We start from the raw sequence: 60,948 nt of genomic DNA, 5'->3' as shown, positions 1-60,948 counted from the left end.
TAATTAATATAATTATATCATATTTATTTTTTCAATCTGCAGCTTAGCCGGCCTTTTCGATTTTCACTGCACTTTCATACTAACCCCTTCAGAATTATTAAAGTTGAGAGACTTTTTTAACTTACTAAAACACAAAACGTTAATACCGTCTCTACTGAAACTCAAACTCAATGTCATTGGCAATAGATCGGATGTTAATTAATAACACAATATTTTAATTATTTTGATCAATATAGTAGTATAGTACAGTATTAGTGGCTTGTAGAAAACCATCTAGTAAATTAATTATTTTCTATTAGCAAATAATATGTAAAATGACATATAAAACTATGAATTTATTGTTTTATTTTTTTTTTTTTACTTTTTAAAAAAATAAGTATTGTGTGAGACCTAATTCTAAGATCACATAAGACATGTAAAACTTTTTAAGTAAAGTATAAAATTTTTAATGGGTTCATATGGAAGTATTACTCCATACATTTTAGCAAAAATATTAAACGTCTCACATATATAATACCTACTCATTTTAAAATTATTTTGCCTTTAATTAGATATAAATTTTGAAATAATTTAATTTTAAAAATATTATTATTTATTGTTTTAACCATTTATTGTTTTTTTATATAATTAATAATGTTGTATTTATAAAGAAGACATCATGAATTTTCCATTGTAGAATACTTTTTGAGAAAAAAAAAGTACGTATAGTTGATATCAAAATGCTACTCCAAATAACATTTTCAATTTTAACTTATTTACACCAATCAATTAAGCCAAACACTCATCTTATCAAATAAATAAATATTACAAACTTAAAAGTTTGAATAATTATAAAATTGACTATAAACAACATTTTGTACGGGTGATGCGAGAAAATTTATGTCCAATATTAAAATATTGATAAATACAAATAATTAAAAATTATAGTTCAAATAATATATACACAAATAATATGTCTTTTAATTTATACACACACATGTATGATTTACCATTCATAGAAATTTAATTAAAATATAATCAACCATTAAATTATAAATAATGATTTTAATAAAATGATAATTAAAGAATAAGAAAAAGATATGATAGATATAGGTGTATTGTAATAATGATGGAGTTATCAATGTTATAATTGAAAAGTAACAGTGTAAGGGTAGTTTTGTATAACAATAATTTAGTAGTGACAATTTTGTTCAATAACATTGAAGTAAACAACATTTAAAGTAAAATGTATATATTTATTAGCATACAAAATGAGGAACATAAATTAAGGATATAAGTATATAACATTGATTGAGACCTATTATGTTTATTATTATTATATTTATATATATATATATATATATATATATATATATATATATATAGTTATATTCCAATAAGAACTTCTCTTTATGTGAGGACATGTGAACTTATACATAAAAGATGTAAGTGTTTACATAAATACACACAATCTCATATTCTAATGCATAATATACACAATCTTCCCTAGAATAATTTTTGTGCATTTATGTAGATTCACAGGTTCTCACGTGATAAGGGGTTCTCATTTGATTATATATATATATATATATATATATATATATATATATATATATATATATATATATATATATATATATATAGGGATGCACTCAGGTGCGAATAAGTTTCCAGGAAGGAATATGCGAACGAATCAGCGCGCGACACATGTCAAGATCTAATAACTTAAAAAAAACGCGGTGGTATTTTCGTAAATAATTGAACATCGAAGTGCAAGTAAAATCACTTACAAGTGCACCTACTTTCACCTATAAGTGCATGTAATTTTACCTTGTTAGCATTCACTTTCCGCAAACATTCATGCACCCAGGTGTGCTTATAACTATAGGTGCAACTACTTATAACTATAGGTGCACCTACTTTCACCTATAAGTGCATGTAATTTTGCCTTGTTAACATTCATTGATCTGAGTTCAGCGGGTAGTAATACCCCTGAAAACCACTCGCAAACATTCATACACCTAGGTGCAACTACTTATAACTATGTGTGCAACTACTTAGAACTATAGGCGCAACTACTTAGAACAATAGGTGCAACTAAGTATTGATGCTCAGTGTAAATTTTTACTTGCACCTATAATACATTTTACATGCACTTGTAATACATTACTTGCACTTCGATGTTCAATTATTTACAAAAATGCCACCTCATTTTTTTTAAAAATCAGTGTTTTTCATCCATTAGATCTAGACACGTGGACGGACAGAATCCATTCCTATTTCTCTCCTGGGCGAAGCATTCGCACCTGAGTGCGATTATATATATATATATATATATATATATATATATATATATATATATATATATATATATATATATATATATATATATATATATAGACTTGCACTCGGGTGCGAACGACTCGCCCAGGCGCGAAATAGGAATGGATTCTGTTCGTCCACGTGTCCAGATCTAAGGAATGAGAAACACTGATTTTTAAAAAAAACGCGGTGGCATTTTCGTAAATAATTGAACATCGAGGTGCAAGTAAAATGTATTACAAGTGCATGTAAAATGTATTATAGGTGCAAGTAAAAATTTACACTGAGCATCAATACTTAGTTGCACTTATAGTTCTAAGTAGTTGCACCAATAGTTCTAAGTAGTTGCACACATAGGTATAAGTAGTTGCACACATAGGTATAAGTAGTTGCATCTAGGTGTATGAATGTTTGCGAGTGGTTTTCAGGAGTATTACTACTCGCGAACTCAGATCAATGAATGTTAACAAGGCAAAATTACATGCACTTATAGGTGAAAGTAGGTGCACATATAGTTATAAGTAGTTGCACCTATAGTTATAAATAGTTGCACATATAGTTATAAGCACACCCAGGTGCATGAATGGTTGCGGAAAGTGAATGCTAACAAGGCAAAATTACATGCACTAATAGGTGAAAATAGGTGCACTTATAAGAGATTTTACTTGCACTTCGATGTTCAATTATTTACGAAAATGCCACTGCGTTTTTTTTAAGTTATTAGATCTGGACACGTGTCGCGCGCTGATTCGTTCGCATTTCCTTCCTGGGCACTTATTCGCACCTGAGTGCGTCCCTATATATATATATATATATATATATATATATATATATATATATATATATATATATATATATATATATATATATATATATATATATAACGTTCACCGACGAGGTTGTCCTCGCCGATAGCTTCTTCTTCTTCGCTCTTCTTCGATCTTCTTCTTCTTCTTCTTCTATTTATTTTATTCTTCTCCTCTTGTCATATTATTATAACTAGTATTTTCACTCGTGCGATGCACGGAATGAAATTGTTGTAATATATTAAGAATATTTAAATCGATAAAGAGTTAATTTCAACAGAGGTCGCTTATCTTTCCTGACAATTCCAAATTTAATCCTAGACTATAGTTATTAATTATTACAATTTGTTCTATGTTATAATTCTTACGTTAATATTCTTATATTATTATTAGCACTTAATTACTTTTAGATATTTTTTTTTACCACTTATATTATTATTATTATTATTAGTTTTTTTTTCCAAGTTTTGTTAGTATATAATGACCGTGAGGCACACAATAATAATATAACCATAATTAAATATTCTTCAATTCTAATATTCTTGTATTGTCATATTATTATAGATTACATGTTACACATGCATCTTATTTTAACTCCCCTTGTCATATTATTACAATTACAAGTTACAAATATTATTTCGACTACTCTGGTCATATTATTACAATTACGGAGTATAAGTTACTAATAAAATATAATTAGTGATATAAATAATAATATTTTGGTACAACTTAATTTTGTTGAAATTATGGTTTAGGTAATTTAATTTTTAATTAGTATATATTCAATATTATATTAGTCTTGTTATATTCTTAATAAAATATTTCAAATGATATAATTTATGCTAATAATATAAAACTTATGTAAATGTATTTAATAAAATATATAAATACATAAAAATAAAATAAAGGATATTAAAGGAATTAAAAAATATAATATTTTAGTACAATAAACAACATCCTGTGAGAGTCCCTACAATAAACAATATAATGAACACTTTAAAGTTTAAATGCATATGAAATGTACACTTAACCATATATAGTGTTAAAAGGACTTGTCTTAGAATTAAACAACACACCCCTTTAATTTTGAAATTAGAGTTTTAAAACAAATCTCCGAAATAAGTTTTCTCGTCGCGGAGGACTTTAGTTTGCAATGAAAGTAAGTAGCTAAGTTTTAACAAATAACGTTATTGAGGGTGTGTCAAGTATGAGGTTAATTCACAAGATAGTAAGTCATGCGTAAAGTAAATGACACAAATAATTTGTATAGTAGTTCGAAAACTTCCCTACTCCACTAATATTCTCCTTAAGGTTCCATTAGATATTGTTTCGAATACAATGTGATAAGAAGCCTAAGCTTCTACCAGTGATATATAGTCCTTCAAATAGGTGTCAGCCACAAAGTCTCCCTACTCTTTACTTTCCAAAATCTAGCCAAGGGTCGTCCACTAAGTCGCCTTGCTAGTTGATTCCACAACTTCAATTCTTCTGGTGGAAAGATGGTCGTTGTTGGTTTGTTGATTTATGGACTTTGAAATCCCTCATATTTCACTTCAACTAGAGAGAGTTTGATTCAGCTTGATCGTTTTGAACACTTGCATGTTGAGTTTTTATCGCACCAACATCTTCTCTCTTAGCTTGGGGTTCTCCTTTTATAGAAAAGGAGGCCAGACATGAGCACCAAGTTTTTATTTTGAATCTTCCCTTTGTCACTCAGCAAGTCGTAGCTGTCCAAAAGCTGTCACAATCCATTAAAATCCATTGCCATATGATAACTTAGCTTCTACAACTTATCCATAGCTCAATGACAACTTATAAGCACTTCTAAAGTCAAAAAGAGTTGATCCACCTTCTTTTTAGCTTATAACTTTATAAGCACTGTCATGACTGCTTCCACCTTCTTTTGAAATTTAAAAAAAAATTATTTTTTCTTTTAATTTTTAAAAATAATAATTAAAATAATTATATATATATAATTTGACATTATGATATCATATTTAAGGAAAACTTTTGGAAGTAATCTAAAAAAATGCAATTTACACACTTTTTGAGTTTTTAATAGTATAATTGCACATTTTTTTGTTCAATGGTTGCACAATATGTAAAAGTTTAGTAGCTTATTTTACATTTTTTTCTTAAGTCTAATACTTCTTAATTGGTTGTCCGTGAAGTACGTATTTTCTAAACTGGAAATATAAATAGTAAAATTAAATAAAATTATACAAAAATTTCAAATTTATGATAAACTTAAAGACTTTAAATATAATTGTTAAGTTTTTTTCTCTCTCTCGACAATAAGTCGTAACATATTATAAACATTGCTAAGCTATTCAATACATTCTATTTTTTTTGTTGGATAATGAATTTGTTAACTGTAACTTTGGTGCTACTTTATTTTCTGAATAGAGCAAAGCTAGCTACAACTTGGTTATCATGAATGATCAAGGGGACTACGTGAAAACCAAAAATGGGTTTGTTTAAATTGTTAGTTGGATCCAAAATTTGCAGAAACTTTGGATGGTAAAGAGGCATTATCATGACTCAAATATCTTAGTTAATTTTCTCGTGTTTTTCTTGAGATAGATTGCTTTGAATGTACCATGTGGCGTCATTGAAGACTTCAACTCCACGGAAAATTTAATTTCCTTGATTTTCAATTCTTGGAGTTTGAATATTTGGGAGTAACGTGGAGGGAAAATTCTATTCAAAGTAGGGATAAGCCTAAAACTTGAAGTGCCTAAGCTGTTTGTTTCTCAAAGCAAATGGATCTGAGCATTTCAACACCCACATTCTTTTACTCGGTCTATAGTCCATAGTCTATACTTTTGTGCCATTGCTACGTTGAAAATAGCTTACAAAAACTTTGATAATTCATTATTCCATAGCTAACAAAATTTGAATAATTCTTGTTCATAGTTTTAATAATAATTTGAACAATAATTTACGTGTATCCTCATCAGCCTATTTTTTCCTTGTACCTTCCTGATAAAAAGATAACTAAAGATACCACTCCGTAATTGAAGCCAAACGCAGCTGTCACCTGTCATATGGTTGGTTTCAATATTTGATTCAACAAACATCCCTGACCGGAGTTTGACTTTCTATGAAGCTCCAACTAAGCTGCACAGGGTGTAGGGAAATCAAGGCGTGATAGAACATAATAACCCACAAACAATGGCATTTTTCATGCTGCTGGGGCACAGCAAAGACTGCCAAAACGCTATATGTAGAGTAGAAGCGGGCGGCCTTGAGCTGTCGGTGGCCAGAGTGGCAGAGTCCTTCCTAGAGGAGATAAAACATCATATAGAAAGACAATGAGTTGATGGCCATACAATGGCATTCATTGTGACTTGTGAGGCCATGTTTATCGTTCGTTGCCCCTAAAGCAATGAAATCAGCCAATAGGTAAAAAGAAATTTACCCAGATTCAACAGCAGAGTTGGAATTCTGGAGGTGGTTTTCTGATTATCAGGTCTTGCCACATCTTTGACAAAAGAAGAGGTCACTTGTAATAAATTAGTCCTTCACGGGAGAGAGCTGTAGACTTCCCCCATACTTCTCGCTAACAGATGCCTAACAAAGGGTTCAAAAAACACTCGAGTGTCAGAGAGATAAGAACAATGTAACCAATTTAAATAATGCATGCCTTCAGAAGGCAAAATAGAGTAATGGTCTAATACTCCTCAAGTCTACAGAAAATAGTGGAAATAAGTCAATGGCATGATGAAAGACAGTTGCAAGCCCCAATCTTTTGCAAACTCTGTTTCCAGGCACTTCAACCTTACATTCAAAACCTCACTTGGACACATGTGCACGTGTAAAGAAGCTACCTCATTCAAGTATAACATAAAGAAAATAAGTATTTTGATTTCCCTTATGAAAGATCAAATGCAGGCTTATTTGAAATCTCAGTTTAATTTAAACCTTCTCATTCTCCTGTACAAGGAACAGATCTGCAACTACAAAGACTGTAGAGTGTATACATTTCAATAGTTGGGTAAAGATGAAAGCAAAACAGTATAGCATGTGTCTGGACAAACAGAAATAGAATATAAAAGAAATGGTAATAACCTGAAGGTAAGGAAGCAGGCTGTTGTAAACTTCATGGAAAACTTTTGACCTTGCAGTTAATCTGTATCACAATCAATACTTTGTAATCTAGAGATTAAGACAACGAGACAAAAGCTGAACAAATAATTATTAATTCAATGTGCACCCAATATAGGTCATGTTAGAGAAAACACCAAAACAATGAAATGGAATGATTCTAACAAACTAATACATACCTTCTTAAAAGGCAGGAACAAACATAAACCTCTTCAATGTCTGTTTCAATTTTTAGTTCAACATATTGCTTGACAAGTTCACACATGCAACTAACAGCATCACACAATCCATCAGTACCCACTTCTTCAGGTACACATATTCCAGATATAAACTTCTGCAGTATTGAGGATAACAGGTTCTTTGGTCCTGCTTTACAATAAGCCTCAGCAAAAATCTTCAAGATCCAGCAATTACTAACTATGAATTTGTCAACCCATTTAGGTGGATGTCCAACCCAGAGTTCATTGCTTAGAATAGAATCCCTTGAACTGTCCGGATTATCAACATACTTTAGAGAAGCATCTGACAGTGGCACGCCTGTCCTATGTGGGGGAAGGAGCTCAAGTATGTCTGTCTTCAACTCCTCAGGCAGCTGCTGCAACACTGAGGTATCTACTTGACTTAGAGATGAGGGCATTATACATGTGTCCGCAGCAGCAGAAGCATTAATAATCATATTTGATTTCTCTACACCAGATACAGTGACTGGCCCAGTTTTCTCATCAACAGTCAATTTATTAGAGAAAGAGACTGGTTGAACTTCCTCCTTGTTATATGGATGTACCTAATAAAAATATCAGAAGACAAATACTAAAGATGTTATCTCACTACCAGATGAAATTGAGAAAGTGAGAAACTATAAACAAAAACAATCAATGGATAGAGAACTACAGATTATACCTCATAACTGGCCAAAACTTTCTCTGATGGACCTAAGCAAGTAGAAGACCCATTAGGAAAAATGCAATCGTGTAAGAGTGTAATCTGTTATTAAACCAAACAGGCTTAACAAGATACCTTCAAAATTATTGGGGCATATACCAGCACTATTGTTTTTCTTCTCTGAAATAAATCTCAATAATTTCCCATTGTACATGTTGTTTATTTCTGAAAGGAGCTCAGGAGGAAGAGACTCTATAACACTCACATCCAGATCATGCATAGGAGGGAGAGCTGCATCTTGTCTATTACCAACATTACCAGTGGACAACCTAGCATTCCTTTGAACCAAAGGTCCAATTGAGTCACTGCACAAAGGGGCAGAGTCTTCATCAACGCTTTGAATATCATCATCTGCAGAACAAGAAAAGTGTTGCAGTTCGTGTGTAAATCTAGTTCAATATACTTCAATTTGGTAGAAAAGAAAGAATTGATGAATGTGAGATATGTATAGCAGCCTGAAAGGGGGATAATAAGAAGAAGAAGAAGAAGAAGCAGGGCTCAGATGATTAGTGCAACTTATCATCAGTTTCAAACTATTAAGACTATATAAGATGAATTAGTTAATGCACTATGAACAAAAAAAATTTGTTAAGGGGGGTTAGAGTAAATTATGGGGACTAGAACCTGTGTCAGCACCCTTTGCCGGACTACTTTTTAAATGGTTACTGCCCTTTGTCGTGGTAGAAGAAAGCCAAGCACGAATGGTGTTCTTCTCATTACCTTAATAAGCATGTTAAGGAATTCAGTAGATGAAAACATTCCAAATAAAATATAGAACTGCAAGTTGCAAAAACAGAAACCTAACTAAATGATGTAGATAGCAGTAGTCAAATTCAACAACCTTTCAGAGTATAAAATAGCGACAAAATCAAGAACCAAATAGATAGTGAAAAATCATTTAAAAAAAAAAAAACCTTGTTTTGCATTTTCTGTCATTTCAAGTTTTGTAACTTGCAAGCCCATTCCTCTTATATCCTCTACATCTGGCATAGGAACAGTCAAAATAATTCAATTAGTAAAGAATAAAGATATGAGGAATCAGATACATATATGCAATTAGAAAGTTTACATATACTTCATAACAAGTAATGTAGAGAAAATCAACTAAATCATTTCAAACAGGAAGAAACATAAAGTAACAATCTGACAGAATTGCTTGAGATAGACCACAAATACTAGCACTACATTGACCAGAGTAGCTACATTCCCCATGCATCTTTTGAGAAATAGTAAATAACCAAATCTGGCTACCTATTTGGAAATGCCCAAAGAGCTGAGAAGCTATCCTACGAAGCACATCAGCCTCATCTGTAGCCATTGGCACCTATGTTCCAGAAATAAATTTGAATCATTGAAAATTGTAGTAAGAAGATGGATATAAAGACCATCAGACATCATCATGGTAGCCATGAAATATGTTTCAAACCGTTGTAGAGTGGCTCAGGTTGTCACAGATTCCATGGCCCAAATATTTTGCTGGCTCCCCAGCATCAACCTTCCTCTTCTTTATCTGAACCAACAAATTATACCAGTGAAATATGAAACCCCTCGAGTTATTTATCCAACATGTGGTGTAACACATGAAATTTTAAGCATCAAGACACTACTCACACCAAACGGAAAGAAGGTATAAAAGAAGACAACAGATGAACCTTGAGGGTAAAAGTGCGGCCTTTAACTCCACATCCCTGCAGACGCAATGAAACCTCTTCAGAGAGCTTCTCTAAGAAATGCTGAGCCTGAAATATAAAGCATTGAATATTTTGAGAATTCAGATGGAGAACAGGACATGATTTTCAGTATGGATTAATAAGTACTAACATCTTTTAAATCTTTGAACCTCACACCCCAGTTTACATCAGCACCTATTGACTTGTTTTCCTGTAGATAAGAGTTAGAATAAATAAGGCATAGATGCTCATAGAAGGTGAAAAATTATAAGAATTTGGAAATGTAGACACAACAAGATCATGTAATAAATATATGCCTTGCTTAGAACATGAAACTATGACATTTTTGCATAGTCAAAGTTCTTTAATTACTTAAATACATTAATAAAGTAACACCCCCTAACATTATAACTTGTCCTACTCATGGGGATATGTGGTACAAGAAAAAGGCAAGCAAATACCAAAAAGTATATGCACCTCTTATTCTTGACATGAGACACTTCATCTCTCTCCTGCCATGGTTGCAAAACTCGGCCACCTAGGCGCTAGGCGGCACCGAGCCTTGCCGTTTTGGCCTAAAGGCGGCCAAAACTCGGCCGGCCGCCTAGGTGGCCTGGGTGGCCAAACTCGGCCTGGGCAGTCAAACTCGGCCGAGTCGACCGATTTTAACCGATTTTGTTCGATTTTGACCGATGTCGTCTTTCATTAATTATTGATTTTAATATTATTATTATGACGTTATGACTTATAAATTATCATTATTTCATTTATTTAGATGTGTTATTTGATTGAATGTTGAAAACAACCTCATTAAAATTGTCAAACTACAAATCTGTCACTATTTTTTTAAATTTTTTTGGTGCCCGCCTAGCGCCGCCTAGGCGTTGCCCGGCCGCCCGACTAGCGCCTAGCGCTTACTGCAACCTTGCTCCTGCCTCATTAAAATTGGCAAAGAGAAGGAAATGAAGAGAACACAAAAGCTAGGTATAGTGACAATGCTTTCACAAGGCAATAAACAGCTAACTAAAATGTTCATTGTCAATAACCTGAGCCATTCCAACCAACCGGTTGTCAATCCCTCTACTATAGTTCCACAACATATTACCAGTTTTGATACCGAAGTCCTTCTGAAGTGATTCCTGGAAAAATAAAGAATAATGTGTAAAAATAAAATGCAATAATAAATATTGAAGAGTTGAATGAGAGAAGCATTTATCATCAGAAGTTCAGAACATTAGACCTTAGATATAATCTGCAGCTGCCCACAAGTGGTAATTTCTCGCTTTCTCAGCTTCTCTTCCAAGACATAACCGATTCCAGGGAGGGCTTTTACTGGAAGTTCATGTAGATACTCCTCAACCTGAAAAAAACTAGCTATGTATATCAGCAAACCAATATTCATTCGAGTTTTCACTTTCCTTTATCTCTCCAATTCTCATAGGAGACAGATATATAAGATTTAAACATTTTACCTTCTCAGGAGGGATACAACATTGTCCATCAGGTTTTGCAGTTCGGGTAGCAAGACGGGCCATAAGCATATTTCCAGCAATACCGGCACTTGCAGTGCATCCTGTTATCTCAACAATTTCCTTCCTGATCAGTCTGACAAATGCTTGAATGTCCTCCACCCCTGAGTCAGTGGCGTCTAAAAACGCTTCATCACAACTGACGGCCTGCTTTCAGTAACAAGCCAATTGAAGAGTTATATAAGTATAATATAATGTGTGCTCTGAAAAGAACAATATACATGGACAGACCTGCACATTCTTGCAGTGCTTATGCAAAATGTCATAAAACTTGTCCGCCACCTGTAAATCAAAAATTGTGTCAGACTATCCACGTGGCTGAAAGTTGTAAAGGCACAGGAGAAAGCATGACTGAAGAATTTCCACTTTTACTCAACCAATCTCACAATACCTCCTCATAAGCTTCAAAGTCATAAGAAAGAATGACAAGTTGAGGGCAAAGAGCCTTAGCATCTCTTACAAACATTCCAGCCTTAACTCCTGTGAAGAAGAATTCCATGTCAAACTGAAACTTTTAACAAAAATAGAAATGTTAGCATATTCGCAGCAAAGTAATTGCTGGATTCAAAACCAACCATAATTCCTAGCAGGATAATTTGCAGATGAAATTTCTGCTGTTCCACGTGGATTATCTGAATGGCAAATGGCAACAGGTTTTCCCTGCAACTCAGGGTGGTTCCTGACAACCACTGACACAAAAAAGCAATCCTGAAACAAAAATTGTCACACCAAAGCTATATATATAGTATATAAGCAAAATTTCAATTAAAAAAAAAAAAAAAAAAAAAAAAAAAAAAAAAAAAAAAAACTATTTCATGGTAACTATCCAGATAACATATAAAAAAAAAAAAAATTATGAATTTAATCCAACCTTCCATACTTAAGGGAAACTGTAAAGGAAGGAAAAACTAAAACTGTTATTGTATAAATTACCATGTCCACATGAATTATGGAAGTAGCCTGAGGTTTGGCTGCAGAATTAACAGTAATGCATCTAAATCCACCAGAAGAGCTTGGAAAACGCTTACGATACCGGTTTCTCCAGGTACCAATAAAATGCAACCTTGAGTTCTGAGAATTAAAGAATAATCAATTGAAAAACTCATAAAGGCATATTGAAGTTAGTAAGTTACTTAATTTGGTTCATATTATTTATTTAATATTTCTGTAGGCATTGAAACAATTACCAGACAAATAACAGCAAACAGATAAAATTATGTGAAAAAGAAGTGGTAGAAGGCAGTAATAGTTGGCCAATGGAGAATAAGCAAACCACTACTACTACTGATAAAGTCAAGTACTCAAGGTTAGAACTAATTAATTATTAACTACGGAGTATTACTTCTGGTAGTACCAAATATATATTGAGAACAATATGCATTACAGAGAAAGAAATGGGGTGGGGTTGAAAATGTGAAATCACTTAGGAAAATTTGAGCCTACTCATAAAAAATGTGTACAAAGTGTTTCCCTTTTCTGAACCATAATGCCTTAGTAGGTTTTGAGTGAATATCTCTTTGTAAATACTATAAGACCTGATTCTTACCTTGAAATAATTCTCCACGAAATTAGAATCCACTAGAGTTGAATGCTGCTTATTAGAAGGCCTAGAAGTTTTTAAAATTGATTCCCCCTTATCAATCTCATCTTGGCAGTTATCAGAAGCATTAAGAGTACTAGGGTGGGATGCGTTGTAGCTTCCATTGCCACTGCAAGATGACTCTTCAGCTTCAGCTCCAATAACGTTCACATGACTGGGGTCACTAGATTCTGGATTGCATGCATTTGCATCTTCTACAGAACCCCTTACTCTAGAAGAATTACCACTCTCACTGATGCTTCCTTCCATCAATGGTGTCTCACCTTTAGATATTACCTGGTCAGTTGAGCACTTTTCTAGAATAGCAGGTGTGGAGTTTTTTGAAGTAAAGAAGGCAGACATCTTTGGTTGGTTACTAGCTTCGCTTGCAACCTGTTCCAGCTGATAAGGAACCCCTGTAAATGACCAATTAAGGAATTAGTTATCAAAGGAGTAAAAGTTCCCTCTTTGTCTTCTATAAATTCAATTTCACCATAAATGTCAAAAACACATGCATTATTAAGTGTTTGATCATTATAGCATTTCAGAGTAACAGGGTTAATAATGAAGAATTCAAAAGTGAGAGCATAATTTCTAGTATCTAACCATGCATTCAATGATTCAATTATATTTCTGGAAAATAGGTAAGGGCATCCATTCTGATAACCCAAAAAAAAAAAAAAAAAAAAAAAAAAAAAAAAAAAAAACCGTTTCCTTCAACTTCCCTCTCCCTTGCCAAAAAAAAAAAAGTGTGCTAGGAAAGAGAAATAGTAATTCTTTTTTATTTATGTATTTCTTTTTTTTTTTCAAGTATTATACTTTTCCTCATATAAGGTGCATCACTTATGCTACAACATGTTTAAATCCAAAACTCGATAGGAACTAGGTATACCTGAAAAAAGGAGGAAATTAAAAGAACTTACAGCTCAAAAGTCTATTAGCAGCAATGGAATCCAGCACCCAAGCAGGTTTAACTACTGGAAGTCCCCGACTAAAGGACCTGTTCCATTACAGGAACAGAAACTCTTTAGATTTTTCAAGAATAAAAGAAAATACTTTTCATTTGAGATGCAAAACATCAATGGACCACAAACCTCACATTCTTGATTTTGCTCTCAGGAAGATTACTGCATATTATATGAGTAACACGACGCCTTGAAAAATAATTTTCAAAGTTCCCTCCATACCTCAACATATAACCTCGAAGTTCCTGAAAATTTTTTTTATACCAGCATTAATAAACTATTACGAAGCAATCAGAGTTTCTGGCCCCAGAGTGAAAAATCAAAGAAAAAAAAATCTCCATATGATTCAAACTCTTGTTCAAAAATTCGAAGTGAACATAGTCTGGAGAATATAGCAAATTTCACCGGGGAAAACCAGACTATATAAGTATAAATGAACATGTCAACAAAGAAACCATTCATCAGAGACCTGATTGGAAGGAACAGTATATCCATCTACAAAAATTGAAACTCCTTGAAATATAGGTCCTGATTCCTTTGAAGAACTTGTCCCACTGTAGGAAGAGCTCGAAGCCTCGGCATCAAATTGTTGGTGTAACTTTCGATTCTTCACGGCCATGTAACTGAAGGATACCGCATAATCAAATAAACAAACGCCAAATTCAAAAATAGAAATCAAATTAAACTGTTCGATGTTTAGTATATTCCAATTCCAATTCCATTAAATTTGAAATTAAAGTCCACGTGTGTTTTGTTCGATTGAAGGGAGCACCTGCCGAAATCGGAGAAAGGAGAGTGGGTGAAGGCAGGGCGCGAAGAAGAGCGAGAATTGGCACCCCAAGCCATGCCTAGGGTTTTCTGGCTCGTCTTCTTCCTTTTACTACTGGTATTGCTGCTTGTAGGGTTTGAACTGAGACTCCGTTTAGATTTGGAGCCGGAATTCGCAGAGCGGGATGAATCCAAGCTCATCGTCGCTTTGAAATTGAAATGTTGTTTTGCGACTGTCAAACTTGCAACGAAAGTTTTAGAGTGTCGCGGCAAAAACCAAAAGTTGGGATTGTTGACCAAAACGGTTAAGGGGAAATCTTATTTTCACTCTCAGTTGTTTGTGTCAATATAGTTTCTAATTTTTAATTTTAAATAATTTAATAATTAAATTGTTTAAAACTTAGTCGATTAAACTCTTTTGATGATCAAATTTAATAAAATTTAAAAATGAGAAAATTATCATTTTGGTCTATCATAAGATTTAATTAAATAATGTTAAACAATTTTATAATCAGATTAGTTGAAATTAAAAATTATAGACTATATTGACAAACAATTGAGGGACCAATATAGTGATTTTCCCAAACAGTTAATATATAATTTCCAACCTCGGGGGCAGATTATGGCCTCGTTTGGTAATTGAGTATTTATTCGGAGTGTTAGCAAATAGAAATTTTGGTAAATTATTCATGTTCGTGTTTAGTAAGTATTTGTTTATGTTTGTTTATTAGGGTAAACGAATATAAATGAACAAATTTTTTTAAAAAAAATCGTTTAATAAACGAATAAAGTATGAACATTGTGAACTTTATCCTAGATGATAAAAATGACAATGAAAAAAAACATATATAGTTCAGCTCGATAGATATATTGTCAATGAACAAAAGATTGAAAACAAATACTCAGGTGGTGTGTAAGATTTTTCAACCAAAGTCGTTTGTGTTTGGTTCGTTTACTGTCCTACTATGTGTCAAAGAGTTAATTATAAAAATAGTCCATTGACTATTGCCATTTAACATTTTTTATCTCCGATTTTCAATTGAACCATAAATGATCTATTGACAATTGACATTTACTAATTTTTATCATCAACTTTCAATTTGATCATAAATGATCACTTGACTATTGATTTTGTTACAAATTTGATCATCAAAGTTTACAGATATTTTTTGTATTTTTGAAAGGAAGGGGATACCCGAAGTTGAAAGTAGGCTACAGTTGGCGCCATAAAGGCACACCAAGAACATCATCATCTAGAATATCTACAAGGTCAGGAATTGGGGCTTGGAGGGTGTAAGTTCCCCTATCAAATTTTCCAGCTTTGGCAGCAAGGTAGTCTGCAGCACGATTTTGTTCACGGGCAACGCAATCCAACTTCATGGTCCTTAGCAACATGGCTTCATGCTTGCAAGCGATGATGAGGTTATCAACAACATTCTCAAACTTACAAGTTTGCAGATATTAATTGCGTTGTATTCCTTTGAGTAACGCATATGAGGTTATCAACAGCATTCCTTTGGTTCACATCATCACAAAGAACAACCGCAGCAAGTTTGCAGATATTGATTAACATGTTATATGTCTGCAGTTAACATATTTTGAACATGCAGTTAACAGTTTATGTGTTTATAGTTATTATGTAATGTGTTTATAATTATCATATGATTGCATTCAATTTGTTTACAAGTACAAAAACGATTGACTGCATGTACAAAATGTGTCAATTGCAAGTACAGAATCTGAAGGTTATTTTTGGATTAAGGTCCACAATGCAAGTTAGACCATGATTCATTGTATAATTTGCCGGTGCTAGAGCCGTGGCCTGTCTTGACTGTTGGTTACTACAGCTTATTGGACTATGTTTTTGGATGCAGAAAATAATAGTACTACAACATATATAGAGACTAACATTCTTTCTCATATCGTTATCATTTTAAGGATGAAGTTTTGAGGTATGATTGTGGACAAATGCTTTTAGATCTATGGGCATTCCTTCTTGACTTATACTCTGGAGTTATGCCCATAATGCTCCCAATTTGGATTTACCCATTCAGCAGTTCTGGAGTCACATGTTGTTGTTGAACTTTAAGGGTTCATTTGATTTGTCTTTATGTTGCTCCAAATTGTGGAGTTCCTTTCAACAGGACCCTGGAGTGCAACAACTAATAGGCTTATTGAGTTCATGGCAATCTGGTTGAATCTCACACAGATATGCCTGTCTTTTACCTATTATGCGCATGAAATAATGAAACATATCAATTATGCCCCATTTCTCTCATATGTAGCAACTAAGCAAGCACATCCATCTAATTCCTAATTAGTTGTTAGGAAAAAGACATGATGCTGAACAGAAAAATTAAATTATTATACTTAAAATATGACTAGTTTGTGATTTGGGTTTGATTTTTTTTTTTTTTTTTTTTTTTTTGTGACGAGGGAAACCTACCTCCACTATTTTTTTGAATACAGAGGAAGGATGAAGCCTGAGAAGCAAAAACAAAAGACCTAATCCCTTATAGTTGAGGGCATCCCCTTGATATCATACTGGATAATCTTCATCAGATCACCAGGGGTAGGTCGAAAGCAAAACAAAACCAAGATTAGAACCATGATGTCTAGAAAGCCAATCTTCATCAGATCACCAGGGGTAGGTCGAAAGCAAAACAAAACCAAGATTAGAACCATGATGTCTAGAAAGCCAATCTTCATCAGATCACCAGGGGTAGGTCGAAAGCAAAACAAAACCAAAATTAGAACCATGATGTCTAGAAAGCCAATCTGCAACTTGATTTTGCTCCCTAAAGACATGACAGCACTCAACGTTCCAATCTCTACGCAACCAACTTTTGCACTCAACAATGATGTTTTTCAACGACTCACCGCCTCTAGCTGCGTACATGGGGTCGTTAATCCACCTACCTCCACTATTTGATGTGTGCATTAGGTAAACTTTATTTGCAAACCACACACATACCAAAAAAAAAAAATAATAACGTACTAGGAAAGGTATGTGCAATGAAATCGATCGAGAGAATATTAGCAAGATGATAATCATGCTCCACTCACTCAGCAATCCTGAACATTACGGTATAAGATTGAGATTTTGTGTGATTCTAAAAAGCTTAATCTTTACAAAAGTGAACTTCCGTAGAGAATAAGTTCTTTTGAGCTTCTTAATTAATTCAAGTGGCTCACCTAAAGTCAAAAGAACCAAGTGTCCAAACTATTGAGGGTTAGAATGTTAGATAAATAATAAATCAATTATAGTGCATAGAGTATGAATAGATAGAAGAGGAATAAGGTGATGGAAGTGTTCCTTCCTCTGGGACAAATAATTTAGGAGCCACTTGCAAGTTGTCCAATGTCCGTATTGTGTGGATAGTCATATGTAAAGCCATCCCATGAAATGAAAGGTCCAATGAACGCCAACCACTTGGCTTTTTTCCTTGAGTGGTCCTTTTGATGCCCCTTTCACCTGTCCCATGATTTATACCTCCTTTTGTATTTAAGTTTTGTAGTTTGATGTAGGCAAACAAGATCTTTCTTTGATCTTTGCCCCTTTCCTACTTTAATAAAAACAACTTAAAGCCACGCAAGTACACACAACCCCTTGTGGCAATCTCTCATCCCATCTTTTTCTCAAGTTGAGGTGAGACTATCAAAAAAGTTGAAACACCTCTAGGGGGCGTTTGGTTCACAGAATGTTAGATTACCTTAGGAAATATTAGATTGCTGGAAATGTTATATTCCTATGTTTAGCTTAAAACTAAGATATGTAAATAAGACAACGGTAATAAGATAAATTGATTAAAACGTCCAAAGCCCAACATTAGTAATAAGACAAGGAAATGTGAGATTACCTAAGAAATTTGAGGGTATCTCACATTCCCTTCCAATAGCTAAAAACTTAATGCGGAGGTTATCTGGCATTCCCTACATAATCTGAACCAAACATGAGAATCTTATATTACCAAACAAATATAACTTTGGTTATCTTATATAACATAAACCAAACACCCCCTTAATGTACTCAAACTCATTGTTAAACTAGATTACAAGATTTATGATGATAAATTTACCACAAAAAATTTGACACATACTCTCTAGGGACTATGGATATATATACTCCTGTAAAACATCTATCCATTCAATGTCAACAAGGGAAAATTTTTGTAAGATTTTATGTTGTGTCTAGTTTAGTTAATAACTCTTAAAAGAAAGTAAGCCATTTGGTGAAGAAATACATTATTTGTATCCAACTAAAGTATACTTTCTAGAGATTCATCTATCTATTCCGTGCTTTGTCACCCTAAATTCTTAGGGGGGAAACTGTCACTGTAAACTCCAACTTAAAAAAAGAAGCATTGCATCATCATCCTTATCTTCTATGGAATGCCTTATCTCAATTGTACTTTCATATACTATACCTACAACAAGGAATAATTTTGTAGTTCTATTGGACCAGACTGATGCTTTGCATTTGCAAGACACCCACTTAGATTTTCGAATATTTAGACAGATAGCTCCAAAATCATGACCAAATACTTCTCCGGACCACTTTTCAACAATCAATCATATCCTGACTCCTCAGAGAAACACTATGCCAAAAACAAGAAAAGAAGAGAAACAAGAATGTCCTCATCCCCTGTATCCTGACATACTATGGTATAATACTATAATCAGCTACTTCTGTAGTAAGAGCTCACAGCTTCAAAACCTTCCGATAATTTCTCCAAGAAATATAACAATACACAAATACATACAGACAGGGTGATCAAAGACTTAGAATGAATACAAAGGGTGCTGATGCACTTATGCTGTTCATATACACCACCACCCACCACAAGGCAAGAATGCGGAGAAGCCCCAACAAGAAGATATCCACGTAGATAGTCATGTTTGGAAGTAAAAACAGAAAAAGGATAGAAAATTTTATCTGATCCTAGTTATTTTTCGTATTTTCATCACCAGTATTGTCAACTTCATGGACCCCACCACTTCAGAAGAAACTGCGTTTAGAACACTAAAATTAATATAAGCCTGCCTGCCACCACTCACTCCAACATATACATTCTTCAGTGAAGCTTATCAATCACTCATTCTTTCAAAAAGGAAACAAATCTTTCTTAGTGGGTTCCATATTTTATTATACTTCAATGTTCATACCTACTTGACATGAAAGATTATGAACTACCAACCACGGGGGAAATATGATAGTACACACTACACAGGAAAAATGATTTACCAATCTCAGTAGATCTTATCTTCTAAGAGTAATTAAAAAGAGGTGGAGTTGTTGAGTCAGCATACAAGACTGTGTTACCTTTGTGCTTCTGAGAGAGGTAGCTGTTCAGTGACAAGTCCCAGCCCTTCACGCCTGCTAAATTTCAAATCATATAAAGATAGAACTTCACCAAAAAATGGAAATAAACAGTCAATAAACAGCCATAAACTTGTAATGGGGGCTGAATTCTAATCATGCAGAAGCACTGCACAAAGAGATGCAACTATAACATGGTGAATATTAGAAATTATTAGAAAGTGGGATCTATGAAAGGAAATACAAACTGTAGCATTATGATTAAAGTATAGAGAGAACTGTAGAATCATAGTAATATTTCAACCTGTCTATTCTTTTCACTCCAATGAAAGCAAATTAAAAGTGAATTGAAAATGCTATTATAAAGTGGGGAATCCAAGTATGATAGAGGCTAGAGTGAAAACTGACATAAGCATTGTCCCCTCGAACACCAAGCACCTCTAGGTGGTGCAATATATTTAAGTCACCTACTCGCCATTCCTCCAACTAGATATCATTCTTATTCTTTTGCTCTCTTATCAAGAGCAAAGTTAAAAGCCCAGGGATTATCATCTCCCAAGGTCCTCTCTACGTGTTCAGCAACCTGGACACTCCCTCTACTGAAAATTAAGGAGGAAATGGCAATTTCCGCACAGCAGAATGAGAAGTGAGGATCGTGATCAGGGATCAGTACTTGGTCCAGGAGAGTGGTTGAGTTTAGGCCTGGGAGAAGGTGTGTCTTCAAGTCCTACTTCACCTAAGGTATTTTCATGTAATTTCTGTATGCGAAAGTTTTACAGCTCACAAGCATTAGGTGGCCACCAAAATGCTCACAAGAGGGAAAGAGGTGCAGTAAGAAAACTCAACTCTCGGAGGATGATGACAATGCTGTCTATGCCATTCCATAATCCTATGTTCAGGTCTTTGGGCGTTATGCCTCATTCAGTTCAGCATAAACCAAGCGAGGATGGAAGTATAACCGCGGCAAGGTTTAGCAAGGCTAATACAAGGTTCTCTATGTCAGCGCTGCCTGATCCAATGGACAAGGCAGCAGCAGACTCAATGTGGCCAGGAAGTTTTTGGTTCAATCCACAACAATCAGAAGAGCAGTCATCAAATGATTCAAATCCATATAAGCTTGACCTAAATCTGAAGCTGTAACTATTCTCTTCATCTGTCTCATATTGAAGTCTACTTTCTTTCTACTGCAGTCCACGGAACTTCAAGTTGAAATTCCCAGTTATGTTCACTAACATTTAAGAGCTTTGGGGTTTCCTTTAGAGCAAACATCTTAGAATGTCAAGGACAACTTTAAATGTTTTGAGCTTTTGTACAACTTTAAATGTTTTAAGCTTTTGTATCAATCTTGTACTAGGTAAAGCCTAAATGCAGTGTCTATTTTAAGTTGTTTCTATTGCTGATAACCTAAAACACCTATCAAATATCCTAACCCTTTGCCAAGCTTGGGCAGAAGCTTTCTTACCTTATTCTATTGCAGTTTTTGTGATCAAAATTGCAATTGAGTTCTCTTTAGGAGAATCAAACAATCTATATTTCAAATCTTAAGGGATAAGTGAGTTTCTTTAGTGAGCTAACTATTTCAAAGTTCAAACCCTCAAAAACCTTCCTCAACAGTGAACCTTTTCTCTTTGTGGGGTGGCGGTTCAGATCACTCATGGAATCAGTGCTTCATGAATTTTAGTGGATTCCACATACAAGGCCACTAAAGACGAAACTCTGCCATACAAGCTTTGGCATTTCACACATTCCTGTATACTTCTAGCAATCTACTTAGTTAATTCTCTTCTAAAATATGCAAGGAAATGCAGAGTTCTATGAAGTCCAAAGGCTGACTATTGACAGTAGCTGATGCATTAGACTTTAGTTAAATATCACAAATGTAAATTGTTGCATTTCATATGTAAAGCATATATGTGCCCATAGTGAAACTCTTTCATCATTCATTATGCTAAGCGTTTCAAAGATGGCTCTAGGTGTAAAACTTGGGTTTTATTTTATTTTATTTTATTTTTTATTTTTTATTTTTTATTTTTGCATATGGCGTCCTGGTTTTTAGACTTAAAGCAAGTATTCTTCCCATAAAATATAAAGGTTTAATAGCACATAATACTCCAACCATAACACATACAAACAAAACAAACAATATTAAATAATTAAATAATAATAATAATAATAATAATAATAATAATAATAATAATAATAATAATGGCTGCCTAGTTGGCCAACCGCCGATTTCGCATTTTTCCCATCAGCCTAGGGGCACCTATAGCCTAGGCCAATTTTTACAACATTGGTCCAGACATTGAGATCGCATTATCAGTAAAGGAAGGAATTTGTCAATGAAATTTATGGACACAAAGGCCTTTCATATTGGTTCTTTTTAACTTCACAAAGTATTTTTATACCCCCCCCCCCCCCCCCCCCCCCCAACAAAAAAATAAATAAATAAATAAATAATAATAATAATAATAATAATAATAATAATAATAATAATAATAATAACCTCTGCCATTCTATCGCTCTCATGCTCGAATCCAATGCAAATTGACCAGGAAATAAATGGAGATGAACATATAAAGTCAGAAAGGACATTACATTATGTGCAGGTACTGAACAGACAGTAATAGGATAATAAAATTATATCACTTGTGTGAATTCCTTAGATTGTTCATTGCACAACCACCTAGAGTACATATCATAGCTTACATGGTATCTGAAATATTGAGTTTTTGAGTTCTCTGCAGAATAACCGGAAGCCTTTCACTGATAATGCTTGGATCATTATATGCGGCAGAATCAATAGGTAATCCTTTCTGCAGAAATTAATTACACCAACAAGAGACAAATGTTTCAAGCAAACTTCAGAGTTAAGCAAGTACAAACTCTCAACTGAAAAATAGAATGGAGACAGAAATGCAATTAAAAGTTTAAAACCAAAGTTCTACAGTGTACTTTTAACTGAATAAATCCTTACAGCCTAATTATTATGGCTGAAATGCAAACAACACACCCTACAGTACAATGGAAACTGTTGATGGGCTGTAATGAATAAGTGGCTGCCTTAGATTGTCAGAGAACATTAGGGCCACCAAGAGGGAGAGAAATAACTTACAGAAGATAAGGATTGAAATGAGGTTTCTCTCCAGCAGCTTTCACGAAGAATAACTGATTTTCCATGCTCCACAAAAGCACAATGCAAACGGGTATCTCTCAGCCGCATCAACGCCCCATCAACCCTAAGCTGTTAGATAGCCAATTAGTCAAAGGAATAGACGCTCTAGAATAAGGCAAAATTTCAATCAATCAATTCTTGATTATGAACTTGATTGTTTGGACAGACTAACTCACCCAAAAACGCATCAGAAGGAACCAACCACTAGGCATGACTCGCTAGACAATTACAAAATTAAAGATCAGTCCATGGACAACCCTGAAGATGCTTGCATTGACACTAAGGTAGAAAATCAAAGTCAATGTTTACCACTTTAACCGTCAAAAGAGCTATTCCACTATCAGCTAATTCATCTTCATATAAGACAATCTGTTAAAAGTTGGAACAAACATTACTTGTGCTGCCCACAAGATATTAAAGACAAGAATATGATAAATATATATGCCTACGTGGCTACATGCTCCATGAATCATCTGATGATAGAGTCACTACCTCATCATAAAATAGAATAGGTTCCCTTAATGCAAGTGCAACCAAATCAATTTTCTCCTTGCAATCCTCCCACTGAAGACTGCAACTGCTTTTGTTCAAAGTTCCTCTTTCATGCTGTTCACAGCAACAGAAAAAATAAATTGAATAAGTCAAGGCAAAACTAAAAGCTAATGAGCTCATCAAAATTTCTATAGAATTGCAGAAAAGATATAAATCAAGAAAGGCAATGGAAGAGATTACTCTGAGAACAACCTTAAATATGAGTCATTTGCATTGCCAGTTTAATAATTAATCTTCTAAATAAGTCTACAATATAATATAACTGGATAACTGATCATTCATGAATTACTAAATTCTTATGCAATAAAGTGGTTGTACAAACCTGAGAATTTATTTCAACTGTTTCACTTCCATAGTATGGTGTTGTGAAGGTATAGTCATAATCAAGCACCAATTGCTGTGAAGGTTTACTGCAGGATCAAGAAAAAAGTGAAAAAAAATAAATAAATAAAAAATAAATAAATAAATAAAATACTCATTTGAGCTAAATTCATGTCAACTTTCAATCAACCAGAAGTCAACACTGAAACTTGAGAGCAATTTGCTGGAAGTCTGAAAGTATCTAATAGCAATATCCTTTGTTTTTCTACTTAAGCTGTCCTGATTCATTATACTCTAAGGAGGCATTTGGTTTTAATGACGGTATAAGGGGGATTATAGGTTTGGAATTGCATGAGATTATAAGATTAGATAAAAGATGAAACTGAATGGGACTAGATTAATAGTACTACATTTGGTTGATTGGTTCATAGAAATTGTGGGACATAACTAACGTCTAACAATACTATGTTTGATTTGGAGAACTAATGATGGCACTAAATTTAACAATAACAAAACATTAGAAAGCTGTCAACACATAGGTTGGGACGTTGGGTAGCAAGTTAGGGGGGGGTTGACCAGGTGAATATGTTAAGAGGTAGTAGGGGGTGAGATTGTTACGCCCATGGATTGGATCTCCCACAAGATGCCATCCCAGGCATTTAGGCCAAAAGCAAACAAGGGACTTGGTGGTATAATGAGGTATTGGAGTCTAATCCACACTAAACAAGCAACCTCTAAGGAGCCATTATTATCATATTCAGCACTTAATGGTGAATTTGAGAAAATGCACTGAGCTGATTTAGTTTAGTATGCAACACAAGAGGATGAGACTTGATATCCTAACTTTCACTGAAAATGCTAATGTAACTTTTCAAACAAATAAATGTTAATACTGAAATGCAAATATTCTTAGTCACTTGGAGTGTTAAAATGAAATTTCATTTTCATTCTCACTTAGAAAGAAGTGAAAGAGAAACTGTACTTTCTGAATTTCCATTTTGCAGCCGCTGGAACTTCAACAGGTGGCAGTGCTTCCTGCTTCCAACCAACCAGTGCATCAAATGCATTAAAGTGAATTTTAGTACCAGTAGCCACATGTTTAAGAATCAGAGCATTCTCCCCAAATATCATCTCTGGCAAGTGGGATGTTTGAAGTCTTTCTTCCCATCTGCAATATACACTGCTATTAGTCTGAGGAAAAAATCCATTATATTATTGGAGAAACAACTTCCCACTGTCCTTGTCTTAGCCATTGATATTTGATATATAAACAGATATGCAAGAAAAAAGCAATATGCTTTCTATATATTATAAATTATATTCAGCCTATGTTTCATCCATTACAAAACAGAGGCTCTCCCTTCCTTTAAACCAGAGCTCAACAAATTAAGAATTGAAAGATTTTGCAGTGTGTTTTCTAAAAGGTGCAGTTTGCCACGAATTTGGTGTCTGCCACTTTGATTGCTAATTTGCCAAAGTTAGGGCCATTACTTTGCTTGAGCTGTGCAACTTTTTCAAAGCTTCCATTGGTTCTTTCACTTGAGCATTAGGAATTGTTATAGGCCCTGAGAAATCCTTTTCCTATGAGTGCTAGTCAGAGAAGAGGGTTGTAGTTGAATGTTGTGCGGTCTTTGGCAGCTCTCTACAGCTCAATGATATCTATACTTCATATAATTCTCAAAAGTTTGTTTTTTTTTTTTTTTTTTTTTTTTTTTTTTTTTTTTTTTTCCAAAACTCATTCAATCAGAACAGCAGGAAATCTAATTGAAACAATATAAGAAAAACAAAAAATTTCTTGCAAAAATATATTTCAGTCGATTCAGGAAATGAAAATCCAATCGCACGGACCTAAACATGCACAGGAATTGATGTTTAGCTCACAAAAATTTAAAATGCTACTAGTGAATCAGAAGCAGAAACAGAAAGGAGAGTACTGTTGACGATGTGCGGAGTTGAGAATGGAGCACTTGCGAGACTCGATCTCCCAACCGTGAATGCGAAGTCCTCGCCGACCGCCGGAGAGTAGCTCAGCTCCGGCCGCCTTTAATTCTTTCTGGTCGCCCTCCCACTCCATCCTTATCAGATACGGAGTAAATAATACGGGATTATTTGTAAATTTGTAAAATTTATTAAAATAAAATCAAAATACACACTGCTTTAGGCTATCGTCAAGCGAAGTCGGAAACGACATGGATTGATTAGGTATTTCCGGTTTTAAGGACGGGGATGAATTAATTTTCAGTAATTGCACTTTTACCCGTAAATTAAGCATAAATGATAAATTAGTCTTTTATCCCTTTTCTTTTTTTTTTTTTTTTTGGTGAAGCAAAAGCACATTCATTAGCATAACGCAAATTATGCCGTGGACATGAGTCCAAAACGACGTCGTTTTTAGGGAAAACGTGGTCTTTTAGTTAAAAAAAAATTAATTTTATCTCGTCGTTAACGGCGTTATTCGTTTGTGGAATTATGAATGTACAGTTATGAAATTATGAATGTACAGTTATTGAATTATGAACACAGAGCTCTGACATTATAAACTTACAATTATGAACATATAGTGATAAAATTATTAACATAGAGCTCTAAAATTGTGAACATAGAGCTTCGAAAATTATGAATGTACAGTTATGCAATTATGAATGTACAGTTGTGCAATTATGAACACAGAGCTCTGACATTATGAACTTACAATTATGAACATATAGTAATAAAATTATGAACATATGCTCCTATAACAAAGAGGTCTGAAATTAAAAAAAAAAAAAAAATGGTGGAAGATGACGGTGCCACTAACGATATTGTTACCGTGTCCACAATGCATGCTGGACACGGATCCATAACATAACGATTCTTAGCATAAACGATGGGCTTCCCCTTTTATTTGCCAAGATAATACTTTGCCTTATATACACTGTATCCACAAGCGAGTTATATGTTGGAGGTAGACAAATTTGAAATATGCAATTTGTAATATTATATTTTGTGAACATATATCCATTAATGTGTATCCAACTATTAGCTTAGGCTTTTAGTTGAGATGGAGCACATGCTTCAATTTGGTATCAGAGCCAGACCTTCGAATCTCAACGCCACTCATAAGCGACTACGGTTTACCAGTCCACGTGTTGGTTAGAATCCACCGTACACGTGAGGGGGCGTACGGCGTACGGTTTACCGGTCCACGTGTTGGTTAGAATCCATCGTACACGTGAGGGGGCGTAAGCGACTACGGTTTACTGGTCCACGTGTTGGTTAGAATCCCGTGAGGGGGCGTACGGTTTACCGGTCCACGTGTTGGTTAGAATCCACCGTACACGTGAGGGGGCGTAAGCGACTACGGTTTACCGGTCCACGTGTTGGTTAGAATCCATTGTACACGTGAGGGGGCGTACGCGACTACGGTTTACCGGTCCACGTGTTGGTTAGAATCCACCGTACACGTGAGGGGGCGTACGGTTTACCGGTCCATGTGTTGGTTAGAATCCACCGTACACGTGAGGGGGCGTACGGTTTACCGGTCCACGTGTCGTGTTAGTTAGAATCCACTGGTTAGAATCCCGTGAGGGGGCGTACGGTTTACCGGTCCACATGTCGTGTTGGTTAGAATCCACTGGTTAGAATCCCGTGAGGGGGCGTACGGTTTACCGGTCCACGTGTTGGTTAGAATCCATCGTACACGTGAGGGGGCGTAAGCGACTACGGTTTACCGGTTCACGTGTTGGTTAGAATCCACCGTACACGTGAGGGGGCGTATGGTTAACCGGTCCACGTGTTGGTTAGAATCCCGTGAGGGGGCGTGTGAGCATATATCCATTAATGTGTATCCAACTATCAGTTTAGGCTTTTAGTTGAGATGGAGCACATGCTTCATATTTTTTTTAGAAAAGGGTCAAATAGACCTCTAAACTTTACCCCAAAGGTCAATTAGATCCCTAAATTTTACAAAAGTGCAATTAAACCCGCAAACATGTCAAATTAGATCAATGCAACCCAAAAATCGGTAAATGACCTGTTATTACAGGTCATTTCAATTCCGGCGACTGACAACGAATTCCGGCGACCGGCGAAAAAATCCGGCCGTCCGGTCGTCTTCCACTGGAGAAAACAACCGGATGCCCGCCTTCTCCAATGGAGAAGGTGGTATTGTCGTCGGTGACCGGATTTTTTCGTCGGTGGCCATAATTCCTCGCTGGAATCTGTCGTCGGAATTGAAATGCATTTTTGGGCTTCATTGACCCAATTTGACATGTTTGAAGATTTAATTGCACTTTTGTAAAGTTTAAGAGCTAATTGACCTTCGATGTAAAGTTTAGGAAGCCTATTTGACCTTTTTCTCTATTTTTTTTTCTTCAGTATATTACTCTTATTTATATTTGGATTCAAATCTATATGTTGGAGATAGACAAATTTAAAATATACAACTTGCAATATTATATTCTCCTTTGCCCTTACACTTGACTTCTAATCAACTATTGCTTGCAACTTATCTTTAACTTTTGGACGATTTGATAGAACTTTGACAAAAGAAATTTTGGGATCTTAAATTATTAACTTAATTTCATTACACATCATCAAGATCTAATTTAAATTGTATTCTAATTTCTAACAAATAACAATTGAATAATTTTGATCATATACTCATGTTTGTGACAGTTATGAATGCAATACAATTTGACCATATAATAATTAAATTATAGGTATATAAATTTGGGGAAAATTACTAATTAATATGTACATGGGCGGATCCATGAGGACAATGGTGTCAATAGGAATGACAATGGGGCGGGGTGGGTGCAGGTAATACTCAATCCGTAACTCTAATTATTTATATTACACTTAAATCTAATAAAAATCTTATACTATAATTGTAATTATCACATTGATTTTTTTATAAGTTTGAACATAATTCTAAAATTTAATAAGAGCCAATGAAGTTAGTTCTTAATTGGAACTAAAATTGTGTTGATAGTATAAATTGTATTAAGTGTTTAATTCATTATGCATTTTCAATTATAAAATATACATTAACTTATATAATAAATGAATACTAATAACAATATATATAAGTGCGGGTGCGGGGATACCTCCTCCCATTCCCGCGCGGGTATATAAATTCCCCCCCATACTCACACCCATTACCCAAATTATGCGGGTATTTTAAAACCCATAGGGACGGGAATGCAGGGAGCCCGTTGGGTACGGGTAGAATTGTCATCCCCAGGTGTCAATGGGGCAGTTGCCCCCATTACCCCCCTCCCCATCTCATATATATATATATATATATATATATATATATATATGTATATATATATATATATATATATATATATATATGTATATATATATATATATATATGTATATATATATATGTATATATATATATATATATATATATATATATATATATATATATATATATATGTATATATATATATGTATATATATATATATGTATGTATATATATATATATGTATATATATATATGTATATATGTATATATATGTATATATATATATATATATATGTATGTATATATATATACATATATATATATATACATACATATATATATATATATATATATATATATATATAGGGAAGGGATCAGGTGCATTTGTGACTTCCTGTGCGGATGTGCGGTGGATTAATGTGCGTGAGGTTTATACTTAATGTGCGTGAGATTTGTACTCAATGTGCCTGAGATTTGTACTTAATGTGCATCATGTTAATATGCGTGAGTTTTGTACTTAATGTGCCTGGGTATTGTGTTTAATGTGCGTGAGATTTGTGCTTACTGTGCGTGAGTATTTCAGAATTACGAGCTCAGAAGGAAGCAGAACAGAAACTCACGCACATTAACGCTCAAGCTTCTTGTTACTTCTTCCTTCAATTTGGCCATGGATTCTGGATTATCAACTACCTTCAATGCAGTTGAATGTTTATATAAATGACGCACGCACAGTAAAATTTGCACAGCATCTAAGTGTGGATTTCTCTTGTATTATTCCCATAATTCTTAACCACCATAGCTCGCCTCCACATCATCATTATCAGGGAGGGGGCAAATGGCTACTGGGGATGGGGAAGAAGCTGACATCAATATTTCTGCTGCATTTTACATATTCACGCACATTAAGTACAAATCTCAGGCACATTAAGCACAACACTCACGCACATTGAGTACAAATCTCACGCACATTAATTCACCGCACATCCGCACGGGAAGCATTCAACCGCACGAGAACCTTTCAATATATATATATATATATATATATATATATATATATATATATATATATATATATATATAAATTATAAGATGTTTAGCAGTTTAGGTAGTGTTGCTCTTTAAAATTTAATACCATATGTCATAAGATCAAAACCAACTAGCAACACTTCTTTTTTAGACATTTTTTAATTCATTTGAAGTTTAATTTGCCTTCACTGAAAAATCAACGGGTCCACCATGAATATGTAGTTTTCCGTATATATTATGTATAGAGTTGACCATATAATTATTAAAATTTGGATTACATTTAGGCTGCGTTTGAAAACTGATTTTCGAAAGTCATTTTTTGAGTTTTCAGTGTTTGGCTAGAGGGGAAAAATAGAAGTCAATGGAAAATAGGAATGTGGTCAATGAAAAATAGAGATGATTTTACGGAAAATGACTTTCCATTTTTGGGAGGGAAGTCATTTTCTGTTTGCACCAGTGGAGCAGCCAATCACCCGCCGCCGCCGTCACCACGACCATCGTACCACCCACCACCACTACCAACACCATCATTATATATTTTAAATATTTAAATTTAAAAATAATTATCCTCATTTTTAGAAAATGAACCAAACTTGCCAAGACAGTTTTCTGAAATGCAACCAAGCACGGAAAGGAAAAATATTTTCTTGAAAATGACTCATTTTCCAAAAGTCATTTTTTTACTTTACAATCACACTCTTAGGGTCCGTTTGGAAACCAGGAAAATGACTTCTGGAAAATGTTTTCTGGAAAATGAGTCATTTTCCGGAAAACATTTTCCTTTCCGGTGTTTGGTTGCATTCTGGAAAACTGTTTTTGTGTGTTTGGTTCATTTTCTGGAAAATGAGTAGAATTGTATAATTAAACATTTTAATTATTTTATTTAGAATATTACAACATGTATAATAATATATAATAATATAATATTAATTTTAAATATAATAAAAAATAGCTAAGTTTTTCAACAACAAAAAAAAAAAACTAATAATATATCAAAAATATTATGGTGGTGGTGGTGGTGTAGTGGTAGTGGTGTTATTCGTTATATAATAATAATAATAATAATAATAATAATAATAATTGGTGGTGGTGTGATGGTGGTGGTAGTATGACGATGGTGTGGTGGTGGTGGTGGTGGCGGCGACGGTGGTATGGTGGTGGCGGCGGCGGCGGTGGTATGGTGGTAGTGGTGGCGGCGACGGTGGTTGCGGTGGTATGGTGGTGGTGGTTGCGGTGGTATGGTGGTGGTGGTGGCGGTGGCGGCGGTGGTGTGGTGGTGGTGGCGGTGGTATGGTGGTGGTGGCGGTGGCGGCGGTGGTGTGGTAGTGGTGGCGGTGGTATGGTGGTGGTGGCGGCGGCGGTGGTATGACGGTAGTGGTGGCGGCGACGGTGGTTGCGGTGGTATGGTGGTGGTGGCGGCGGCGGTGGTTGCGGTGGTTGCGGTGGTATGGTAGTGGTGGTGGCGGTGGTGTGGTGGTGGCGGCGGTGGTATGGTGGTGGTGGCGGCGGCGGTGGTATGACGGTAGTGGCGGCGGCGGTGGTATGACGGTAGTGGTGGCGGCGACGGTGGTTGCGGTGGTATGGTGGTGGTGGCGGCGGCGGTGGGTGCGATGGTATGGTGGTGGTGGGGGCGGTGGTATGGTGGTGATGGCGGCGACGGTGGTTGCGGTGGTATGGTGGTAGTGGCGGCGACGGTAGTGGTGGCGACGGTGGTTGCGGTGGTATGGTGGTAGTGGCGGCGACGGTGGTTGCGGTGGTATGGTGGTAGTGGTGGCGGCGGCGGTGGTGTGATGGTGGTGGTGTGACAACGGTGGTATGGTGGTGGTGGTGGCGGTGGTATGGTGGAGATGGCGGCGACGGTGGTATGTTGGTAGTGGTGGTGGTGGTGGTATGGTGTTGATGATGTTGGTGTAAAAGTTGGAAAATGACTTCCCCCAAAAAAAAGGAGAAGTCATTTTCCATAAAATTGCCTTCCTTTTCCATTGACTTCCACCCCATTTTCCTTTGACCAGTCATTTTCCAATGTAACCAAACACCAAAACCCCGGAAAATGACTTCCAGAAGTCATTTTCCGGGTTTCCAAACACACCCTTAAGTTACTTCCTTATTAGGATTTGGAATAAGTAATACACCAGCCATATATACTTGTAATTATGGTTGTCATTAATGCACACTCATAATTGTAGTAGTCAAACTTAACAGGGTAGCTCAAGTGACAAATGAGCTTATTTTGTGGAGAAGAATTTCGGGATAACTCGGGTTCGATTCTCACAAGTGATGATCTCCTTTGGGCCGTTAAACGGACAGAGAAGACCTGGACCACAATGTGTAAAAACATTATAAAAGACAATGATATAAAATCATGCCCATTTTTTGTAACTATTTAAATAAAATTTTAATAGATTTCGGGGGGGACTTAAAGGCATAAATGGTCTAGCTTCTGGGGTCTTCCCCCTTCCCTTATTTTTCCAAAAAAAAAAAAAAAAAAGGCATAAAAGACTGTATAAAATATCATATAAAAGATTGTATTGTGCAATTTTGGGAAGGAAAATTTTAATGCAAGCATTTCTATTTCGCTTTTGACCTTCAGTGTGCAGTCATCCTAAGATAAATCTCAAATATGTAACATTTTTCTTTAACAAGAATGTAATACGTTTTTATGAGTTAAACAGATCGATATTAAATTTTTATTAATACTATTAAAGGAACAAGTAGTAATTTATTTGAAAAATGTAATATTTGTTGATTCATAAAAATTATTACATTGTTTAAGAAAGTATTACATAATTGATATTCCTTTAATATAATTTTTATATTGTGTTTGAATAAACTTATTCAATTAGCTTAAGATTTTTGAGAACTTATTTTAAACAAGATTATGCTAGGAATTTATTTTAAACAAGATTTTTGGTAACCTGCTATCAGGTGAAATTGTATACATTTAGAGTGTTTAATTGTACTTTTTTTTCGTTCAGTGGCCTAATTGCATTTTCAAATTACGTTCAGTGGCCAATTTGAATCTTATTTTTTTTTTAAAGTTTGAATGATGAAATTAAATTAATGAAAAAACTCAGTGAATAAAAATATGACATTTTAGAGAAAAAAATATTTTAAAACTTCTTCGAAATTCAATTTTCAAAGAATAGTGGACCTGCTTAGAAATTAGAAAATAAAGGACTAATTAAGTAAGAAATCTATATAGTATATAAAGAATATATATATTACGTAGTAATATAAATACAATTAAAAAAGCTTTTTATTTTTCTTTTTGTCTTTTTTTTTTTTCTTTCAGAAAACCCTACGCTAATGATCGAGTAGAAGTGTTCTTCTATGATTTTGTTTTGGTGGAGGAAGTGTTCTTCTATAATACTAACACTTGTTTCTCTCTCTACATCTTTATCTGATATGTGTACCCAATATTCTTCTGTTTCTTTAGCGGCAACCGGTTTTATTTTTTATTTTTTAAATTTTTTTCCAAGTATTCTTTAAAAGCCCCCTAGCTACCCCTCCCAACTCTTCATCTCTCTCACTAATACTCTTCTAATCACACCAATTATCTTCATGGACGGCAGAAAGGAAGACAATCTTGAATGGTGGCTGTTGAGGGATTCCGGTTTGTTGTCGGTGATCGAAAATCACAACCGGCTCCCAAGTCGTTTCGTGCATGTAACTCCGGCCGCCGGAAACTATTCCGGCCAGTCCAATGGATTTCAAAACCCTAATCTTAGGGATAGTGATAGATTCCAGGTAAATATAAACCACCCTGTAACTCCGGCCACTGGAAACTACTACTCGGATGGATTTCTAAACCCTAATATTGGGGATAGTGATAGATTCCAGGTAAATATAAACCCTGATCTTTCCCTCTATGTGGATCTTGAGACGGCGTTTGGTGGCATGAGCTTATCATCTAACCAATCCAATAATAATTTCCCAGCTGCTAGTTCACGTATTGGGACAGGAATGGGAATGGGCTGTGTATCCCCATATGGGAATTTGAATAGAATGGAAGCATATGGGCGTGGCTATGATAGGAATCTAACAATGAATAATGGTTTTGAGGGGGGTTTTGGTGATCTAAATTCAAATGGGTTTAGGGTGAGATCCAATAACACTGGATTAGTGGACTACAATTTGACTAATAATAATCTCAACAACATCTATCCTCCAACAACTCAAGATCATCAGCGTCGCTCTTTGTTGTTTTCGAGTTTGGAGGAATTGAGGGGGAAGATACCTTTGGTAGTGACTAAGGATCAACACAGCTGTCGTGTGTTGCAAAAAAAGCTGGAGGAGGGGAAACCTGACGACATTGAGATGATATTCTCGGAGGTTAAGAATCATGTTTGTGAACTTATGGTTGACCAATCCGGGAACTATCTCGTCCAAAAGCTTTTCCAAGTATGCAACCCACAACAAATGACCGAGCTGCTTGCCTTCGTCATCAGAGATCAGTGTCGGTTAATGGCCATATGCCTTGACATGCACGGGTATATATATATATATATATATATATATGGGTTTTAATTTGCTAACGTTGTTGTTCTGTTTGTTACATATATATATATATGTTGTCTGTATTGAAAAGTGTGAGCGTGCATATGTAGGACAAGAGCCGTGCAAACAATGCTGCGGCATTTGACGACGGTGGAGCAGAGGGCGGTGGTTGTGGCGGCTCTCAGGCACATCACGGTCACCTTGACCAAAAGTGTTAATGGCTATCATGTGATTCAGCACTGTGTCAAGTTCTTCTCCAATGAAGAGAAAAAGGTACTATATATTCTTTTAATTCGCATAGCTAGCAGGGAAACCCACAACCCTTTCGGGAAATTATGGAATTTCTAATCACCTGACCAGATCTTAAATCAAGTCGAAAGTTCTGACCCCGAAAAAATCTTTGTGGCTGCTATTTCCGATCACTTTTTGCATTCGACTTGATGATCATTTTCTGGTGGTTGGAAATTTCATAATTTCCAGGTGCAGATCTCTTGCCATCTTGCCCCGCTTATTAAGTTGCATTATTCTTAATTTGCATTTGTTGTGCAGCAAATTCTGAATGTTGTAGCGGATAACTGTGTGGACATTGCAACCGACAGGAGTGGGTGCTGTGTCCTACAACACTGTGTTGAAAACGCCGATGCACAATCTCGGGAGCGTCTTGTGGCTGAGATAACAGTTAATGCATTGGTTTTATCTGAACATCCTTATGGGTATGTATGTATGTATAGCCTTTAATTTGCTTGCTTGAATTGGCTTGATCTAAATAAAAAATAAATATGATGATCAGGAACTATGTTGTGCAAAACATCCTGGGGCTAAGGATACCGCATTATAGATCAGAGATAGTGAGACAACTTGCGGGGAGATTCGTTCATCTTTCAATGAACAAATACGGGAGCAACGTGGTGGAGAAATGCTTGAAAGAGTGTAGTAGTAGTAGTGGTGAGAGTGAGGCTCGGATCATCATTGAGGAGATCGTTTCCAGCCCTAATTTCTTGATGGTTCTTCAAGATCCTTTTGGCAACTACGTTGTTCAGTCTGCACTTGCTGTATCCAAGGTTCATTTCATTTCTCCACCATTAATCTAATCAAACAAACCTTAATTCATCAATTTCCAACACACATTCATTATAATATTCTTGAATGTTTTCTTTAATGATGCAGGGAGCGCTTCGGTTTGCATTGGTTAACATTATCAACATGCACTATCCGTCCCTGCACAGTCATCCCCACGGCAAAAGGGTTTTGGCCAAGACTACCAGAACAGGAAACAAGCTAATCTAAGCTAAGCTAAGCAGCTTATTAGTGTGTAGTATAAGTGCATGGCCGGGGCGATATATGTGTTGTAAGGTGTTAGTTGTTTATTCAGGGGCATTATATATACATATTTATATATGTATGTTGTCTGCAACTTAATTGTCTGTCTATGTTTAGTTTAGTGCTCATAATTATATTGCCTCTTCTTAATGGTCTGCAATTAGTTGTAGTAGAGCAGATCATGTACAATAAAGGGACTATTATTATTGTATAATCTGTGCTTTCATTGCCCTTGCTTGCTTGTTATTATAAACTAGGAATAATGATAATGTTCTGCAGTTGCTTCCCTTTTTATATATCAATTTTTCCTCATAAAAAAGTGAAAAGAAATGGAGAGTTGGAGAAACAAAAGTTGAGATTAATGTAGTTTCTATTTCTAAGAGTTAGATACTCCTTTTAGGGTTTCATTACTCCATTTTTGTTACTTTCTTTGCAGACCGGTTTCATGTCTCAACTCCCTCCTGCAAGGTACTGCCTTCATTAGTTTTTGTGATATTTGTTGTGTTAATTAGGGTACAATGAAAGAAATTTAAAAACAGATTTTCTCAGTTTTAGAGTTAATCAGCCCGTGTATCTTAATTAACACTAATTAAGGTGGTTACTAATAAACTAAAATTGTACTATAGATCTCCTCTCAACTTGAATTGTAGATATCCAAAAATTTGTTTGATCTAATTCAATGAATTTTGAAAAGGAAGTGCTAAAATCTTGGACTAATTAATTAACTTTGTGTTCACATTTTCCTTTTAAAAAGTATTTAGTTACATTGGATTAAAGATGACAATGTGGTTAGATACACTTGGGTTGGTATGAGCTTAGCCCCACATGCTATAGTGTTAGGCCATCATAACGATCTTCTATATTAGGCTGTGTCGTGCCACCTTCCATGTAATGCAATCATTGTACTATGGATCATAATGGAATCATTGTACTATGGATCATAATGGTCCAACATTGAAAATAAATATTTATTTGTGGTGCATACTGCATATTATAATTTGCCAATGTAAATATGTAATGTGGGTTGAGGAGGTCAAGTTGGGAAGCTAGGCTACATTACTTCTATCTCTTTTTAATTATTTAAATTTAAATTGTAACCCAAGAATGTATTGATTTGAATCTCTTTTACTTACAAAGTAAATCCCAACAACTTTTATATAAAGACTCTCACACACATACTAGTGATCGATAAGCATCTTTATATATTACTAATTTAAATTCACATTGCAAGTTTGTACTTATAAAGTATAAATTTTAACTTTATAAATGTATAAATAATATACAATTTTTTTTTTAAAAGCTACTGACTCTATTACATTGTTCAAACATGTAATAAATTTAAAATTTATAATTATAATTTAATTTAAAAAGTATAAGTTATAGTATATAGTTTATAATATTTTAAAAATTATTACTTTAAATATTTTAATAGATTAAAGTGGATTGTGTTAGGCTAAATTAAAAATATGTGCTGAGCTGGCACAACTGACATTAGTGTCAAGCCATATAGGCTTGGGAAGGATTGACACTAGGGTGAGTGTGGAGTGGATTGGAGCGGATTTGGGGAGAATCCGCTAAAGACGGATTTGAAAAATTTCATTTGCATCCGCATTAACATTTGCAAAGGGTGTGAATCCAATTCGATGTGATCCTCTAATAGAGGATTTAGTGGATTGGATGCTAATCGAATGACGGATTTTAAATTTAAAAAATAAAATAATTTATAAAACAAGATTTTAAACATTAAAAAAATCAAAATAATCAAACATTTTAGAAGTTGCTGAATTTTTCTAGACAGATTCAATGATTCATATTTACCCTGATTTTTGGTCATTTTAATCTCAAATGTAGGATTTTATGTCTCCATAAAAGTTGCAGCCTTATAAGTTAGCTTTTCGGTATAACTTGAATCATCTCAATTGGATCATTGTAGACAAAGATATGCTTAAAATACTACACAGTGGTAGCAGGCCATGAATGCATGTTTTGGCTACTTTCCTAATTCCATGTCTTGCTTTCCAATCTCCTTTTGATGATTTCCATTTTTTTTTTAACCTTCTTAAACTTCAAGACTTGATTTTTTCCAATTTCCAATTTGTTCATCCAAGCAAATTAGAAACCAATTTCTTTGTTCAAAAAAAAAAAAAAAAAAAAGAAACCAATTTCTTATTATAACACAATACAAAAATATTTCCAAATCTTTATTAGAAAAGTCCATGATTTCCAAATTCAATGATTGATGAAGTGGATACAGATTGGATCAGAGCGAATTTTACGAATTTTGCGGATTTGAATGAATTTTGTGGGGATCTTTGCTCACCCCTAATTGGCACCACATGACTTGCCTTCACTATATTGGACTAAAAAACCTAATTGGCATCGAATATATATAGAGTTTGTTCACCATGAAAATGGCCATCAAGAAAACACTAAACCGTAGTTTCTCAAAACTCAAATGGTCATAATGCCACCTTGTACTGTGTTGCTGAGTCGTCCATCATACCAAGGTTTGGAAGACTTGGAGTCACATGTGAGCCATCTCGGTCAGTGGTGCCTCCAATGCATCGGATCCCATGATACAAAGGTTCGGAGGACTTAGACGTACTCACAGGTGAGTCGTCTCAATCAATGATAGATGTCACCTTTGCGCATGGAGGAACCAAAAGACAAGAACAATGTTTTCTACTTTTTCTAAGGGCTATCTTGTTTTTGAATGGGTTACTGCCTTGACTTGCACAGGTATCGCACGCCCACTATCTCACTTCATTTTGCTACATCATATCATATCGTTGTGTGTTTTTTGTTTATTCTAGTTTATTTGCCTCCGTGCGTGATTTGTCAGTAGCCATATATATGCCGCCTTGACATGTATGCACGACTATCGCACGATCACTATCTCACTTCATTTTGCTACATCCGTTATGTTGTTGTTTATTTCTTGTTTATTCTAGTTTATTTTTAGAGTTTAGGGTTTAGTATTTTTGTCACTACCAATTAATTTGCGCCCTAACTTTCTTTGCATCTCTCCGGTTTCATGCCTTCATCTTGCAAGGTATGTACGTACTGCCCGCCTTCATTACTTTTTTCATTTTGCAATGATTGTTGTGTTAATTAGGGTACAATGAGCCAAACACCTTGTCTTCAGATGGCACTTTGTGGCTCCCCTTGAAGAATGTCACAAGATCGAACCGGTATTGACCCTTTGCGCTGCATACTTAAAAAAAATCTAGAACAGATACTACCTTGTAATAGAGATCGAGTAGAGTAAATAGTATTAAAAAAAAAAAATTTATGGTACAATGAATGAATTTTTTAAAAAAGATTTTCTCTATTAGTGTTGACTAGTGTTTTACCTGTGTGATGCATGGAATAAATTATGTTATTATGAATTTAAATAAAAATTTAGAAACAAAAATGAAAAGATGTTAACATGTATAATATAATAATAATACTTTTGAACTTCCATATATTTGGTCAGTGCAAGTATTTATTTTCATATCATACAAATTAAAATTAAAATTTTGTATGGTTACTATAGTCCCTAATCATACATGTAAATATTTAGATAAATTTATTGAGAAATTAAATCAATTTATTCATACGAAGTGAAAAAGAAATGGAGAGTTGGAGAAATGAAAACACAAAAAAAAAAAAAAAAAAGTTATAGATTATAATAAATATACTACATAGAACAAGAATTTAAAAATCAAAGTTGTCTTTTAATTAGTTTCTAATTCTAAGAGTTAGGTATACTCCTTAGGGTTTAATTACTCTATTTTTGTTACTTTCTTTTCCCAATTAAAAGGTTGAATGACTTGAACCCAAGGGCCTTCTATACCACGGTCCGACAGAAAATTTGAGATAATGTAAATCACGATAATTCAATGACTTAGCAGAACATTTTTGTTACTTTCTTTGCAGATTGGTTTCATGCCTTCCTCCCGCAAGGTACTACCTTCATTAGTTTTGCTTTCTTTTTCACTTTTTGTGATATTTGTTGTGTTAATTAGGGTCAATGAAAGAAATTTTAAAAAAGATTTTTCTCTATTTTAGAGTTAAGTAGATACTGTAGCTTAAATAACACTAATTAAGGTAGTTACTAATTAACTAAAATTGTAGATCTCAATTTCAATTGTAGATATCCTCATTTTCGCAAAATTTGTTTGTTCACGGTTTCCTTTTAAAATTGTTTAGGTGCATTAAATGGAATTTTAATTACATTGGATTAGAGATGACAATGTTATTAAGTCCACTTGGGTCGGTATGAGCTCAGTCCACGTCCAGACATTGTATAATATATTTTAATATATTTTTATGATTTTTTAGTACTTTTATTTAAGTGTAATAATTGGAAAGAGCCTCTAATGAGAATTGAACTCACAACCTTTCGCTTACAAAGCGAACACACTACCACTATGCTATGGAGGCTTAATGTTTGTATAATATATTCAGTTTCATTTTATATACACTGCAATTTCATTTTAACATAACTACATTTTCATTTAAACATTTATATGTGATCCATAGTATAATTTACCATGTTGTATGGGCTAGGCAGATCAAGTTGGGATTACATTTATATGTGATCCATAGTTTTTGTGATATTTGTTGTGTTAATTAGGGTACAATGAAAGAAATTTAAAAACAGATTTTCTCAATTTTAGAGTTAACCAGCCCCCGTGTATCTTAATTATCACTAATTAAGGTGGTTACTAATACACTAAAATTGTACTATAGATCTCCTCAACTTGAATTGTGGATATCCAAAAATTTGTTTGATCTAATTCAATGAATTTTGAAAAGGAAGTGCTAAAATCTTGGACTAATTAATTAACTTTGTGTTCACATTTTCCTTTTAAAAAGTACGTACTTAGTTACATTGGATTAGAGATGACAATGTGGTTAGATACACTTGGGTTGGTATGGGCTCAGCCCCACATGCTATCGTGTTGGGCCACCATGACGATCTTCTATATTAGGCTGTCGTGCCACCTTTCATGTAACGCAATCATTGTACCATGGACCATGATGGTCCATCGTACCATTGAAAATAAACAATTATTTGTGGTGCGTACTGCATATTATAATTTGCCAATGTAAATATGTAATGTGGGTTGGGGAGGTCAAGTTGGGAAGCTAGGCTACATTACTTCTATCTCTTTTTAATTAATTAATTAATTAATTATTTAAATTGTAACCCAAGAATGTATTGATTTGAATTTCTTTTACTTACAAAGTAAATCCCAACAACTTTTATATAAAGACTCTCACACACATACTAGTGATAGATAAGAATCTTTTACAAAGTAAATCCCACCAACTTTTATATAGACTCTCACACACATACTAGTGATCGATCCATAAGAATCTTTATATATTACTAATTTAAATTCAAATTGCAAGTTTGTACTTATAAAGTATAAATTTTAACTTTTATAATGTATATAAATAATATACAATTTTTTTTAAAAAGTTACTAACTCTATTACATTGTACAAAAATTTAAAAATTTTAATTTTAATTTAATTAAAAAGTATAAGTTATAGTATATAGTTATAATATTTTAAAAAGTATTACTTTAAATATTTTAATAAATTAAAGTGGATTGTGTTGGGCTAAATTAAAAATATGTGCTGAGTTGGCACAATCGACATTAGTGTTAAGCTATATAGGCTTGGAAGGATTGACACTAGGGGTGAGTGCGGAGTGGATTGGAGCGGATTTGGGGAGAATCCGCCTCCAATCTGCTAAAGGCGGATTTGAAAAATCTCATTTGCATCCGCATCAACATTTGCAAAGGGTGTGAATCCAATCCGATGTGATCCTCTAATAGAGGATTTAGTGGATTGGATGCGAATCGAATGGCGGAGTTTAAATTTAAAAAATAAAATAATTTATAATACAAGATTTTAAACATTAAAAAATCAAAATAATCAAACATTTTAGAAGTTACCAGGATTATGTGGTCTAATGGTATCCGGGTTGGACTTCCATTTGGAAGGTTGTGAGTTCGAACTTCAGTGGAGGTGTTATTAGCTCTTTGTGTTTCAGTAGGTTGAGAAGGTATATGAACAGATACTACTATGTAATAGTGCTAGTAGCATTCAAAAAACATTTTAGAAGTTTCTGAATTTTTTTAGACAGATTCACTGATTCATATTTACCTTGATTTTTGATCATTTTAATCTCAAATGTAGGATTTTATGTCTCCATAAAAGTTGCAGCCTTATAAGTTAGCTTTCCGGTGTAACTTGAATCATCCCAATTGGACCATTGTAGACAACGATATGCCTAAAATACTACACAGTGGTAGCAGGAATGCATGTTTTGGCTACTTTCCTAATTGCATGTCTTGCTTTCCAATCTCGCTCCTTTTGATGATTTCCAATCTTTTTTTTTTTTTAACCTTCCTAAACTTCATGACTTTTGATTTTTTTTCCAATTTCCAATTTGTTCATCCAAGCAAATTAGAAACCAATTTCTTATTATAACACTACAAAAATATTTCCTAATCTTTATTAAAAAGTCCAAGATTTCCAAATTCAATGATTGATGAAGTGGATACAGATTGGATCAGAGCGAATTTTACCAATTTGACAGATTTGAATGAATTTGGTGGGATCTTTGCTCACCCCTAATTGGCACCACATGACTTGCCTTCACTATATTGGACTAAAAAACCTAATTGGCATTGAATATATATAGAGTTTGTTCAAGAAAAACATTGAATGATAGTTTCTCAAAACTCAAATGGTCTTGTACTGTGTTGCTGAGCCGCCCATCATACCAGTGTTTGGAGGGCTTAGAGTCACATGTGAGTCATCTCGGTCAGTGGTGCCTCCAATGCATCGGATCCCATGATACAAAGGTTCGGAGGACTCAGACAGGTGAGTCGTCTCAATCAATGATAGATGTCACCTTTGCGCATGGAGGAACCAAAAGACAAGAGAACAATGTTTTCTACTTTTTCTAGGGGCTATCTTGTTTTTGAATGGGTTATGGCCTTGACTTGCACAGGTATCGCACGCCTACTATCTCACTTCATTTTGCTACATCATATCATATCGTTGTGTATTTTTTCTTTATTCTAGTTTATTTGCCTCGACGCGTGATTTGTCAGTAGCCATATATATGCTGCCTTGACATGCATGCACGACTATCGCACAATCACTATCTCACTTCTTTTTGCTACATCTGATTTGTTGTTGTTTATTTCTTGTTTATTCTAGTTTATTTTTAGGGTTTAGGGTTTAGTATTTGTGTCACTTCCAATTAATTTGCGCCCTAACTTTCTTTGCATCTCTCCGGTTTCATGCCTCCATCTTGCAAGGTACGTCGTACTGCCCGCCTTCATTACTTTTTTCATTTTGCAATAATTGTTGTGTTAATTAGGGTACAATGAGCCAAGCACCTTGTGCTCAGATGACATTCTGTGGCTTCCCTTGAGGGAAGGTCACATGATACTATCTTGTAATAGAGTTAATAGTATTCAAAAAAAAAATTATGGTATAATGAATGAGATTTTCTCTATTAGTGTTTTACCCATGAAATAAATTATATTATTATGAATTTAAATAAAAAATTAGAAACAAAAATGAAAAGATGTTAACATGTATAATATAATAATACTGTTGAACTTCCATATATTTGGTCAATGCAAGTATTTATTTTCATATCATACAAAATTAAAATTAAAAATTTGTATGGTTACTATAGTCCCTAATCATACATGTAACATGTAAATATTTAGATAAATTTATTGAGAAATTAAATCAATTTATTCATACGAAGTGAAAAAGAAATGGAGAGTTGGAGAAATGAAAAAGCGAAAATAAAAATAAAAGAGTTATAGATTATAATAAATATACTACATAGAACAAGAATTTAAAAATCAAAGTTGTGTTTTAATTAGTTTCTATTTCTAAGAGTTAGGTATACTCCTTAGGGTTTAATTACTCCATTTTTGTGACTTTCTTTTCCCAATTAAAAGGTTGAATGACTTGAATCGCCAACTCCAAGGGCCTTCTACACCATGGCCCGATAAAGAATTTGAGAGAATATAAATCACGATAACTCAATGACTTAGCAGAGCATTTTTGTTACTTTCTTTGCAGATTGGTTTCATGCCTTCCTCCCGCAAGGTACTACCTTCATTAGTTTTGCTTTCTTTTTTACTTTTTTGTGATATTTGTTGTGTTAATTAGGGGGCAATGAAAGAAATTTTAAAAAAGATTTTTCTCTATTTTAGAGTTAAGTAGATACTGTAACTTAAATAACACTAATTAAGGTAGTTACTAATTAACTAAAATTGTAGATCTCAATTTCAATTGTAGATATCCTCATTTTCGCAAAATTTGTTTGATCTTTTTTTTTTTTTTTTTTTTTTTGATCTTTTTTTTTTTTTTTTTGAAAATTTTCTGCGGTGCTTCATTAGAAAAATGCTGAAATAATGTCTGGTGGGTGAGTATCCCAGTACATCGTATCAGGTTGCTGATAAGCCGTAGTGGCTAAAGCATGAGCTAAATAATTGTCCGATCTAGAAATATAATTAAAAGAACATGAGTGAAAATAAACGGCAATTTGCCTGCAGCTACCAATGGCATAGCCAACGTAAGAGCGAAACGCAGTGGTTGATGATGTAAGGTAGCGTTGTAGTGTCAAACAATCCGTGTAGATCTCAATATTCTGTTCACCTCGATCCTTTAGCCATGATAAAACTTCCTTACACGCCAAAGCCTCAGCCATAAGTGGTGACGTACAGGCCGGTAGCGGCGCGGTTAGTGCCGAGATATAGGCTCCATCTCCATCTAATAAAACGGCCCCTACAGTTGCATTCCCTGTCTCGTGTAGATATCCCGCATCGACCCTGCATCTTCTCACTGGCGGCACAGAGGATCCGGCGGCGTCGGCAGCACCGCGGCCGGCGGTGGGACTCGCCTGGGCAGCGTGGCGGTTTTCTGTCGGCAGCGTAGCAGTGGCAGTGGCAGCCACGGCTGGGCGGGACTGAGTCCATGCGGTCTTGGCTGCCGCTGCGGCTCTGAGTAGGGACCCCGGGCGTGGTAAAAACGCCTCCCAAACTGCACCATTTCGAGCTTTCCAAATATTGTATAGAATTGATGCTGCATATAACATTCCATCAGAATCTAAAATATTTAGAAGTTCCCCAAACCAAACATGAAAAATATCCGTGACAATATTGGGGATTGTAAGGTTGGATTGATCCCAAATGTTTCTTGCAAAATCACACAAGACTAATGCATGCATTGTATTCTCATGTGATATCCCACACATAGCACAATATGGGTTCACCTCCACCCTCTTTAAAAGCAAGTTCGTAGTTGTAGGCAAAATATCACAAATAGCTCTCCAGAGGAACATTTTCCACTTTGGTGGAATTTTTAGTCTCCATAAAGCTAACCAATTAGTAAAGGGGCCTTGATTATTCTCATAATCTCCCACCAATCGTCTGTACCCGCTTTTCACAGAATATAATCCTCTCGGGTCCCCGTACCAATACCATGCATCATTATAATCCCAGGATACAGGTACTCTCATAATTCTCTCGACATCCGTAGGTTGAAATAAATCTGATAAAATTTCATTATCCCATGTACCAGTTTGTTGATCTATTAGCCCCACTACTCTGGCCTCTCGTAACTGTATAAGCATCTCTGTTTGTATCATAGGGTCCTGGTCATCCAGTAACCATGGATGGGTCCATATAGATGTAGTTTCCCCATTCCCAATTCTTCGTCTGACCCCACTACAAATTATGCTCTTTGATGCCATTATACTCCGCCAACAAAAACTGGGATTATTTCCTACCTGCGCATCAAAGAAAGTATCCCTGGGAAAATATCGGCTTTTGTAAACACGAGCTACTAAGGAATCAGGCTTAGTGAGCATTCGCCATTCCTGTTTCCCCAACATAGCTAGATTAAATGCACGTAGGTCCTTAAAACCCAATCCACCATACTTCTTAGGAACACATAGCTTGTCCCAAGCCTTCCAGTGAACTCGGTTGTCCGTCCCAGAACCCCACCAATATCTATTCATCGTTCTTTCTATAGCCGTGCATACTGATATAGGTAGCAAAAAAACACTCATTGAGAAGGTAGGCATAGATTGTGCCACACTTTTCAACAGTATTTCTTTCCCTGCCTGAGACAATAGCCTTTTATTCCACGACCCAATTCTTTGGCGTATTTTATCCTCAATATATGCAAAAGCTGCCTTTTTATTCCTACCCACAAACGAAGGTAGACCCAAATACTTGCCAAAGTTTGGTGCCTGCTCCACCCCCAAAACTTGGGCCACACTTTCCCTATCCACATTACTCGTATTCCTGCTATAACAAATACTCGACTTGTGGTAGTTAACCACCTGTCCCGATAGATCATCATATACAGTCAGGCATTTCTTTATCTCATTAGCCTCTTCCACATTAGCCTTAAAGAATAAAAGGCTATCGTCCGCGAAAAACAAATGAGAAATCTGAGGGGCACCTCTTGCTACCCTACATCCATGAATTAATCCCGCTCTGTTAGCCTGTTGTAGTAACAACGAGAGTCCCTCTGCACAGATAATAAACAAATATGGGGATAGCGGGTATCCCTGTCTCAAACCACGCGTGGGTATTATTGGGTCACTCCTTGAGCCATTTATCAGAATACTATAGGAGACTGTGGTCACACATTTCATAATCAAATCAACCCATCTATCATGGAAACCCAATGCCATCATCATATTACGGAGAAAAGGTCACTCCATTCGATCATACGCCTTAGCCATATCCAGCTTAAGTGCACCCCAGCCCCTCAATCCACACTGTTTTCAATTCAGAAAGTGCCCCACTTCTGCAGCTAATAGAATATTATCTGTTATCAATCTATCTGGGATAAAAGCACTCTGTGTCTCAGATATTATTCCTTCCATCAAAGGCTTCATTCTATTAGCCATCATTTTAGCTATTATTCTGTAAATGACATTGCTAAGTGCTATAGGGCGCAAATCAGTTACTAACTCTGGATTACTCTTTTTAGGGATCAACACAATATCTGTCTCATTCAAGCCAGACGGGAGGTCACCTGATTCAAGACAGTTTAGCACAAAACTCGCAACATCCCCTCCTACCACATCCCAGAAATGCTGATAAAAACCCGGATTCATTCCATCCGGTCCCGGTGCTTTATCCGGATACATTGCAAACAATGCATCCTTTACTTCCTCCAGATTAAATGGCCGTAATAGTGAGTCATTCTGCGCCTGTGATACCCTGGGTTCTATCCCCCCAAAAAAATCATCTCCAGTTCCCGGACCCCCAGAGCTGAAAATATTCTTAAAATAGTCCAGAATGATATCTCTCATGGGATCCCCCTCCAACCAATCCCCATTGTCATTCATTAATCTAAGTAAAGTATTCTTTTTCTTTCGGTGAGAGGCATACCTGTGAAAGAATTTGGTATTGGCGTCAGCTTCCTTGAGCCAGTGCTGCTTGGCTCTCTGCCTCCAGTATGCATCCTCCTGGGCCTCAGTGCGACTCAGAAGTTGCTCTATTCGCTGAAACTCGACAAGAGAGGCCGAGTCAGTGCATCCTCTCAAACGTTGTTGATCCCGTTTCAGCTGCACAATCTGTTTCCCATACTTATGGAACCGATCCCCACCCCATCGTGTTAACCGGTTTCCACAGTATTGAACACAACCCTGTAAACCCTGCCCTCTCCCTTCCTGCCACGCCTGCTCCACCACACCCCTACATCCCTCATCATATAACCATGCCATCTCAAACCTAAAACCCCTTCTTCTAACCCCATCCCTCCCTACCTCCTCCTGAACTGTGAAAAAAAATGGCTGAATGATCTGACTTCCTGGTTCTCAAATTCATAACCTTTACATGGGGAATTATATTGCGCCACTCGTTCGTTACTAGGACCTTATCAAGTCTCTCCTCAATCCAGTTTGCAGTCCCTTTCCCCTTCTCCCAGGTATATGGGTATCCAATCATTGGCAACTGGGTCAATCCACAATCCTCAATCGTCTCCCCAAAACCTCGAAGAAGGCTATTCGGATGTGGATTTCCCCCTCTCTTCTCATACTGGTATAGCAAATCATTAAAATCTCCCACCACCACCCACGGGAGATTCGATTTTGCCGCCAACATTCTCAACAAATCCCATGATTCAGCACGCCTATTACGGTCCGAATAACCATAGTAACACGTCATTCTCCAGGCCGGATTACCTGTCATAGTTACCTCAATATCAACGTAGTTTCTTGAGTAACTAAGGAGTCTCGCCGTATTATTCTTCTTCCACAATAACGCTAATCCACCACTCAAACCATCATTGTCAACATAAAATAAGCCTTCGAAACCGATCGTAACACGAAGACGCTCAGCATGATCTCGCGCTACCTTAGTTTCTATTAGAAATACAAAGTCGGGTTGCTTTTTGGACACCATGTCCACCACCTCTCGAACTGTCCGTGGATTACCCAAGCCACGGCAGTTCCAACTCAGCGTACTCATTAGCGTCGCCAAGCAGTGATGATCACCGGAAAAAACGTAGGAAACCGTCGGAAACCTAGCAAACCCTAAGGGAGGAGAAAACTCTAGCAAACCCTAGAGAGAAAATTGATTAATAAAATTTTTTTTTTTTTTGATCTAATTCAATGAATTTTGGAAAGTAGGTTCTAAAATATCGGACTAATTATTTTTTGTTCACGTTTTCCTTTTAAAATTGTTTAAGTGCATTAAATGGAATTTTAATTACATTGGATTAGAGATGTCAATGTTATTAAGTCCACTTGGATCGGTATGAGCTCAGTCCACGTGTTACCTGCTTAGGCTACCGGCAAATTTTTACGCAATAATTCTGTATGTATAATATAGGGAAAATGGTACTTTTTCCCCCTGAGTTATATACCTATAGCATTTTTTCCCCCTAAATTATTGAAGTGGCTGTTTTTCCCCCTGAAATGTTAAATGGACATATTTACCCTTAAACTAAATATTTAATTTATTTTTTTCTCCAACAAATTATGACCATAATTTGGTTCAAACTAAACAAACACTATAGCAACCAAACCGAAATATTCCAATTACAATTTAGAATCGAAATCCGATATTTAGAGTTTATTAAAATCGTGAACCGGAACGGACGGTTCATGTTCTGAACTGAAAAAATAAAATACATTTATTGTTGAATTTAGATTATTTTAAAATAAAAAATAAAATTTTAAAATAAAGACAGTTCAAAACCGCGAATCAGATCCGGAATCGCCGGTTCACGGTTCAAGATTCAATTTTTTTGATACATAATTTTAATAAATTGACATTTAAATATTGGGTTCTAGATCTGAATTATAACCGTAAACTATTAATTCGATTGCTTTAGTATCCGGTTCAATTCAAATCGAACCGTGGTCATCCCTACATATACGCAATAATTTGTTGGAGTAGTAAAATAAATAAAATGTTTACTTTAAGGGTATAAATGTCAATTTAATATATCAGGGGGAAAAAACACCACTTTTAGAATAATTGAGGGGGCTAATGTGCTTACCTAAATAATTGAGGGGGAAAAAGTGCTATAAGTATATAACTCAGGGGTAAAAAGTGTCATTTTCCCTATAATATATTCTTATGATTTTTAGTACTTTTATTCAAGTGTAATAATTGGTAAGAGCCTCTAGTGAGGATTGAACTCACGACCTTTCACTTACGAAGCAAACGCACTGCCACTATGCTATAGAGGCTTAGTGTTTGTATAATATATTCAGTTTCATTTTATATACACTGCAATTTCATTTTAACATAACTACATTTTCATTTAAACATTTATATGTGATCCATAGTATAATTTACCATGTTGTATGGGCTAGGCAGGTCAAGTTGGGATTACTTTTATCTTCTATCTATTTAAAAAAAAAAAGTGTTTTATCATTTATTTATTTAAATTGTAACCTAAGAATGTATAAGTTTTAATTTCTTTTATCTACAAAGTAAATCTCATCACCTTCCATAAAGAGTCCCACACTCATACTAGTCACTAGTGACAAGAATATTTATATATTACTTTAGTTTGATTTACATTCAAATTGCAAGTTTGTACTTTATAAAGTATAAATTTTAACTTTATAAATGTATAAATAATATATACAATTTAACAATTATACAAATATGTAATAAATTTAAAAATTATAATTATAATTAAACTTTTAAAAATATAAATTATAGTATATATATATATATATATATATATATATATATATATATATATATATATATATATATATATATATATATATATATATGTATAGAGTTTGTTCACCATGAAAGTGGCCATCAAGAGAAACACGGAACGACAGTTGCTCAAAACTCAAATGGTCATGATGCCACTGTATGGTCTGTTTGCTGAGCCCATCATACCTAAGGTTTAAAGGGCTCAGAGTCACACGTGAGTCATCACGATTAATGGTGCTTCCCATGGATAAGATCCCATGATACAAAGGTTCGGAGGATTCAGACGGGGTCACAGGTGAGTCATCTCAATCAGTGATAGATGCCTCTTTTGTGCATGGATCGGAGGAACCAAAAGACAAGAGAACAATGTTTGCTACTTTTTCTAAGGGTTATCTTGTTTGTTTTTGAATGAGTTACCGCCCTTAAAATGCACGAGTACCGCACAACCACTATGTATCTCACTTCATTTTGCTACATCCATCATATCGTTGTTTCTTTCTAGTTTATTTGCCTCCGTGCGTGATTTGTCAGTAGCCATATATATGCCGCCTTGACATGCACGGATATTGCACGACCACTATCTCAATTCATTTTTGTTACATTTTTTTTTTTTTTGAAAACTTGCTACATCTATTGGATTAGAGATGACAATGTTATTAAGTCCACTTGGGTCGGTATGAGCTCAGTCCACGTGTTACCTGCTTAGGCTACGGAAAATTTTTACCTCCACAATGTATTATGGTCCAGACATTAAAATGATACCATTTCTTTTAATGAAAAGAACTGTTCCGCAAAAAGTAATTCTATTTGTATAATATACTCATTTTCATTTTATGTACACTACAGTTTTAATTTCAACACAACTATAATTTCATTTAAACATTTATATGTGATCCATAGTATAATTTACCCATGTCGTATGGGCTAAGCAGGTCAAGTTAGGATTAATTTTTTTATTTACAAAGTAAATCTCATCACCTTTTATAAAGAGTCTCACACTGACAAGAATATTTATATATTACTTTAGTTTACATTCAAATTGCAAGTTTGTACTTTATAAAGTATAAATTTTAACTTTATAAATGTATAAATAATATATACAATTTAACAATTATACAAATATGTAATAAATTTAAAAATTATAATTCTAATTAAACTTTTAAAAATTATAAATTATAGTATATAGATTTATAATAGTTTAAAAATTATTAATTTAAATATTTTAATAGATTAAAATGATCTGGGTTGTACTAATTTAAAAATGTGAGTTGAGTTGGCACAACACATGCACATTAGTGCCGGGCCATATAGACTTGGGTAAGATTGGCACGGCACGACCTACTTGCCTTCACTACATTGGATTTAAAAATAAAATTAAAAAAAAATAAAAAAAAACTAATTGGCATCATATTGAATATTTATAGAGTTTGTTCACCATGAAAATGGCCATCAAGAGAAACACTGAACGATAGTTGCTCAAAACTCAAATGGTCATGATGCCACTGTATGGCGTGTTTGCTGAGCCCATCATACCAAGGTTTGGAGGACTCAGAGTCACAGGTGAGTCATCTCGATCAGTGGTGCCTCCCATGGATAAGATCCCATGATACAAAGGTTCGAAGGATTCAGAACAGGTTAAGTCATCTCAATCAGTGATAGATGCCTCTTTTGTGCATGGATCGGAGGAACCAAAAGACAAGAGAACAATGTTTGCTACTTTTTCTAAGGGTTATCTTTTTGTTTTTGAATGAGTTACCGCCCTTAAAATGCACGAGTACCGCACAGCGACTATATATCTCACTTCATTTGCTATTTCTTTCTTGTTTATTCTAGTTTATTTAATTTGTCTCCGTGCTGATTTGTCAGTAGCCATATATATGCCGCCTTGACATGCATGGATCTCGCAGGACCGCCACTATCTCAATTCATTTTTTCTACATCTATTTTTTTTTTTTTTTTTAAACTTGCTAACATCTATCATATCGTTGTTTGTTTCTTGTTTATTCTAGTTTATTGTTATGGTTTAGGGTTTATATGTGTTTATTGAGGGAGCTAGGGAGTACTACATTATATATGTTGTCTGCAACTTGTCTGTCTATTAGTTGTGTTTTGAGAGAGCAATGCCTACGCATGTTTAGTTTAATGTATATGTTGGACTGTTGGTAGTATTATTATTCATCTTACAATTGCTTCTTCTTAATTAATGGTCTGCAATTAGGTGTACGTAGACCATCCAGATCATGTCGTACAATAAAGGGAGAAGAAGAAAATTGAGGAGATCTCCTCAATTTTGAAAAAAAATAATAATTAAAATCGTTTGCTATAATTCAATGAATATTGAAAAGAATCTCCAGGCCAGCTGTCCCACCCGAAAGAGGTGTCTACAATTCAACGAATCACTTTGTCCAATGATGAAAATTTTGAGTATACCAAACAAAAATGAATATTGAAAAGAAAGCGCTAAAATATCAGGCTAATTAACTTTTTGTTCACTTTTTCCTTGTAAAATTGTGTAGGTGCATTAAATGGATTCTTAATTATGGTGGACTAAAAGACCAAGTTGACATTGAATATGTACAAAGGTTGTCCACCTAATATGCAATTCATGTGTCCTACCTGGTTGAGAAGGTTGAACAATCAACACATGATGAATGTAATCAAATTGAATGATATCTTTTTGAAAGTTATTATTATTTCTCGAATGAAAAGTATAATTTGTAGAAGAGTATTTCAATATGAAATATTTAGAGTTGGGAACGGTTATTAAAAAAATGTTTAGCTTGTTGTGAATTAAAGTGTATCATCGTGTGAATCAGAAATACAGTGGAAATTATCAATATTTTAATATTCATTCATTCTTCAATCTAATATATACATGATATATATAAAGTTTTAGCTTAAATACAAATCTATAAAGGATAAAAATGTATTATCATAATATAATATTTCTAGTAATGTCAACATATTACAACACTCCCCGACTCCTTGGACATTACTAATTTACTATATCATATTCCACATATATATTTATTCATTCTTCAATCCAATATATACATGATATGTATAGATAGAGTTTTAGTTCAACAAGAAGTCTATAAAAGATGAAGATGCATTACCATAATATAATGTTTCCAGTAATCTCTACATATATTATTTATTTACAACACTCTCTCTTGGACATTACTCAAAAGAGTACATGGTGTATGTGTGTTCATGCTACGTTGCACTTCTACTAGCAGGCATGTTAAAAACATTTAATTAAAAAAAAATTATATCAAAACTCAATAAAAGGAACAATCATCAAGATTGATTCAAGTCCAATCTTCAAGATTGATTCAAGTAAATGTCGCTTCCTATAAATATGATAATCTTAAGCCTACACGCTCTTATATAAAAACATTGTTTTTTTCAAAAAATAAGTGTAGAAAATGATTTTGTGGGCAAATATGCTAGATTGTCACTAGAGCGAACCTTATGTATAATAATCTTGTGACTCTTCTGGAGTTCACGTGGATTACATTGAATCTTGATGCTATATATTTTGTCAAATATTCCTAAACATATACTCATCTATCATTTGTGCAATACAATCTTTATTGTCCTTACTAGTATATACTATGTGTGATGCGCAAAAACATATATCCATATTTATATTTTTAAAAATAACTAACAAATTTTTACTAATTAAAATCTAAATGAAATAAAATTTGTTTATTATATTAATTCAAGGGAAAATGGCACTTTTTACCCCTGTGTTGTTTACTAATAGCACATCCTCCCCCTGTGTTGTTTATGTAACCACTTTATCCCTCTCAATTGTTTTTGAAGTGGCTATTTTTCCCCCTCTCCGTTAAGTAAGTGTTAGGGGGATGTTAAATATGAGGGTAAAAATGACATTTCACTTATTATTATTATTATTATTATTATTATTATTATTATTATTATTATTATTATTATTATTATTATTAATGAACGACCCCACCCAACGCTCTAATATAGTGCAGTTTGCAAACCAAATTCATTGCTAATAATAATAATAATAATAATAATAACAATAATAAGTTCCACCCAACGCCCTAATATATTGCAGTACTCCATGTCTAAAATGCACAGTTATATTGCAAACCAAATTCATTAATAATAATAATAATAATAATAATAATAATAATAATAATAATAATAATAATAATTGAAATGTCATTTTTACCCTCATATTTAACATCCCTAACACTTACTTAACGGAGAGGGGGGAAAATAGCCACTTTAAAAACAATTGAGGGGGATAAAGTGGTTACATAAACAACACAGGGGGAAAAAATACTATTAGTAAACAACACAGGGTGAAAAAGTGCCATTTTCCCTTAATTCAATATACAATATCTAAAAATATTATTATAATTAAAGAATATAAGAAAAGATATGGTGGATGCATGTGCATGGTAAAAGTAATGAAAAAAATAAAGGAAGTTATAACTATAAGGGTATTTTTGTCCAAAAATTGTATAGTACAACTCTAAAAGCACAATGTACAAAATGGTTAGTACTAAAAACATGGACATAAATTATGGATATAACTTTGATTGAGACTTATTATGTTTTTAGATATAGGATAGTGGGGTAAAAACATAACATAACATAACAAGCTTGAGACTTGGCATCATGGGGACCAAATAAAATAACTAATACGTACTCAAGTAGCCCATCCATCAAAATCATATATTGATTTATCACATAAATGTCAAAATCTTTGTATCTCGAAGATATCAGAAAATATGTAAAACATTATTCCAATATTTCATTATAGGTGGAGCACTAAATGTTGCCATCAATTTCATTGCAAATATAAGACATGTTGCAATTATAGAATTTCTGGTCGTAAAGTGGTGCTCCAATGACAATTAAGTAATTAATGGACTATTATTCCAAAATATCCTTGTTTTCTTCTTTGAGTCTAAGTACATATATGATATCTATCCATATAAAACAAGTCAAATGTATTTTCAAGATTGGCTAATTGGTGTATACAATTTCTTCAAGGAAATACTTGATCTGCATGTCAAGATATATAATTTCTCCAAATTTTTCATTTCAAACTTCATTTTTAAGCATGAACTAATATGATCAAACTTTTTATGTATTGCAATATCATACCATCAACACAGATTGAGATAAACATAAATAACTTTATTAACAACTTTTTATTAATAAGCATATGATGACACATAAAAATTCTTCGTTATTTCTTAATTGTTCAACTTCAACATATTATTTATTTATTTATTTTTGAAAAAGTAAAAAATTTTCAATTAATAAATACAAATAAGTCCTGGATATTGTGTTACTTTCAAAGCACATGGCTTTTCACTACGCTAGTACGTTGTCGGCTACAGTCCAATTCATTAATGCCGTGTTTGGTATGCGAAATTATGGCTTTGGGGGCCATGATTTACAGAGTTTTTTTTTTCTTTTTTTTTTTAAAATAAGGGTCAAAAAAGTCACTCAACTAACAATGGTTATATCGTGGACCAGGGTCCACGGTGCACTATGAATATTGGTCCAATACACATAATTTATGTTTATAATGCATAAAATTCATGTTCATAATGACAAATTATACCGTGCACCAAAACGCACAAAATTCATGTTCTCAAAATCGACGCCGTTTTGAACACGTGTCCACAACATAATTTGCCTATAATACCGCACTTGGCCAAAACTAACTATGAACTTCCCCCTCTCCTAATAAAATTATCTTGTTCTATCCCTAGCTAGTTTCAAATTAAACATTATATATTGAATATATAACCTAATTTTAAAATTGAGAAATACTGAAATGACTATTTACCTCTTAATTTTTACTCCACTTAAAAGTGGGTGATAGAGATGGATAACACATACAATAGAACTCTATTGGAATAACCTAAAAATCTTTTTCTTTTTCTGGTTTTCAAAAAAAGAAATCTTTTTATTTTTCTGCGATTCGAAGTAAAATAAAAAATATTCAATTTAGTTATCAATACTTTTTGATTGCGTGCAGTGTTTGGCATATTTTGTACCATCAAACAATCAAATTAAACAACCTTAGTAATCAGATGAGATGCAGTAGCCTGGCAGGAAGCGATGAGTACAAGAACCATAAGATCAAACAACAACAACATATATAACTACTAACTCGATCAGTACAATGCAATATAATTAAGCTAAGATCAAAATCCTAGCAGATCGAATTGAAGTAGTAAAAGAGAATAAATCCAAAGCTTATTAGCTTAATTATTTGGCATGAGAAATGAGAAATGAGAAAGAAAGAAATAGTTGGAATACATATGAAATGATATATTAGCTAGCTTAGGGGCATTTTGGTTTGCCCTTGGAGTTCTTCAAGTCTCTGTAGCAAGGGCACTGGTGCTTGTTGCCGTAAGTCCCAGAAGGCACACACTTGCATTTGGCACAGCACAGTTCGCAGTACTTTATGCACCTATCCTTCACCCCAGCCTTCGCGCATCGACCGCTGCACTTCCCAGAACAATAACCTACAATACCAATTAAAACATCCATACATATATATATATATATATTATATGCATTACAGTACAGATCTATTCTTCCATCTACAACTAAACAAAACAGGATGCTAGCTTAGCTTGTTGGGCTGAACTGGGTGGCTAAGAGATTGTTGAGCATAGACCAGAAAGGCTAAATCTAACGTCTTACCTTTCAAAAATAAAAAAATAAAGTTATAATATAACTTCTTTAATTACTAGCGGCACTATAACTTTTGGCATAATAATAGTAGCGCTTGAATTGGTTCTAACAAATAATATCAGTGTCAGGTCACCGGTACCTGAGGGTGCCACGGCGGAATCAAAGGCGGAGGAGGTGATGAGAAGAAGAGGCAGCAGCACTAGGAAAAAGCTGCAGGCAAGTAAGCTCCTCCTTCTCATCATCATCATCTATCTTTCTTTTCCGATGATCCAAGAATATTGTGTAATGTATGTGTATTATATTGCCTGAATATTATTATATGCTAGGTTGGGTGGGTGCAGCAGTGTGGCGTGGGAGGGCAGCTATTTATAGATCAGATTGAGTAGTGTAGACGACGACACCTCTCGCTCAGCTCCGACCCAAACCCCTCTCTTAATTTTTATTTTCTAAAACATAAAAGTGTTTTCTATTGATAATTAACGACAGTGTGAAGTCAAGTAATTAATGGAGATGATACAATCCATATATAAATATATTGCAATGGGGGTAGCTAGCTAGGTAGACAACAGCTGTAATATGCATGTACCTCCCTCGATCAGTTACTATGTAACGACGTCCCTCCCTTCCCCACATACATTACTCCTGTCCTCTCATTAATCATCTCCATCTCTACAGAGGATGATAATTTCAATCCGTCCCGCATGTATCAATTCGAATTTATCTAGTATGGATCGAGTTTTTTTTTAAAGTGATAGTGAGTGATGAGTTGGGTGTGGACCTTAAAAAAGTAAATTTATCTAAAAATTTATATAATTCCGTGTATTTTTTTACTAATTTTTATATTTAAACTACTAAGTTGATTTTTAAAAATTAGTTATTATATTTAAATATTTCTATTATTTTATGTTTTAGTATCACTAATAAAATTTATTATTTTATTATGGGTAAGTAATTTAAATATTATTTTTAAAAAAATAATAAGATGATAAATGGTAGGTACCCCCGTAGACCGTAGTGGGCACCCGCACCCAGTGGGGTGGGGTGATTTTGAAAAAGTCCACCTCGGGGTGGGTTCGTGGAGAAAATATAAGATGGGTCGGGTGATGGATGTAGCCCTCCCCGACCCATTGCCATCCCTATCTCAACCGGCAAGTTTTGTTGTGGACCATGGTAAATATAGTATTGTAGTATATAAAGTAGGTATCATTATGATTACACTTTAGCTTCATTTGACAATATAACTCTATTTTTCAGTTTTCATTTTTCACACTCACTAATTTCATTATAGCAATCCCAAAGTATTAAGTTAATTTTACTAAAAATAATTAATATATTTACACTATAATATAATAGTTATAATATTTTTTTTTCATTTTTATTTTTTCATAAAAAATATTTTATTTTTGTAATAAATTTATTAAAATTTTATTTAAAAAATTAATAAAAATTACTAAAGATAGTTTGCATATAAATTTCTTATATATTTTATTGCACATCACTTGTGAAATAAAGAATAGTCTTTAAGTGCCTCGAACTATCGGACTAGCCCGTTTGGGCCACTGGATTTAGTGGTTTCAAGTTTATCAGGTTAAAATTTCTTGGACCTAACCCTAAAAATTTTCAAGTTTATCGAGCTAGCCCATTGATTTTGAGCTACATTGTGGTGTTAGCATCACGATCAATTCCTTATCCTATATATAATAAAGCTATATGGTCTTGTGAAAATTAAATGGTGATAATCAACATTTAATTTTCACAAGACCATAATAATATTGTTAATTATAATAACAATAACAATAATAATAATAATTGTAATAATTTTTTTATATCCAGAATGGAATAATAATAATGATAATAATTTCCACTGACAGTTTCTAATATATATATATATATATATATATATATATATATATATATATATATATATATATATACTAGTTTTTTACGCGCATTGCGCGATTGGAATAATGCTCAATATATATTTTTTTAAATAAGTACTTTAAAGTATATGAAGGCAAGATTATATTGGAATTGTTCATGCATAGATAATTGAATGTTAAATTTGCATATTTAAATAGGCAATTTTAAATTTACAAATGCAAGATAATATAGTCAAGATTGATTATAATTGTCAATAAAATAATTGTATAGGTATGGTTGAAACCAAATACGGGACATAAGAAGAGCAAATAAAAAGTAGGGCATAAAATATTAAATATATACTAATATTGAAAAGCTAACTGCTGATTGTCAAACAAGGACATTACGAGATAGTTTCTCACTTTAATTTGTTGTGTGATTTGAATAATCATTTTGTCCATAAATCCCCCAAGTAGTTAATATGATTGACTTAATTATATTTTTTAATTTTTTATTTTTTTAAAACAATTGTTGTTATTATTATTATTATTATTATTATTATTATTATTATTATTATTATTATTATTATTATTATTATTATAATATGTATACCCTTAGACCATTTTACATGTTAATCTAAACAGCTAATTTTTTCAAATATCTTTTTTACCAACCGTTGATATAATTCGCTGGTCAAACTCGCTAATATAATCCGCTAACGCTAACCGCTAACTGCTGATTGTCAAACAAGGACGTTGCGAGTTAGTTCTCACTTCAATTGTTGTGTGATTTGAATACTCTCTTTGTCAACAAATTCTAAGTAGTTAATATGATTGACTTTATTAATTATATTTTTTAAATTTTTTCATAGTATTAATAAAATACTTGGTAAATAAATATATAGCATTATTTTGTATTATAACTTTGATATTTAATTTAAAAATAGTGCACAAAAAAAAAAAGATAATAGACAATGTAGTAATCAATTGATGAATTTGAATGTAAAGAATTTTTACATTGGAGAAATATAAAGAAAATATAACTAATAAAATTATTTCTCTTAATTAAATTATTGATAATGAATATTTTTTTTAATAAAGACATTGTAGGGACAATGTAGCGAATATAATCAATTGATGAATTTGAATGGAAAGAATTTTTATATTGGAGAAAAATAAATACAATATAACTAATGAAATTATTTCTTTTATTTAATTTAATGATAATGAATAATTTTTTTTTTTGAATAAAGACATTGTAGACACATAATTCTAAATTAAAGAAATGCATATGTATTATTTTTTGTTGTAGCTACTACATTATTATTTAATTTAATAAGAGTAAAATAGAGTACTAATTATGCCAACTTTGATTGAAATGAGGTTCAAACCTAAGACCTTTCTTATTAAAATCAATGAGTAAGTTAACGATGAACTAAAAGAAATTAACGGAAAAGATAATATTTAATAGAAAAGTTAACGGATAATCATATTCATTAAGGATAAATTAGGAAATATTAAGAAAAAATTAAAATGTGATCAATCTGAACCATTCATTTGATTAAAAAATTTGACCGCCATTTTTTCTACTCATTATAGGACTAACTCTCTTGGACTCTTATTAGTATAGTAGATAGTAGATAGATAGTAGATAGTAGATTATAGTCATTATTATTATTATTATTATTATTATTATTATTATTATTATTATTATTATTATTATTATTATTATTATTATTATTATTATTAAATATATGTATACCCTTAGACCATTTTACATGTTAATCTAAACAACTAATTTTTTTAAATATCTTTTTACCAACTGTTGATATAATTCGCTGGTCAAATTCGCTAATATAATCCGCTAACAGCTATTGTCAAACAAGGACGTTGCGATGTAATTCTCACTTCAATTTGTTGTGTGATTTGAATACTCTCTTTGTCAACAAATTCTAAGTAGTTAATATGATTGGCTTTATTAATTATATTTTTTTTAATTTTTTCATAGTATTAATAAAATACTTGGTAAATAAAT

At 34.0% G+C, this 60,948-nt stretch overlaps 4 protein-coding genes, 2 long non-coding RNA genes and 2 other non-coding genes across 9 annotated transcripts; 2 read left to right on the top strand and 6 right to left on the bottom strand.

Annotated features, from left to right (window-relative positions):
- Positions 1–5,835: 5,835 nt before the first annotated feature.
- LOC109162052 (DNA repair protein REV1) lies at positions 5,836–14,957 on the bottom strand. 2 transcript variants are annotated; one of them, XM_019310698.1, is made up of 24 exons: positions 14,672–14,957; positions 14,369–14,522; positions 14,029–14,144; positions 13,858–13,934; positions 12,902–13,350; positions 12,289–12,426; positions 11,931–12,063; positions 11,747–11,835; positions 11,587–11,637; positions 11,299–11,502; positions 11,067–11,186; positions 10,873–10,965; positions 9,978–10,037; positions 9,809–9,895; positions 9,583–9,666; positions 9,408–9,480; positions 9,071–9,139; positions 8,781–8,876; positions 8,232–8,507; positions 8,115–8,146; positions 7,394–7,998; positions 7,179–7,239; positions 6,529–6,680; positions 5,836–6,389 (listed from the first exon to the last, which is right to left on the bottom strand). In XM_019310698.1, the coding sequence occupies exons 1-23, from the start codon at positions 14,866–14,868 to the stop codon at positions 6,624–6,626; spliced, it is 3,321 nt and encodes a 1,106-aa protein (XP_019166243.1). In that variant the 5' UTR covers positions 14,869–14,957; the 3' UTR covers positions 5,836–6,389; positions 6,529–6,623. The 2 variants fall into 2 exon arrangements, with proteins under 2 accessions (XP_019166243.1, XP_019166244.1); XM_019310699.1 differs by having other exon boundaries at positions 5,836–6,227.
- A 4,572-nt stretch (positions 14,958–19,529) lies between these two features.
- On the bottom strand, positions 19,530–20,060 carry LOC109162056. The gene is made up of 2 exons (XR_002051010.1): positions 19,991–20,060; positions 19,530–19,676 (listed from the first exon to the last, which is right to left on the bottom strand). It is a non-coding gene; the product is annotated as an uncharacterized LOC109162056 (long non-coding RNA).
- A 413-nt stretch (positions 20,061–20,473) lies between these two features.
- LOC109162055 lies at positions 20,474–21,390 on the top strand. The gene is made up of 2 exons (XM_019310701.1): positions 20,474–20,699; positions 20,781–21,390. The coding sequence occupies exons 1-2, from the start codon at positions 20,627–20,629 to the stop codon at positions 21,125–21,127; spliced, it is 420 nt and encodes a 139-aa protein (XP_019166246.1). The 5' UTR covers positions 20,474–20,626; the 3' UTR covers positions 21,128–21,390.
- Positions 21,391–22,531: 1,141 nt separating this feature from the next.
- LOC109162054 (TIP41-like protein) lies at positions 22,532–26,231 on the bottom strand. The gene is made up of 8 exons (XM_019310700.1): positions 25,967–26,231; positions 25,015–25,200; positions 24,034–24,121; positions 23,652–23,765; positions 23,469–23,528; positions 23,336–23,377; positions 23,100–23,228; positions 22,532–22,800 (listed from the first exon to the last, which is right to left on the bottom strand). The coding sequence occupies exons 1-8, from the start codon at positions 26,104–26,106 to the stop codon at positions 22,690–22,692; spliced, it is 870 nt and encodes a 289-aa protein (XP_019166245.1). The 5' UTR covers positions 26,107–26,231; the 3' UTR covers positions 22,532–22,689.
- A 7,623-nt stretch (positions 26,232–33,854) lies between these two features.
- Positions 33,855–36,077, top strand: LOC109161652 (putative pumilio homolog 8, chloroplastic). Its single transcript, XM_019310142.1, has 5 exons — positions 33,855–34,783; positions 34,901–35,063; positions 35,340–35,503; positions 35,581–35,851; positions 35,958–36,077. Exons 1-5 carry the CDS (start codon positions 33,855–33,857, stop codon positions 36,075–36,077), a joined length of 1,647 nt encoding a protein of 548 aa, XP_019165687.1.
- A 4,389-nt stretch (positions 36,078–40,466) lies between these two features.
- TRNAT-UGU lies at positions 40,467–40,538 on the bottom strand. The gene has a single exon. It is a non-coding gene; the product is annotated as a tRNA-Thr (tRNA).
- A 9,255-nt stretch (positions 40,539–49,793) lies between these two features.
- TRNAT-CGU lies at positions 49,794–49,865 on the bottom strand. Its single transcript has one exon. It is a non-coding gene; the product is annotated as a tRNA-Thr (tRNA).
- A 6,558-nt stretch (positions 49,866–56,423) lies between these two features.
- On the bottom strand, positions 56,424–57,552 carry LOC109161600. The gene is made up of 2 exons (XR_002050938.1): positions 57,194–57,552; positions 56,424–56,882 (listed from the first exon to the last, which is right to left on the bottom strand). It is a non-coding gene; the product is annotated as an uncharacterized LOC109161600 (long non-coding RNA).
- Positions 57,553–60,948: the final 3,396 nt, after the last annotated feature.

The sequence above is a fragment of the Ipomoea nil genome, unplaced genomic scaffold (genome assembly GCF_001879475.1).
Source record: "Ipomoea nil cultivar Tokyo-kokei standard unplaced genomic scaffold, Asagao_1.1 scaffold2926, whole genome shotgun sequence".
Taxonomy (NCBI): domain Eukaryota; kingdom Viridiplantae; phylum Streptophyta; class Magnoliopsida; order Solanales; family Convolvulaceae; genus Ipomoea; species Ipomoea nil.
Note: the sequence above shows the minus strand (reverse complement) of the source record. Positions and strands in the feature narration are given on the sequence as shown.

Excerpts from the sequence above, each read along its gene's own strand:
- LOC109162054 (XM_019310700.1), bottom strand. The coding sequence starts at position 26,106 with ATGGAGTGGGAGGGCGACCAGAAAGAATTAAAGGCGGCCGGAGCTGAG. Across the intron at positions 24,122-25,014 it reads GCAAAATGGAAATTCAGAAA|TAAACCTTCACAGCAATTGG; the intron begins GTACAGTTTCTC and ends TTGATCCTGCAG. Across the intron at positions 23,766-24,033 it reads CAGTTGAAATAAATTCTCAG|CATGAAAGAGGAACTTTGAA; the intron begins GTTTGTACAACC and ends TGCTGTGAACAG.
- LOC109161652 (XM_019310142.1), top strand. The coding sequence starts at position 33,855 with ATGGACGGCAGAAAGGAAGACAATCTTGAATGGTGGCTGTTGAGGGAT. Across the intron at positions 35,504-35,580 it reads TTATCTGAACATCCTTATGG|GAACTATGTTGTGCAAAACA; the intron begins GTATGTATGTAT and ends TATGATGATCAG. Across the intron at positions 35,852-35,957 it reads CTGCACTTGCTGTATCCAAG|GGAGCGCTTCGGTTTGCATT; the intron begins GTTCATTTCATT and ends TTAATGATGCAG.
- LOC109162052 (XM_019310698.1), bottom strand. The coding sequence starts at position 14,868 with ATGAGCTTGGATTCATCCCGCTCTGCGAATTCCGGCTCCAAATCTAAA. Across the intron at positions 11,638-11,746 it reads ACTTTGAAGCTTATGAGGAG|GTGGCGGACAAGTTTTATGA; the intron begins GTATTGTGAGAT and ends TTTGATTTACAG. Across the intron at positions 8,508-8,780 it reads GGCAAAGGGTGCTGACACAG|ATGATGATATTCAAAGCGTT; the intron begins GTTCTAGTCCCC and ends CTTGTTCTGCAG.
- LOC109162055 (XM_019310701.1), top strand. The coding sequence starts at position 20,627 with ATGAGAAGTGAGGATCGTGATCAGGGATCAGTACTTGGTCCAGGAGAG. Across the intron at positions 20,700-20,780 it reads GAGTTTAGGCCTGGGAGAAG|GTGGCCACCAAAATGCTCAC; the intron begins GTGTGTCTTCAA and ends CACAAGCATTAG.